Source organism: Primulina eburnea, chromosome 17, assembly GCF_022965805.1.
Source record: "Primulina eburnea isolate SZY01 chromosome 17, ASM2296580v1, whole genome shotgun sequence".
Taxonomy (NCBI): domain Eukaryota; kingdom Viridiplantae; phylum Streptophyta; class Magnoliopsida; order Lamiales; family Gesneriaceae; genus Primulina; species Primulina eburnea.
Window position 1 is genome coordinate 10011884 of NC_133117.1, and position 72089 is coordinate 10083972.

General features: G+C 36.8%; 2 protein-coding genes across 3 annotated transcripts; both read left to right on the plus strand.

Moving 5' to 3' along the window:
• The first annotated feature begins 13301 nt into the window (after positions 1-13301).
• On the plus strand, positions 13302-34991 carry LOC140818467 (pentatricopeptide repeat-containing protein At5g66520-like). 2 transcript variants are annotated; one of them, XM_073178426.1, is made up of 2 exons: positions 13302-15676; positions 34884-34991. In XM_073178426.1, exon 1 carries the CDS (start codon positions 13557-13559, stop codon positions 15429-15431), a length of 1875 nt encoding a protein of 624 aa, XP_073034527.1. In that variant the 5' UTR covers positions 13302-13556; the 3' UTR covers positions 15432-15676; positions 34884-34991. The 2 variants fall into 2 exon arrangements, with proteins under 2 accessions (XP_073034527.1, XP_073034526.1); XM_073178425.1 differs by having other exon boundaries at positions 13302-15665; positions 34844-34985.
• Positions 34992-38688: 3697 nt separating this feature from the next.
• Positions 38689-39240, plus strand: LOC140817846 (secreted RxLR effector protein 161-like). The gene has a single exon (XM_073177638.1). The coding sequence runs from the start codon at positions 38689-38691 to the stop codon at positions 39238-39240; it is 552 nt and encodes a 183-aa protein (XP_073033739.1).
• The last annotated feature ends 32849 nt before the right edge of the window (positions 39241-72089 follow it).

Genomic DNA, 72089 nt, shown 5'->3' on the forward strand with positions numbered 1-72089 from the left:
GAGGATCAGATTTTATACTCAGGGGCTGTGTCGATTCATATTATGCAGGTGTTCCTGAAAAGAGAAAATCTACTATTGGTTATGTGTTTACACTTGCAGGAGAAACAGTAAGTTGAATTTCAAAACTGCAAACAGTTGTGGTGTTATCTACAACATATGTAGAATATATAGCAGTTACTCAAACTTGCAATGAGGCAATATAGATTAAAAAATTATTGAAGGAAACCGAGAACAAAAAAGATAAGGTTCATTTGTTTTGTTACAGTCAGAGCGCCTTGCATATGCAAGGAATTCATCATTTCATTCCAGGACTAAACACATTGGAGTTTAATTTCACTTTGTTCAAGAAGTAGTAGAAAAAGGAAGTGTAGATATGGAAAAGATCTATACAAAAGATAACAGAGCTGATGCTGAAAGGGGATCGGTTACGGTGACCGGATGCGCAACGAAAGTCAAAAATTTTGGATTTATCGCAAGAATTTTCGGCCACCATGACTTTGTGTGTAGCAAATACAATAAAACACAAAAATGACATTCATAGTGTGTTTAGAAATTTACCTATCAACCTCTTGAGGTTGATGATGGCTCCAACCAAGTTGTAAACAACTTGGCTCTTCAAGGATGACAAATCTACAAGCTTCCTTTGAGCACTCCTTGCCCAACTATTAAGCCCACCACCAACTAGGTAGATCCCCTCATATTTTGCACTAGAAAAATATGAGGATTTTTCAAAGAGAAGTGAAGTGTTTCCTCAACAAATTGAAGAACAAAATTTTAGAGAGAAAATGGGAGAGGAGAGAATGAATTTTTTCGTGCATCTCATGGTCAAGGAGAGAAGGTGGAGCATTTTCTTGGTTGTAGAAAAAGTTGTGTCCAACTTTTGCATGCCATGCCTTGGAGACACAAAAAGCTGTCTCACAACCCTTCACCTCCCAAGCATGATATATTATATGGTTTTTTAAAAAATTAAAAACCATTGACTAAATTTAATTATCTCAAACATATTTGAGACTAATTAAACATTACTTGAATTTACCCAAGTCCCACTAGTTAAATAATTAATTTAAATTGAGCTCTACAAGACTCAATATAATTTAATTAATTCAACACTTGAATTAATTTAATTATTTGGACTCTACTAGGTCCACTAGTGTTTAATTAATTCAAAACATGAATTAATTTAATTTAGTCCATAATAATGTTTATGAAAATCACAATTTTCAAATACATTATTCACTTGGCCAAATTTTAATTTAGGAACACATTATAAATTAAAATTTACATTGCTCTCATAGAAGTCATACTTCTATTTTTCTTTATGCTTATAAACTCATTTATAAGCCGTTCAACACATTGAACTATTTTTCTCCTTTATAGAAGTCATACTTCTAATTTTCCCTACGCTTATAAACTCCTTTATAAGCCGTTCAACACATTGAACTATTTTTACTTCTCAACGGGATCTAGAAAGCTAGTACTTGTGTGGCCCTCAATGGTTCATTGATACAACTAGCCGTGGGTTCACATCTCCATGTGATTCGGACTAAACATGTCCTTATATGAGCATACCCCAATTGCTCCATTCTTACTTATCAACACCTTGATAACAAGAACGTCAGAACTCAAGTCTGATATTACCCAACCAATCATGTTAAACGCCTAGCAGCATCGCTTACATGATTCCCTAGGTATCAAATGATAGTGTCTGCAAGAACCATTCAATTATGGTTAGCGTACAGTACGGTCCCTTCAACTCATATATCCCGACCGATTCGACAACCATTGGTTTATCGAGAGTTGTCAATGAATCGATACTATGTGTCATGTCGTAGTTGCATCGATGGTGTAATCTATGAAACCCCTTGCATAATTACCACCATACTCTGATCAGAGATTTCAACCTACATACACATGATAACACATAGGATATCCATACCCGAAGGTAAGCGGTGAATCCCCGACTACAATCCATCGACTCCTCTATGTTTCGACAGAACACCCAACCTTGCCACCTGATGACCCCATGAGAGTCGGTAAACAAGTCAAAGTGTAATTCTAGCACATAGAGTCTCAACGTTGTCCCGGGTCATAAGGACTAATGGTGTACAACCATAAAACAGGACGTTTCCACTCGATAAGTGAGAACCACTTGGAAATTCCTTTTATGGAAGGTTGTTCAGTGCACTCTACCAGGAGCACCTATCTGCATGCTCGGACATCACAACGTCCCCTACCAATGAAACATGGTACTCACATCACAGATACTAGTCTCGAACTCTAGCGGCCTATATCCTTCTTAGTGGCGGCTGAATCGACTAGGAACGGTTTAGAATATACAGTATTCCAAATATGAGTTTCATGATACTCATCATATGAGCATCTCATATTCTTTCTACTATTTGTATATTCAAGGGCTTTATCTATACAACTAGCATGGGTATACAGATAAAGATGTGCCAAAATAATAATTTTAAATATTATTAAAATAAAGATTGCTTATACATAGAGTTTTATTGTGAACACTCGACCAACAGTTGGCTCAACGGGCACCTACTCTAACAATCTCCCACTTGTACTAGAGCCAACTACCCATATGCTTCAAACCTATTGATTCGCGATGCATCTTGAATAATAGTCCAGGTAAAGGCTTAGCTAGTGGATCAGCAATATTATCTGCGGAGCCGACTATGTCAATCGACACTTCTTCCTCTTTCCACAATCTCTCCGAGGATGTGGTACTTTCTCAATACATGTTTGGACTTCTGATGAGACCTTTCTTCTTTGCTTGAGCTAAAGCTCCCGTGTTGTCACACAACACCGGGACAGGAGCAACTCCATTAGGAATGACGTCCAACTCTTAGACGAAATTCCATATCCAAACAGCCTCTCTTGCTGCATCTGATGCAGCAATGTATTCGGCCTCTGTGCTGGAATCAGCAGTATTGTTTTGCTTGGAACACTTCCAAGAGACAGCAGCACCATTGAGCATGAATACAAACCAGAGGTTGACTTCGAGTCATCGATATCGCTTTGGAAGCTATAGTCGGTATAGCCTTCCAATTTCAGTTCTCCACCCCATAGACCAAGAAAAATTTATTGGTCCTTCTCAACTACTTGAGCATGTCTTTCACAGCTTTCAGTGTGGAAGACCAGGGTTCGATTGATATCTACTCACTAAACTTAGTGCGAAAGCCACGTCAGGACGTGTAGATATCATCCCATACATGATACTACCAATTGCCGAAGCATACGGAATGCGTGTCATCGCCGCTATCTCTGCATCATTCTTGGGAGACATTGACTTGGATAGGGACACGCCATGACACATTGGTAGATGTCCTCTCTTGGACTCATCCATCGAGAACCGCTTCACGATGGTATCAATGTATGTGGACTGGGTAAGACAAAGCAATCTTCTTGATCTATCTCTATAGATCTGTATTCCCAATACAAAAGATGCTTCACCCAAGTCCTGTATCGAGAACTCACTTGCTAACCATATTTTAGTTGATTGCAACATTCCTACATCATTCCCAATGAGTAGAATGTCATCAACATAAAACACCAGGAATGTCACAACACTCCCACTGACCTTCTTATACACACAGGGTTCCTCAGGATTCTTATCAAAACCAAACTCCTTGATTGTACTATCGAATCTGAGGTTCCAACTCCTAGATGCCTGTTTTAGACCATAAACAAATCTCTGAAGTTTGCATACCATATGCTCACTTCCGACAGATGTAAACCCTTCAGGTTTGAGACATGTAAATCTCTTCCTTAATATCCCCATTACGAAAGGCTGTCTTAACATCCATCTGCCATATCTCATAGTCATACCATGCAGCTATGGCTAGCAAAATCCTTATGGACTTGAACATTGCGACTGGGGAAAAGGATTCCTCAAAGTCAACTCCTTGTCTTTGAGTATATCATTTTGCCACCAATCGCACCTTGAAGGTCAATACCTTCCCATCTGCCCCAAGTTTCCTCTTGTAAATTCATTAACACCCTATGGGAACAATTCCCTCAGGTGGATCCATGAGATTCCACACTTGGTTCGAATGCATGGAATTCATCTCAGATTCCATCGCTTCAAGCCACTTGGATGAATCGGCATCAGATAACGCTTCCTTGAAGGTCCTTGGATCACATCCATGGTTAGGCTCATCATGGCCCTCTTCAAGAAGCAGACCATACCTCATAGGTGGTCTCGAGACTCTCTCGGATCTTCTAGGAGCTTGTATCTCCTCTCTTGGCTCTTCGGGTGTGGGTTCTATAATTGTGTGTGTCTCTCAAACCTCTTCGAGTTCTATCATCTCCCTTTTTCTATCCAATAGAAATTCTTTTTCCAAAAAGATTGCATTCCTAGAAACAAACACATTTGTTTCTCGGGGATGATAGAAATGATATCCAACTGAATTCCTTGGATATCCCACAAAGTAACATAAAATGGATCGACTATCCAATTTATCTACCACTACCTGCTTCACATAAGCAGGGCTCCCCATATTCTAAGACAAGAATATTTGGGAGGCTTACCTATCCATATCTCATATGGTGTCTGCCTTTGAATGGACATTTAGTGGAATATCTTTCAATTTTAAATTTTAGAGATCGTTTTCAAGTTCTCCAGTACCAATTAAACATTTATTCTTGTAAATGTTGCAAACACCTTTGCTAAATAGACAAGAATATCCATCTTTATCACAATAGAAATGGAAACAATGTTTTTCACCAAAAAGGTACAAACAAAACATCTCTTAAAAATTAACTTAAAATCATTGTTCAACAATAAGTAAACATTTCTTAAGGTCTTGGCAGCAACTCTTGCTCCATTGCCTATCCTCAATAAGGTCTCACCTTCCCTTAGTCTCCTACTTCTTCCCATCACCTGCAGCACATTACAGAGATGTGATCCACATCCGGTATCCAATACCCAAGAAGTAGAGCTAATTGAAATGTTTACTTCAATTTAGAACATACCGTTTCCAGAGCTCTTCTGGGCAAGATACTCCCTGCAGTTACGCCTCCAATGTCCAGGCTTCTTGCAGTGATGACAAACATCACTAGTCTTGTCAGCCTTCACTGGTGTGGCTGCCACAACGGGATTCCGAGATTGCCTCATCAAGGGCACGTTCTTCTTGGGACGTTGGAAAGAACGCTTCTTTCCCTTCCCATGTGGATCAATCTCCGTACTAGATGAAGAACCCACATAAAGAACCAACTTCTCTTTCTTGATGGTTGATTCAAACGTAACAAGCATATTCACCAACTCCTCAAGGGTCGGCTCCATCTTGTTCATGTTGAAGTTCACCACAAAAGGATCAAATGAGCTAGGCAATGATAACAGCAACACGTCGGTGGTCAACTCCGAAGGCAAGATCAGATCCATGCCAACGAGCTTTTCCACGAGCCCAATCAACTTCAGGCCATGCTCATGGACCGAGGCCTCATCTCGCATGCGCAAAGTGATCAGCTCCTTGACGGTAGCATGCCTAAGAGGCCGTGTTTGCTCACCAAAGAGTTCCTTGAGATGCAAATGAATGTCAGCAGCACTCTTTGCATCCTCAAAACGCCTCTGCAGCTTATCATTCATAGAAGTCAGCATATAACACCTGGCTATCAAGTCATGGTCACACCATTCCTTGTAAGCCTGCAATTCCTCAGGAGTGCAGTCAGTCGGAGCTTCAACAGGGGGCGACTCAGTCAGTGTATATGCTACCTTTTCCGAATTCAAGACGATTTTCAGGTTTCTTAGCCAAGTGAGGTAATTAGGTCTAGTTAATATGTGTTTGTCGAGTATTGCAGATATCGGATTGCGAATCGAAGACATTGTCAATTTGTACTGAAAAGTAAAAACAGATAAATGTTGATGACTATTTTAAAATGTTTACTAAGATATGAAGTTTGGACTTTTACTTCATAAATATTTGCTCCCACTGTTTTGACATCTTTCACTACCCTCTAGTGAAAACGGGAAACTCCTTTCCTCAGTAGGTACGTAAGGTCCAATTAGCGAATTATGATCCCGAATAATATCAGCCAATCACAATTCCTAAGAGGTAGTTTCCAATTGCATCACAATGCAACCCTCTACGTAAAATTTTGTCTCACGTTTGATTAGGACCCAATAATATGACGTCGTTCATCTTCACGTGTCAAGCCTTACCCATCGATATTGAACCTTAATGGACGGTCGCCATGAGTTCCCCCAATAATATGAGTCGAAATCATGGGAGTTCCACGTAGTTCATATCCCCATGTCAATGGATGTCACAGCTTTCCGGCACCCAAGGCCCCCCCAATAATATGAGCCGAGCCTCGAGTACGGGTAGCGTTCATCATGCACCCATTGTCGATGGAAGACATGGAAATTATAAACAAATTTATAATTTCCCTTTTCGGGCTTGATATTAATTTTGAATCTTATTCAAAATGAGGGTTTTTTAATTTTGAAAGGTCTCATCATTAATTTTATTTTAAAAGCTCGCCATGTTTGATCGTATGTTTGTCGGATTCATGCAACTTTGTTATTATCATAATAATAACGCACATACTCATTATTTATAACATATCATGCATGTATTATAAACAGTAGACAAACAAGGATGATCAATCGCCCCAAAACTAACGGACCGTGTGAGCTAAACACGGGCCTAGGTCCAATCCTAGAGAAATGCACGGGATGCAAATGCAACTATTACATAAGCTTTTAATATTTATATGTCTTCGATATTCATAATCATCATGGCCACCATCTTTCAATCTTGATCATCCACTATACTAATATTTACAAATAAATATCCATGGCAAATAGGGATACATCTCATGGGGTGGGAACGGGCCATAAACCAAGCCCACTTTATAAATTGATAATTATTACAATCATTCAACACAAAATATCCTAGCATACACCTAGCAAATTGGGCTTGGGCTTTTGATCATCCTTCATGCACAATATCACATATCATACACCATCAATTAATTATCATAATAATTAATTGATCCAATATTATATATCTTGATCCAATCACTAACCGCCACGATTATAAACTAAATTAACAAAGTATACAAACACCTTTGTCTACTTTCAAATTAATTTATTTATAACCGAATTTCTTGTAAATCACCATTTACTATAAATATTTAAAGTCCAACTTAAAATATTTATTTCATGAGAAAATGTTTGCAACTTTTGTAATTTTAAACTTAAGGGCCCAAAGACTCATTTTTCACCAAAAACATTTTGGCCCATTTAAAATTCACAAATATGTTAGCCATTCAATGGCCCAACAACTCAAGGCCCATGACACTTTGATATTCCAAAACACTTTTGGAAACCCTAGTCGTCATCGTCGTCGCCGGAGCTCCGTCGCCGGATTTCGGCAACATAATTTTTTTTTTATTAAAAAGAGGGGGGCTGTTTGGGCTGCCCTTGCTGTCCGTTTCGGGCAGCCCCTCGGGCAGCCCAAGCTGCCCGAGATGGGCAGCAATTTCTGCCCAAAAGCCGGCCCAAATCCGGCCTTGAATCGTTGCAAAACTTCACCTCATGCGGTTAGAAATCGATCTCAACATAATATCTTGTAATTGCTACACAAAATCGTAACCATAGCTCGGATACCACTTGAAAGGAGATCGGTTACGGTGACCGGAAGCGCAACGAAAGTCAAAAATTTTGGATTTATCGCAAGAATTTTCGGCCACCATGACTTTGTGTGTAGCAAATACAATAAAACACAAAAATGACATTCATAATGTGTTTAGAAATTTACCTATCAACCTCTTGAGGTTGATGATGGCTCCAACCAAGTTGTAAACAACTTGGCTCTTCAAGGATGACAAATCTACAAGCTTCCTTTGAGCACTCCTTGCCCAACTATTAAGCCCACCACCAACTAGGTAGATCCCCTCATATTTTGCACTAGAAAAATATGAGGATTTTTCAAAGAGAAGTGAAGTGTTTCCTCAACAAATTGAAGAACAAAATTTTAGAGAAAAAATGGGAGAGGAGAGAATGAATTTTTTCGTGCATCTCATGGTCAAGGAGAGAAGGTGGAGCATTTTCTTGGTTGTAGAAAAAGTTGTGTCCAACTTTTGCATGCCATGCCTTGGAGACACAAAAAGTTGTCTCCCAACCCTTCACCTCCCATGCATGATATATTATATGGTTTTTTAACAAATTAAAAACCATGGACTAAAATTAATTATCTCAAACATATTTGAGACTAATTAAACATTACTTGAATTTACCCAAGTCCCACTAGTTAAATAATTAATTTAAATTGAGCTCTACAAGACTCAATATAATTTAATTAATTTAACAATTGAATTAATTTAATTATTTGGACTCTACTAGGTCCACTAGTGTTTAATTAATTCAACACTTGAATTAATTTAATTTAGTCCATAATAATGTTTATGAAAATCACAATTTTCAAATACATTATTCACTTGGCCAAATTTTAATTTAGGAACACATTCATAAATTAAAATTTACATTTCTCTCATAGAAGTCATACTTCTATTTTTCTTTACGCTTATAAACTCATTTATAAGCCGTTCAACACATTGAACTATTTTTCTCCTTTATAGAAGTCATACTTCTAATTTTTCCTACGCTTATAAACTCCTTTATAAGCCGTTCAACACATTGAACTATTTTTACTTCTCAAGGGGATCTAGAAAGCTAGTACTTGTGTGGCCCTCAATGGTTCATTGATACAACTAGCCGTGGGTTCACATCTCCATGTGATTCGGACTAAACATGTCCTTATATGAGCATACCCCAATTGCTCCATTCTTACTTATCAACACCTTGATAACAAGAGCGTCAGAACTCAAGTCTGATAGTACCCAACCAATCATGTTAAACGCCTAGCAGCATCGCTTACATGATTCCCTAGGTATCAAATGATAGTGCCTGCAAGAACCATTCAATTATGGTTAGCGTACAGTACGGTCCCTTCAACTCATATATCCCGACCGATTCGACAACCATTGGTTTATCGAGAGTTGTCAATGAATCGATACTATGTGTCATGTCGTAGTTGCATCGATGGTGTAATCTATGAAACCCCTTTCATAATTACCACCATACTCTGATCAGAGATTTCAACCTACATACACATGATAACACATAGGATATCCATACCCGAAGGTAAGCGGTAAATCCCCGACTACAATGCATCGACTCCTATATGTTTCGACAGAACACCCAACCTTGCCACCTGATGACCCCATGAGAGTCGATAAACAAGTCAAAGTGTAATTCTAGCACATAGAGTCTCAATGTTGTCCCGGGTCATAAAGACTAATGGTGTACAACCATAAAACAGGACGTTTCCACTCGATAAGTGAGAACCACTTGGAAAGTCCTTTTATGGAGGGTTGTTCAGTTCACTCTACCAGGAGCACCTATCTGCATGCTCGGACATCACAATATCCCTACCAATGAAACATGGTACTCACATCGCAGATACTAGTTTCGAACTCTAGCGGCCTATATCCTTCTTAGTGGCGGCTGAATCGACTAGGAACGGTTTAGAATATACAGTATTCCAAATATGAGTTTCATGATACTCATCATATGAGCATCTCATATTCTTTCTACTATTTGTATATTCAAGGGCTTTATCTATGCAACTAGCATATGTATACAGATAAAGATGTGCCAAAATAATAATTTCAAATATTATTAAAATAAAGATTGCTTATACATAGGTTTCATTGTGAACACTCGACCAACACTTGGCTCGACGGACACCTACTCTAACAGATGCTATAACCAAGCCAATGAATATTGATAAGTTTGAGTAGTATTGATCCTCAAATGGCCCAGAGGAAATGTAAGCAACATGAATGTCCAGATTGAAAGGATGTGTGGAGATGAAGGATATGTGAAGATATGTTTGATTCTAAAAAAAATCTCCAAGTGATGAAATGTAGGCAATTTGTGAAAATCTGAAATTCATTAAATACATTTCATATACATCATTTAAAATGGTTGGTGGTGTGAACATGTAAATGTTGTAGAAATTTCATATGCAATTCAATGTTCACACCTTGAAGTTCGATTATAAATAGAGGCACATTCGATCATTTCATTTTTCGTTTTTTCTCTCATCTCATAGCATTTGAGTTCTTAATTCTATAATATTTGTGATATGATTGTTTTTGTATTAACAGAGTGTGTGTTCTCTTTGAAAATACAGTGAGTAATTGTACACCATAAAATATTATAGTTGAATTCTTTTCATCTTTCTCATGATATTTACCCTAATGATTTTTAGGGCTTTTTCACGTAAATCTCTGTGTCAAGTTTTATACTTTATTTTCATATTTTTATTTCAAGATGAAGTACCTGAGACCAACACAAGAATTTATTTTATAAACGAAACTATCCAATTTGACAACAAAGTAATCCATTCATATATTTTTTAAAAAAAAAACTACAAGAGACTTTGTATTTTCTAAGTAGCTATTGAATGTCTTATAAAATATTAAAAAAATGTAGAAAGAAATTTTTAAAAATTATCATTTATTGGACATAATTCAAAACAAACATAATGAAAGTTTTCGGACAAAAAATTCATTGAGGAATTCTCAATATCAAATTTTAATAATTAAAAAAATTATGATGTTTAATCACTGTTTATTGTGAATCATGCTTACACTAGAAATCACAAGCGATTTTTGCGTTGAGACTTTAGCCTCCGAATTTCCAAAATTCGGAGTCAGTGCAGCATCAGAGGGACGCAACGGCAGAAGGAAGTTAATGGCCGAAATTTCTTCCCAAAAAATTGTGATGGCCGAAAGTTGGAATGAAGGAAGGAAGATTGTTATGTGAAGTTTTTACAAAATTATGTTATATCATGCCCATTCATGGTGTATTTATAGAGTGTGACTCCTGATCTCATCAGGAGTTCCTCTCCCACAAGGATTCCTAATCCTTGTCCCACCCAACTCTATTATTTCATTATATTTAATTCTCATATTATTATCATATCATGTAATTGTCAACTTCGGATAATGCATGATATATTAATAATACATATATACACACACATTTTATATCTCCATATAAAGTATGTGTATGTATAAACATTAGTACATTATACATAAACATATTAATTAAATTAAATAATCATTATTTAATTTATTTAATTAACTCACTAGTCAATTAATTTTAGATCCCTCTAAAACGTTTTATGAGAATTTGTATATTTTTGGAGTCACCACTACTAGTACTAGCATTTAATTAGTAAATTTCATATTCACTAAATATATGATTTCGAACTCATTATAACCTCGATCGACGATCCAAGAGCGCCGATGTATCGAGGATACATGTATTATTCATCTAATGAAAATTGAAATTTTCGAAGATCAAAATTTTCACTTACCCTATTGAGCAGTTGCAATTTTAGTGACATCCTTCACTAAAGCTGGCAATTTCACTCTCCTTCCTTAATAGCAACTAATTTAACTTAAATTTTTTTACATTATATGGAATCAGCTTCTAAACTCTTTTATAAGTATCATGTTTGATTTCCATCAAACAATATTGGCAAAATTCAACTCCTTGAACTTTGACTTTTTCAACGGGAACACAGAATCTGATACTTGTGTGACCCTAAATGGTTCAGAGATATAGCTAGTCGTGGGTTCACATCTCCATGTGATTCAGAATAACATTTATTCTTATTCGGGCTTACCTTAGTTAGCCCCATTCATTTCATCAACTTCTTGATCAAGAATGTCAGAACTAATTTCTAATTGCACCCATCGGATCATGATAAGAGCGTCTAGTAGCATCACCCCATGATCCCATACGTATCATTGATACTTCCTGTAAGAACCTTAAGTCATGGTTAGTTGTACCTTCAACTCAAATATCCCGATCGAATCTACAATCATTTGTATATCGAGAGTTGCATATGAATTCGACAACAATGTGATTTATCTTTGAATAATAGTGTCATGGTATATGCGACTGAGGAAACACCTTTCCAAACTGGACATATCTTACTGACTAGAGATTTCTTGCACTATTAACTCATCAGATCTCATAGGACATATTTAACCCAAGGCAAACGATGAATCCCCGACTGCAATGCATTTGCTCCTATGTATTTCAAAACTACATCCAACCTCGCCACCTGATGACCCTCAATAGAGTTGGTAAACATATCAAAGTGCATGCTAGTACGTATAGCCCCTACATTGTCCCGCGTCAAAGGACTAATGGTCTACAACCCATCTGTATGAATGTACGTCTCCATATCCTTGTCAATGAAACATGGCGTTTACATCACAGATGCTAGTCTCAAACTCAAGCGATCTTTATCCTTATTTTAGGCTGTTGATTCGAATAGGAACACATTTAGAATATACTGTACGATTTCTAATGAGTTCATTATCTTACGTTAAGAGACAGATCTCATGTTACCAAATGTATATTCGATGACTTTATTTATACAGCTTACGTAGGTATACAGATAAAATATAATGTCATAATTGAATAAAATCGTAAAATATTATTAAAATAAAAATTATTTTACATTAGAGTCAATAAAATCAGAAGTCATGAGTTGATTTGATGGACACTTATTCTAGAGTTCTGAGTATGTATTAAAAGCACCAATATGCATAGTAAAATTTTTGGGTCTTCTTTTAGGTATGGGCCCTAAGTAAACCGATTCATGAGACTTACATCAGGTACGAGCCGACTCAAGGGAAAAAATGCATATTTTTCAAAACTTAGTTCATAGAAACATATCAATAAAAAAACAAGAAAAATAGTTACTAAATGTAGTATTAAATGTAAAAATTGAAATATAATTTTTGGAGAAACCAAAAAGAAGACTATATATTATAAAATATGCTTTATTACCCATAAGTTTCGACTTTATTTTTTTTTATTATATATAATTTTTTTCTTTTTAAAATAATTATTATTATATATGTGTGTGTATTATTTAATTCTGATATTGTGAAGATTTTTTTTTTATCTCACTCCAGCAACGAAAAGAGGACAACATGCAAATTTTTAATACAAAAATTTGTGTGAAACGGTCTCACGGGTCGTATTTTTTAGACGAATCTCTTATTTGTGTAATTCATGAAAAATTATTACTTTTTATGCTAAGAGCATTACTTTTTATTGTGAATATCGGTAGGATTGATCTGTCTCATAGATTAAAATCCGTGAAACAATCTCACGTAATACCCACTTAATTTTTAAATATCTGACATATAGATAAGAGTGAGTTATTCTAAAACTTCAAAAATAATTATGAATAAAATCTGACGTTAGATATATGGATATGTATCTCTCTCTCTGTCGTCTCCATTAATGGAAGATGGACGCATCCATTCTTCACCGGCGATGTCCTCAGTCCCCGGGTTATTTACTCACACGATCCTTCCAAACTTTTCTTCTGTATTTGTTTACGAGTTTGCATTTTTTCTTACTGTGATGAAACTCATTGCCAAACAATTGAAGTGTTTTTTTGTGGGAAAAAGATATTTAATCAACTTTCAAGTATCTGCATATGGCTTTAGCATGTGTTCTTCCACCACCCACATCTATATCTTCCACATACTCAGCCGTGTCTGTGCCGTTGAAGAGTCTACATTCGTGTTCAACCATGGAGGAGCTCAAACAATGTCAAGCCCAGTTAATCAAACTGGGTCGTTCTTCCGACAATGATGCCATGGGCCGTGTCATCAAATTCTGTGCTTTATCAAAATCAGGGGACTTGAAACATGCACTCAAGGTGTTCGCTATGTTGCCATTCCCAGATGTTTATGTTTATAACATTACTCTGAGGGGTTTTTTGGGAGCAAATTTGTGCAGAAATTGTATTCTTTTCTACTCCTGTATGTTGGAAGGCTTCGTCATGCCGAATGAATTTTCTTTCCCTCCCGTTATACGTGCGTGTAGCATAGACAATGCGATTGAAGAAGGGAAGCAGGTGCATGCCCAGGTGATCAAACTTGGGTTTGGCCAGGATTCGTTTTGTCAGAACAATTTGATTCACATGTATGTGAACTTTGATTCTTTGGATGAAGCTAGAAGAGTGTTTGACAAGTTGAATGAGAAAGATGATGTTTCTTGGACTACCTTGATAAGTGGTTATTCCCAGCTGGGCTGCGTTGATGAAGTGCTTCATGTTCTTGAGTTGATGTCTGTCAAAAGATCCGCTGTGTGGAATGCCTTGATCGCAGCTTATGTGCAGAATAATCGGTTCCATAAAGCGTTTTCCGCGTTCGATTGGATGCTAAAAGAAAATGTGGTGATGGACAATTTTGTGGCTGCTAGTTTGCTGTCTGCTTGTACAGGAGTGGGTGCACTGGAACGAGGTGATCGGATATACGAATACATTAGAAGTAGTGGGATTCAAGTGGATCCCAAGTTGGCGACAACAATTATTGATATGTACTGCAAATGTGGACACCTGGAGAAGGCACTGGAGGTGTTTAAGGGATTACCAAGTAAAGGGATCTCATCTTGGAATTGTATGATTGGGGGATTAGGTATGCATGGTCAAGGAAAGGCTGCCGTTGAGCTTTTGAAAGAAATGGAGCAGAGTGCAGTGCAACCTGATTATGTTACATTTGTGAATCTGCTCAGTGCTTGTGCACATTCAGGACTAGTAAAAGAAGGGAAGCATTATTTTCGTTACATGACTGAAATGTATGGCATTTCTCCAAGAATGGAGCATTATGGATGTTTTGTGGATTTGTTGGGTAGAGCTGGATTACTCGAGGAAGCGAGGAAAGTTATTCATGATATGCCTATGAAAGCTGATGCGAGTGTTTTAGGTGCTCTTCTTGGAGCTTGTAACATCTATGGGAATGTGGATATGGGAGATGAGATCGGGAGGGAAGTGATCGACCTAGAGCCAGACAACAGTGGGCGCTATGTTTTGTTGGCTAATATATATACCAAAATTGGTAGATATGAAAATGTTGCTAATATCAGGAAGTTGATGAATGACAGAGGAGTTAAAAAGGAAGCTGGAATTTCGACGATTGAATTTCAAGGTATAGTTAGCGAGTTCATTGCTGGAGGAATTACTCATCCGCAAGCTGAAGAAATATATTGTAAAATGGAAGAAATTTTTGCACGTATTAGAGATGGAGGCTATGTGCCAGACACTGATGAAATTTTGTTTGATATCTCTGATGAGGAAAGAGACAATCTATCTCACTGCCATAGTGAGAAACTGGCTATTGCTTTTGGATTGTTGAAAACTAAACCTGGGGAACTTATCCGTGTTACCAAGAACTTGCGTGTCTGTAAAGATTGTCATGAGGTGAGTAAGTTGATATCGAAGGTTTATGATCGTGAAATAATTGTGAGGGATCGGAATCGGTTTCACCATTTCAAAGGAGGATTATGTTCGTGTAAAGAATACTGGTAAAGAAAAAATGGGCGGCGACATGATCACTCAGCTTGAGAACATTTGGTAGTGGATAATTGTCTATTTAGACAATCTATGTTATATTCTTGGATGCAAGAAATTAATGCCGAATAAGATCTTTTAGACCTTTGTTTGGGAGTAAGGAATATGTCTCGAGAGTTATCAAGTTCGAGCCAGATGGAAAGTCTGTCAGACACAAGCAGCTTGTTCAACTGTTCAAGCACATTTCCCTGGGTAAATTCCAGGTATCCTACTTGGTTTATTAATTACATATTGTTCCTTTTTTGCTTTTGTAATGTTTCATGTATGAAAGAGTGTATATCAAATTAAGAAACCATTGATCTTCCATCTTCAAGAAGTAACGAAGAAATCAATCAATACCCATATAAAATTGTGAATAAAAGGGTAAGCATTCTTGGCTTTGGTCAGAATCATTAGGATTTTTGCTTTGTGGTTCCTACATAATGTACATACCTTCTGGAAACAAGAACTGAACAGATGGATTATTTAAGGTATTGGATGCTTAATTTTTCTTAAAAATGCAAGTTTCTATTCCAAATACATTTAGTCATCCATCTGCTCAGTTATTGATTCACCATGGATTATGAGTTTTATTCAACTGTGTGTCTCATAGTATAATCTTTTCATTTATTTACTATGGTAAATGTAAGGAATTGTTGTACAGGAAATAAAGTAAAAACATTATAATGTGTGTACCAGAAGTTAGTGTTGTGCTCATGTGTTATCAACACGAGTACACAACATGCAGCGGAAATTATTTATAAACACACAAATATAATTCTAATAAATAAACATCAGTTTTAATTATGCACAAGTACAAAGACTTGTGCGATGCCTCATGGCAAGAAATTCACTAGAAAATTATGTAAATCGTTTATACCAAAACAATACTAGTGAGAAAACAAAACTAAATTCCTTGATACTCCAAGGAATTAAAAATGCATCAAAACAAACAATATAAAAACTAGATGCATAAAATAAAAAAACGTGTTGTTTAAAACCAAACGACAACACTCTTCGATCAACACTCTGCGTCAGTGTTGTTCTTGAGTGTTATCAACATCAATCGGCAACACGGCAAAGTCTGTGACTCAATCACACAAAGTCTTCAACATTCAAAATATTCTTCAGTAATCTCTGTAAAAGGACTATGCACTAAGTCCGCGAAAAACCACGCAGAGATCACACACGAGAAAGCTCACGAAAACACAAAGAACACTCTTCAAAACTCTTCTCTCTCTAAGCCTCTGCCACTCAAAAGCCTTTCTTCTCTCTCTCTAAAAGCACACACAGCAGCCGTCCACCACACTTGTATATATATATGCTTCCACACAATTCTTGACCTAATTATCATCCCACAAAAGAGTCCTAAAAAAATTATGGAAACAAGATTTCATTAAATATAAAACTCTTTTAAACAAAGATAAAATATCTTGGAGATAAAAATCATATTAAAACAAATAATATAATATCTATAGATAAATCAATCAAGATCATATCATCTAGAAATAAATCAAGCAAATTATTATAATCTAGAAATAAATCAAATAAAATCTTTTAATCTAGAAAGGCAAAATCTTAAATTGATATTATCAATTTATCAAAATAATAAAGGAATAAAATATTCCTTTCAATATCCCCCTTTTTGCCTTTCTGGACAAAACATCCAAAAATGATAATCTTGGTAAGCATCACAGTCAGTTAAACTCTCCCTGCATTAGAGTGTGTCTCCCCCTGAGTCAAAGTTCATCTCCCCCTGAATTAAACATGTTAGAGCACTGGTGTTGTTGACAGTGTTGTCAACACCATCATTGGAACACCTGAAAACATAAAAAGACATACGAAGGAGAAATTCATTAATCACGCAAATAGACATAAGAGCAACCCAAAAACAACATTAAAAACAGAGTATAAGTATTCATTCAATCTCAGCAACTCCAGATGCTTCAGCATCATTCTTTTGCATTTTTGGTCCTCATACTCCTCTTTTTTGGCCAGAATGTAAGCCAATTTCTAAAAGCGGACTATACACAGTCACTTAGTAAGCAATGAGTTCTTTGGCCTTTTGAATCTGCTGTAGATCAAAGTCAATTTGGGAGCATAAGAAAAGAGTCAGTGTTGTCAGGGTGTTGACAACATCGGACTCAACATCAACAGTATCTTTAGCCACCTGTAAAATGTGAGAGAAAAAAATACGCACACAAACGCACAAATAAAACCATGAGAGCAAGGAGAGATTGTGAGGGTAAATGTGAACAAGCAAGAGTAATTATTAGGAATTCAACTGTAACAAAACATATATATTCGTGCTCCAATGGGAAAAAATGACATTGATCCACTCCTTCAGTTCTGAACAATCCACACGGTAAATGTATTATTTTTGAAATTTACCCAAAAAACTAATTATGGTTCTATCAAACTATCAAACAGTAAAATTGATTCAACCTCGTGTTATGACGATTTCGAAAGAACATCCAGTGAAACCCACATTGATTATAACCCACTGACACAAGTAGTCAAAAAAATTCAAACTTTAGGTAATCAAGGTTTTTATCAACTGTCATATGTCAGATACTGATATGTCACTGTACATGATGAATTCACGAAACAAAAATCAATATGCATGTCCTAAATATGCCTCCAATATGATGAATTATCAAAATGTCAGGCAATGTATAAACTGTGCTGTGTCAGAACTTGGTGTTGGCAACACCTCCTGGCAACACCACTGAGTTTTATTCAAACTTCCATAAAATTTTATTTTGATTCAGAAATGGTAGCTCCCACACTACAAAAACGGTCTTCAATGGAATCCCCTAGGTAGCTTTTTCCATTACTATTTTTACTTAGAAGTGGTAGCTCCCACACTAGAAGAACGGTCTTCAATGGACTCCTCTAGGTAGCTTTTTCCATTTTCTTCTACACAATATTTTTTATATATCTCTTTTCTGTTTTTCTCCTTATGCTCGCATTTTCCAAGTCACTTTTTCACATTAGACAAGATCATGATTTCCATGATATCCTCAATTACTCGATGCCTTGGATTGAGCATAATTTATTCCTCAACATTTGATTGGAAGTATGAACACTCAGAGAATACCTTTCAGAAACTGCCTTCACTGTTCAGACATTACACAAATAAATAGGATGATTATGATTATGCAGTATGCCTAGCATCCTAAAAATAGACATGCAAAAACGATGTTGTCACCGGTGTTGGCAACACAAATGACAACATTTGTGTGTGATTATTGTACGCACATGCTGAGAGACTTCCGAAGATTGGAAAATCTCTCAAAATACAAAGGTTTCGTGAATATATCAGCCAGTTGATTCTCAGTCCTAACAAATTCCAATCGAATTATGCCTTTTTCAACCAAATCTCGAATAAAGTGATGTCTTATGTCTATATGTTTTGTTCGAGAGTGTTGAACATGATTCTTAGAAATGTCTATAGCACTTGAGTTGACACAATATACCATCATTATTATTCATGGGTTCAATTTGAGACACAAAACACGAGTGACTTATCTGGAAAAACGTGGAGCTCATGCAGATTAAACCAATCATTTTGCGGTAGTCCATCTTTTCTTTGTTTCTTGTTTGCACACCATCATGTAATTCACCAGTGATTTGTGATGATGGATGATTCTTCTGAATCTTGCTAGGAATTTCTCTTTCATAATTGATCATCACATCATCATTATCATTGTTGTTGTTTTCTTAATTGCTTGCAAGTGCACAACGTCAAGTTATAGTAAAATGTAATTTTGAGTACAAGTGTCGATCCCACAAGGAATGTATTTCCAAACTTATATTAGTGCTTGTAATTGAATAGTCTCAATTTTATTTAGAAAAATCAATTAAAAGATTTGTTTGCAAGAATAACTAAATTGACAATGGATTTAAATAAAATACCACACAAAACTATTGCAAATAACAATGAAATAAAAGATCTAGAGGTCCGATTTCACTCAACTATCCACCATGTGTAACTTCTTGTAGCTATGTTATAAAAATCCTTCTTATTCATTAGCCAAGAATTCTATAATTATCTACTCCCTCTCCCGAGTGCTAAATAGATATTGGTTATCTAAAATTTGATTGCAATGTTCCCATCAACAATCTACAAATAAATAACAAAATTTGATTGCAATGTTCCCATTTTTTATCTTTTGCACTTTCTAATTCAATACTTTACTACTCCAAATTCTCATTCTAAGCTTCCAAACTACAATAACAAAAACAACAACAAATCACATAAAACCTGCTCAAAAATCACAAAATTCCAAGTTAAAAACAAGTAATAAAAGTACAATAAATTGCACTTATCAAACTCCCCCAAACTTAAGATTTTGCTAGTCCCGAGCAAAACAAAACAACACAAACAAACAAGTCATGAAATATTTTAAAGAACTTGGCCTCAAGATAAATTAACAACTCTTCATGCATTCACAAGTCAAATCAATCCAACCACTTTTTCATCCAGATAAAAGCATGCAATCGGTTAATTTTCTTAACTTCTAATCTCTTCAACTCATGTTTCAAAACATTCTCAATCGATTTCAATTTTTTACAAACACAAATCAAGAGGTCTTTTTCGGTAAAAATTGGGTTCAAAGCAATATTCATTCAAGAAAGGGATACCCAATAAATATTTGATGCAATGAGGTGTGTGTAAAATTGATCAAGATTCTTACTCAATGAAAGTGTTTATCGATTGTCCATAAGCTAGATCCTCCCAAACACTCTCCACTAGTATATTGGACAACTATGACTTGGTCAATAGGATTTGCAATGCTTGTAATGTTAGGCCTTAGCTCATGGCTACAAATGAAGATTAGGAATTCAAATAAGGGAGTAATTTGAATTTTTTTTCTTTCATCTCCATTTTTTTATTCATTTCATCTCTTTTTTTCTCCAACTTCATCAATGTAACATCATTCATTTTTCTTTTCTTTTGTAGGAGAATTTTCATTTCTTTGATCCTTTGAATTCTTACTCCCTTGAGAAGGTAGGAAATTAATGTTTAAGATATTCAACGGGGTAGTAAATGTGGGATATTTGAAAGGATATCGAATGGGGGCCTTTTACACATATTAACGTGTGCCATTCGAATTCATATAAGCTCAAAGAGGTGACAAATGATAAATTATTTTTATTTGGTAGCTTGAAAGGCTCAATTGATAAAAAAAAAAATCACCTAAATCATTCCTAAATCATAGTTTGTCCGTATTTCGCCTCGAGTGATGTTTGGATAGTTCTAGACAAAATCTCAATTAACCAATACAAAGTAGAATCTAATCGTGAAAAATGGTGTCTCAATGCATCAACCAAATACATATATATTCAAAAGAAAAATGCTTGGCTTCCAAGAAATTTCAAGAACACTATTCTTTTCTCATATAGGCTCAAGAGGGCTTCATATGAATATTCATGAACAATATAAATAGGCCCAAATAAAATCAAAAATTGTCTCAATCATATATGTGTTTGAAAAAAATTTATTTCAATGTTAAATGAAAATCACAGAGTTGTATAGAAATTATAAGTCTCAAACTTACCAAATCTAATAATTGTTCTCTAAATTTTTCACATTGAATTATTAACATGAATGAAATGCATGACCTTTCTTTTCAATACAATTTTTTTAATCATTGGCCATTTCAAATAAAAAATTTCATGACTATGACACTACAAACAACAAACTCACAGGAAAAAAATAAAACACTCAAATAAAATAAATAAACACACAAAACAAAACAAAATAAAATAAATAAACAACATCTCCCCCAAATTAAAACATGTGCATCGTCCTCGATGTAAATAAGCATGAAAGTTAGAGGAATACACATACCTCGGGCAACGACCGTCAGTGGTCATCGTCATCCTCATCATCTGCGTCATCTTGGGGTGGTTGGAACTCCGGCGGGTGGTATATGCGTGGCCACTGTGGAGGAGGTGGAAATGGATTACCAGAGGTTGAAGCTGATGGAAGTTGCTGAGCCAAGACAGAAGTAAAATCCATCATATATCCCATAAATGTATCGGTCCTAAACCGAAACTCATCCATTTCTTGGCATTGATTTCGCATTTCTTCTTCCAACTAGGTCAACCTATCTCTCCTATTTCTTTGTTGCGGTTGTGGATTTGGTTCTTGAGCTTGAGCCTGGGCACGTCTTTCTGCAGCTCTTCTGTTAAATTCCCTTTAAGCTCGACGTGCCTCAGCTTGTTCACCTCTAACTACCCTATGTGGTTGAACTACCACAATGGCATTTTTCGGCTTTAACAATTCTTCATTCACTGCCTAAGTCACTCCCGTATTCTGGCATAATGCAGTGATAAGAGAAGGGTGAAGGAGTCCACTAGAAGAGTTACCTCTTGCATAATCAAGCATCGAACTCTGAAGCAATTGACCTAAATCAATTGTCTTCCACGTCATAATGCAAGAAGTAAGAATAGCCCTCTCCTTCGTGACTGTGGTGGTATGCTCGGTAGGCTTAATCCTAGCAGAAATAAAGGAATACCAATCTTTGGCAACTCTGTTCAGATCAGATTTGGCTAGGCTGACATGCACATCTTCTCTCATTCTCCACTCCGCCCCCTCTATGCATATTGTTGAAGAATATTATTGTAATCAACTTGCTCAGTCCGGTATTCTTCATATTCATCATGCATACATAGAGGTATACCATACAGCGTATTGATAGTATGTGCATCAAAAGCTACCATTTTACCTCGCACCAAAACTTTCAATTGTTCATGCCTAACCTTAAGGTTAGCATAAAATTCTCTTACCAACGAAATGACAGCATCTTGTGGCTGCTTTCCAAACTCCTCCCAATGCCGAGCAGTAAGCATTAATCCAATTTCAGAAATCCCCTTTCTTTTATAATGCTTTTGTTCAAAATTTTCCATAGTTCTCCTCCGTTTTTTCGTCCCAAAACCTGTTTGCATCGTAATTCGCAGATGATGATGCACCCTTGGATGGTTTCTTTCTTGGAGGCATTTTATCAAACACCTTCAAATCAACTTCTTCCCCTACAATCCAATTCACAAAACTAGATGATTCTTCACACCCCCAAACTTTTAACCACAATAACAACACCTCAACAATTATACACACCAATCCAAATAACAATGTCACAAATATACTCCACAAAAATTTAATTATCTTCCATATCCAAGAGCACCAATATTTTCGAATTTCAACAAATGCACAATGGATTTGCTCACCTTGAGTGTGGGAATGCTTCTTGAAGAACAAAATCAAAGCTCCAATCAATCCTTGGTTGAAAATTTTCGAGCCCCCTTTTCAACCCTAGGTTTGGTGTTGATTTTTGTGGAAAGAAAAGTGATATTTGATGGAATGAGTGAATCTATTTAGGTTTGGAGTGGTAAATTTGTTGAAGGAATAACAAAATTTGAGTGTGTAGTGTTTTCTTGAGAAAGGATTTCGAAGGGAAGGAGGAAAATTTGAGAGAGGTTCTTCGTTTATGTCTAAGGTTTGCCCGTTCTAGATTTTAAAATCGTCGACCGCGGGTGCGGTAACATGAGGACCGCGGGTGCGGTGTTCCTTCGGCAAATCTTTTATAAATGTTTATTCAGCGACCGCGGGTGCGCTCCAATATCGACCGCGGGTGCGGTGTGCTCTCGGGACATGTAGCGCGGGTGCGGTATAAAACACACCGCGGGTGCGGTATAAAACACACCGCGGGTGCGCTGTACTCTCGGAAATTTCTTGTATTTTGAATACACCATAAGCGCGGGTGCGGTGTCAAATGTACCGCGGGTGCGGTGTTCCTTCGGTAAATTCTTGACATTTTCTGTCTTAAACACTGCAGGTGCGTTCCAAAGTATACCGCAGGTGCAGTATTCCTTCGGGAAAATTATTTTCTTCTCCAATTTTTAGTCCTGAAAAGAAAACAATTGGGATTCATTAGATTTGGGAAGATATACGAACACAATATACCAAAAGTACAAAACCCAAAATAATAATACTAAAATAAAAGCAAAACCAAAAACAAAATGCAATAAAGAAACAAAAAAATTTGGGTTGCCTCCCAATAAGCGCTTGGTTTAACGACTTCAGCCTGACTGTCAATTGTCTGATCAGTTTGGTTTGCTCAGCTTGACACTGTCGATATTCCTTACTTCAGTCCCATAGTATGGTTTAACCCGCTGTCCATTGACTTTGAAGGTTCTCCCATCACTGCACTTTAACTCGATAGCCCCATAAGGAGACACCGTTTCCACAACAAACGCGACTTTAGCTTACCAGGGAACAACTTCAGACGAGAGTTGAACAGTAGTACTTGTTGTCCTGGTTTGAGCTCCCTTCTTACAATGATTTTGTCATGCCACTTCTTAGTTTGCTCTTTGTAGATCTTGGCATTCTCATATGCGTCGTTTCGGAATTCATCCATCTCGCTCAACTGCAGTTTTCTAACGTCACCAGAAGCTTTCAAATCAAAATTTAATTTCTTCAAAGCCCAAAATGCTCTATGCTCCAACTCCAACGGCAGATGACATGCTTTCCCAAACACTAGCCTATAGGGAGACATCCCAATAGGCGTCTTGAATGCAGTCTGATAAGCCCATAACGCATCATCCAACTTCATAGCCCAATCTCTTCGGTTGGTGTTGACAGTCTTTTCCAGTATTTGCTTAATTTCCCGGTTTGATACTTCAGCTTGTCCATTCGACTGAGGATGATATGCTAATGTCACTTTGTGCTTCACATTGTTTTTAACCAAAAGTGAGTTGAAAATTCTATTGCAAAAATGCGTACCTTCGTCACTTATGATGGCTCTCGGTGTTCCAAACCTAGTGAAGATGTTCTTGTGGACAAACTTAACAACAACTCGAGCATCATTAGTACTTGTGGCAATTGCTTCCACCCATTTGGACACATAATCAACAGCAAGCAAAATGTAAGATTGACCAAAAGAGGATGGGAATGGACCCATAAAGTCAATACCCCAGACATCAAAGAGTTCAACCTCCAAAATATTTGTTAGTGGTAACTCGTGGCGTCTAGAAATATTGCCAACTCTTTGGCATTTATCACATGACTTAACTAAAGTATAACTGTCCTTAAACAAATTAGGCCAATAAAAACTTGACTGTAATACCTTAGCTGCTGTTCTAGATGCTCCAAAGTGTCCACCATAAGGTGAGGAATGACACTGCTCTAGAATCGTACCTGCTTCTTCCTCTGTTACACACCGTCTAATTATTTGATCAGCGCATCTCTTGAACAAGAAAGGATCGTCCCACAGATAAAACTTAACATCATGAAGAAATTTCTTCTTTTGGTGATAAGTTAACTCTGATGGTAATTCTCCCGCAGCAAGAAAATTAGCTATATCTGCAAACCAAGGATGTGTAACACTTACCTTGAAAAGTTGTTCGTCTGGGAACGACTCATTGATAACTCCACCTTCAGTTCTTTCTTCTAGCTCTAGGCGTGACAAGTGGTCTGCCACCTGGTTTTCACAACCTTTCTTGTCTTTGACTTCAAAGTCAAATTCTTGAAGTAGAAGTATCCATCGTATCAACCTGGGCTTGGCATCCTTTTTTGCAAATAAGTAACGAAGAGCTGCATGGTCAGTGAAAACAGTTATCTTGGTGCCAATGAGATATGTTCTGAACTTGTCAAATGCAAACACCACTGCTAGCATCTCTTTCTCAGTAGTTGTATAGTTCTGTTGGGCTGCATTAAGTGTACGACTTGCATAATAGATAGCCTTGAACATCTTGTCTCGCCTCTGTTCCAATGCTGCTCCTACAGCATAGTCGCTAGCATCGCACATGAGCTCAAAGGGCTCCTTCCAATCAGGCACTATCATAATGGATGCAGAAATCAGTGCTTTCTTGATCATGTTAAACGCCTGCAAACAATCATCGTCAAAAATAAATGTCGAATCTTTCTCTAACAAATTACATAAAGGTCTAGTAATTTTAGAGAAGTCTTTGATATAACGACGATAGAACCCGGCATGTCCCAAGAAACTTCTGATCCCTTTCACATTCTTCAGTGGTGGGAGATTTTCAATTGCCACAACTTTGGCTCTGTCAACTTCTATTCGTCTAGCCGTAATTTTATGCCCAAGCACAATACCTTCTGGAACCATGAAGTGGCATTTTTCCCAATTCAAAACTAAATTCTTCGCCTGACATCTCTGCAAAACAAGCATTAGATTTTGCAAACAGTGATCAAATGATGAACCAAAAACAGATATGTCATCCATAAAAACTTCCATTATTTCCTCGACCATGTCGGAAAATATGACCATCATACATCTCTGAAAAGTAGCAGGTGCATTGGAAAGACCAAATATCATTCTCCTGAAAGCAAATGTACCGTATGGACAAGTGAAAGTGGTCTTCTCTTGATCCTCAGGTGCTATGACAATTTGATTGTATCCTGAATAACCATCTAGAAAACAATAATAATGATAACAACCTACTCTATCAAGCATCTGGTCAATAAATGGAAGAGGGAAGTGATATTTCCTAGTCGCATCATTCAATTTTCTGTAGTCTATGCATACTCGCCAACCTGTCACTGGACGAGTTGAAATCAATTCATTATTCTCATTTCTCACCACAGTTATTCCCCCTTCTTAGACACTACTTGTACTGGTGAAACCCACGAGCTGTCAGATATAGCATAAATAACACCATCATTTAACAATTTTAATACCTCAGCCCTCACAACCTCTTTCATTGCTGGATTAAGCCTTCTCTGATGATCAACATAGGGTGAATATGACTCCTGCATCAAGATTTTATGCATACAAACAATAGGGCTAATCCCCTTTATATCAGCAATTGTCCATCCCAAAGCAGATTTAAATTTCCTCAACACTCTCAACAATTTCTCTTTTTAGTACAAGTAAGAAAGGAAGAGATGATTACCGGATATGTCGAATTTTCACCTAAAAATGCATAACAAAAGTGGCTTGGCAGTTCCTTCAATTCAGGGGATGTTTTTGGTACCTCTTTACTTGCATCTTCAAGTAGCTCTACATGATGCACATCACTCTTTTCTTTAGGCAGTGTATTGAGAGCAAGTAACTCCTCTTGCACATCCCAATCCTCTTCATCCAGTGTAGAAGCTGATTCCAACAATCATCTCTCTAAGGAATCCTTCGTCATCCTACCTGCACCAACATGAGATACACATGAATCAATTACATCAATAATATTACAAGTACTTACCTCATTTGGTTCTTTGATTGTGTTGTAGATGTTGAACATGACTTCTTCTCCACCTACTCTCAATGTGAGCTCGCCCTTGTGCACATCAATCAAAGCTTTTCCGGTGGCCAAGAACGACCTTCCAAAGATAAGCGGAGTCTCCTGATCTTCTTCCATATCTAGAATGACAAAATCAGCAGGAAATATAAATTTGTCTACCTTTATCAGAACATCCTCCACTATTCCCCGTGGATATGTAAGTGATCTGTCCGCTAGCTGCCGGGTAATAGTGCTAGGCTTCACCTCGCCAAGCTCCAAAGTCCTGTAAATAGAAAAAGGCATTAAATTAATACTGGCACCTAAATCACATAAAGCTTTATTGATTCTAGAACCACCAATAACACAAGGAATAGTAAAACTCCCTGGATCTTTGAGTTTCTGTGATAGTTTCCTTTGGAGTATGGCGCTACACTCTTCGGTCAACTTTACTGTCTCGAACTCATGCAACTTCCTCTTCTTTGACATCACATCTTTAATGAACTTTGCATAGTTTGGCATTTGCTCTAAAGCATCAGCAAATGGAATGTTGATGTGAATTTTCTTGAAAATCTCCAAAAATTTTGCAAATTGATCATCCAATTTCTTCTTTTTGAACCTCTGCGGATATGAAAGAATTGGCTTAAATACCGGAGGTTGTTCAACTTCAACGTCAGCTTTGGATCCCTCAGTTTCCTCTTTTTCAACTGTCTTCTCCTTGTCCATTCTCTCCTTGGAACTTTGCACCTCTAGTTCTCTTCCACTTCTCAAAGTTACAGCTTTGCATTGCTCCTTTGGATTCACTTCAGTATTACTTGGGAATTGACATTTATTTTGATCTCTCAATGCATTAGCCAATTGTCCAATCTGTGTCTCCAATGATTTCATTGTGGCACCCATATTTCTCATGTGAGTTTCCATGCCATCAAGACGAGATTCAGTCCTAGCCATCCTCTTACTAGATTTCAACAACAAATGTCCCAACTAGATCCTCAAGTGAAGGTTTTCCTTCCCCCTTTGATGTATTGAACCCCGGTGGAGGATTCAACATATTCTTATTATTAGCATATGAAAAATTCTCATGATTTCTCAAACCAGGATGATAAGTGTTAGGGGGAAGGTTACCTCGATATCCTCCGTAGCCACCAAAATTCCTATTGTTGATATAATGAGCCTCATCAGGAATATGTGGTTCTTCAGTAACAACCGATGCATTTTCAACCTCTGATGTACTAGCCTTATTCATTGCTGCAATTTGAGTTGTTAAAGCTGAAACTTGAGCGGTGAGTGATGTAATAGGATCTATGGCATAAATTCCAGCTTGCTTCTTTACTCCTGACCTCTCAGACTGCCACTGATAACTGTTAATGGTCATCTGTTCAAACAAATCATATGCTTGATCAGGTGATTTTGCAAATATCGTGCCACCAGCTGCTGCATCCACAGTGCCTCTTGTTTGTCCATTCAAACCATTGTAAAACAATTCAATTTGTACCCAATCTTCAAAACCATGGTTTGGACACCTCCTCAACAACTCCTTATACCGTTCCCATGCCTCATATAATTGCTCAAAGTCAGTCTGCCTAAAAGTACTTATCTCAATTTTCAATTGTGCAGACTTCGCAGGTGGAAAATATTTAGCAAGAAACTTGGTTGCTAATTCCTGTCACATAGTGATACTCCCCAAAGGAAGCGATTGGAGCCAAGAGAAAAAGGAAACAAGCGCAATCGAAATATATTATCAGAAACACCATTTATTTTTATCGTGTCAGTGATTTCAAGGAATGTTCTGAGATGTAGATGAGGATCTGCAGTAGCGGCTCCCCCAAACTGATTCTGTTGAACCATGTTTATCAATGAGATTTTGAGCTCAAAGTTGTTTGCATTAATAGTCCGTCGTGCTATGTCCGAATAATGAGCATTCAGTACCGGCCTAAAATGATCTCTGATGGGTATTGCAGGGGGTTGATTTTCATTATCTCTGTTATCAGCCATTGCTCGAATCTCTTCTCTTCTTGCCTTTCTTAATCTTCTTGTGGTTCTTTCGATCTTAGGATCAAAGATAAGCAAGTCAAGATTTTGTGATCTTCGCATGCACTATCAAACAAAGATAAGAAACAAATCAATATTGAATGTTATACAATAAAAACAGCTCTAAATTAAAATCAAGACTAATTGATAACAATAATAATATAAATTTAAAATAGACACTCCCCGACAACGGCGCCAAAAACTTGTTGCTGTTTTCTTAATTGCTTGCAAGTGCACAACGTCAAGTTATAGTAAAATGTAATTTTGAGTACAAGTGTCGATCCCACGAGGAATGTATTTCTAAACTTATATTAGTGCTTGTAATTGAAATAGTCTCAATTTTATTTAGAAAAATCAATTAAAAGATATGTTTGCAAGAATAACTAAATTGACAATAGATTTAAATAAAATACCACACCAAACTATTGCAAATAACAATGGAATAAAATATCTAGAGGTCCAATTTCACTCAACTATCCACCATGTGTAACTTCTTGTAGCTATGTTATAAAAATTCTTCTTACTCATTAGCCAAGAATTCTATAATTATCTACTCCCTCTCCCGAGTGCTAAATAGATATTGGTTATCTAAAATTTGATTGCAATGTTCCCATCAACAATCTACAAATAAATAACACATCAAGCACTAAATTCTCTATAAGCTTCGATAGCATTATAGGCTCTCCCAAACTCTATAAATACCATTGATGTATTTTTCCATTTCTTGTTTATAAATTCTCTTTTCCAAGTGATAAATTATAAACATAAGAATCATTCAAAATATGGCCAGTAAAATGAAAGTATTAAGATTGGAAAAATACAAATTAACAATATGAAGAACTTAAATAACTTATTTCACATATTTCAACACATGGTTTCTAGTTTTGTTCCATCATTCCTCTAGAAATAAAAATTAGTTCATAATAACACAAACGAAACAATAAAACATAGTTCTAAAACAAGACATATCAAATGAAAAATAAAAGAAAGAAGAACTTAGAACAAGAGATTTGAAGTGCTGATTCCGTTCCCGGATTTGTGCAAAACAATTCCCAAGAACTTGATGAACTTGGATCTTCAATCTTCTAGCCTCGGCTACTCCTCTCTTGGCTCCCCAATACCCTAGATAGTAAATAATAGAAGCCTTTTATAGTCCTAGACAAGTCTTTGCGCGCAAAACACAAAAGTCATCAACTCCCATGCGTATCACACCAAATTTCAGAATTTTCGGACTTTGTCTATCAAAGACCGAGGGTGCGGTAAAGATGGCACCGCGGGTGCGCTGCTGTTTCGGGGAAAACTTTCATCTTCGAAATTCAGTGACCGCGGGTGCGGTAGAACAATGACCGCGGGTGCGGTCTAGCTTTGGCAGAAATTCTGAAATTTGATTTCCATTGACCGCGGGTGCGGTCTTTTTGTTTGCGCGGGTGCGCTGGAGCTTCGGCCATTTTTTATCTTTTGCACTTTCTAATTCAACACTTTACTACTCCAAATTCTCATTCTAAGCTTCCAAACTACAACAACAAAAACAACAACAAATCACATAAAACCTGCTCAAAAATCACAAAATTCCAAGTTAAAAACAAGTAATAAAAGTACAACAAATTGCACTTATCAATCATCGTTATCATTATCCACAATTTCTGTTTGGTTCAGAGGCGGTGTTGTGCTTGGTGTTGCTTCACTGGTCTCAACACCAGACTCCACTGTTTCTGGTCAGTGCCTCACTTATATCCAGCAATTCTTCTACATCAGCCTCTGGTGTTTTAACTGTCAGATCTGCAAGATCATCAAACACAACGTTAATTGATTCCATTGTAGTCCTAGTTCTCAGATTAAATACACGATAAGCACGACCATTAGTAAAGTATCCAAGAAAAAGACATTTATCACTTTTGGAATCAAATTTAGCTAGATGATCTTTATCATTCAACACATAACCTACACATCCAAAAATATGAAAATATTTAAGGTTTGGTTTTCTTCCCATGATAATCTCATATGAGGTCATTGTAGAACCACTCCTTAAATAAACACGGTTGGAAATGTGACATGCTGTATTTAAAGGTTCGGCCCAAAAACATTTTGACACATTCTTAGAACTAAGCACGATCCGAGCCATTTCTAGAAGGGTTGTATTTTTCCTCTCAACAATGCCGTTTTGTTGGGGGGTCTTTGGAGTTGAAAATTCATGAGTGATACATTTCTTATGGCACAAAGACATAAAATGAGAATTTTCGAACTCCTCACCATGATCGGTTCTTATTTTAGCCACCCTCATATCATACAGATTTTTTATCCTAGCATGCAACTTCTTAAAAGCATCAAATGTATCAGATGTTTCTCTAAGAAAACTTACCCAAGTAAAATGCGAAAAATCATCAACACAAACAAACGAATATTTCTTACCACCCAAGCTCTCAACATCCATTGGATCCAGTATATCCATATGCAAAAGTTCAAGGCACTGTGTTGTCCCAAAGTGTTGCAACACCGGGCGCGCAACACAGGTTTGTTTACTTTTCTGACATGGACCACAGACATACACAACACCTAAATTTAAATTGGGCATACCTCTCAAGGCCTCAAAATTACGCAGATTCTTCAAGGTATTGACACTCACGTGTCCCAGTTTTTTTATGCCATAGGTCCAAATCATTTACCTTAGCACTTCGACAATCATCATCTTCTCCCAAAAGATAACAATTGTCAGCAGATCGAGTACCTGACATAACACAAACATTGGCATCATTAAAAACTTCACAATTATTTTTATTGAACTTAACATGTAAATCATCATCACAAAGTTGACTTATGCTTATTAAGTTTGAGTTAAGTCCTTCAACGTGTAGAACATTATGAAGTTCAGGAAGTCCATCAACGTTCAGGGTTCCTTTGCCTACAATTCTTCCATTGGCACCACCACCATATGTTACGCGCCCACTTTTTACTTCAACATAATCCGTGAGGTGTTCTTTAGATCCGGTCATGTGGCGTGAGCACCCACTGTCAAAGTACCATGCACCTGCAATGTTAGTTTTTAAAGAAGTAAAAATGACATTGCATCGAATGACAGCTTTTGGTACCCATATTTTTCTTGTGGAAGATTTCTTGACTGCGGTGTTGTGCTTGGTGTTGTGCAACACCTTGTGCAACACCCGATTTGATTGCCAATTCAGGTAGTCATCTCTCAGTTTGTAGCAGAAAGGTTTGATGTGCCCAGGCTTATGACAATAGTGGCAAATAAAATGTCGCTTTCTTTGCTTTGGTTTAGAAGTTGACACGGGCTTCTTGGTTTGTGACATCTTCATTGGCGGGTCAACTTTCAAAGGAGGGGAAGCTACTTTGTTTTAGCCTTTGTTCCGAGTCTAGCTTTGATATTGGCAAAGTCTTCATAGGAGGGTTCACCATTAAAGAGACAGAATTGTCTTCACTTCTCTTTATAAACACAGTTGATTTTGATCCGGAGTTGGAAGATTCACCATGTTCATATACGCTTTCAACATATCCAAGACCAGTTTTGCTATCCTTTCCCATTGTTAGCATTGAGTCAAGTTTTGACAAACTCGAGTTGAATTTTGCAAGAGTCTTTGAAGCCTTCTCAAGCTCATCCTTGGCTTTGCACAGTTCAAGATCCTTTCTACTCAATACGACTTCGAGTCGAGACAAATTTCCTTTTAACTCAACATTTTCTTTTAAAAGAATTGAATTTGTCTCGTTTCTTTTAAGCCAATCATCATACAACTCTTCATACATAGCCTGCACACTTTCAAAGGTGAGTTCATCAGAATCAGTATCCTAGATTTCATGAGTACCTGAGTCATTGGGAGATTTGGTATTGAGACATAAGGATTTTGAAGTGGTGTTGAGGCCTGGTGTTGCAACACCAGCGGCAACACCATGCGGGTTGACTTGCAGCCAGCATTTTTCCTTCAAAATAACAGTGTTCTTGGATATTATGTCCATCGGGATTCTGTTAAATTTCCTGAAAAAAAAACAACAATAAACCAGAATCAATCACTTAGTGTATCAAGCGTTGGCTCTGATACCACTTGTAATGAATTGTTGTACAGGAAATAAAGTAAAAACATTATAATGTGTGTATTAGAAGTTAGTGTTGTGCTCATGTGTTATCGACACGAGTACACAACATGCAGCGGAAATTAATTATAAACACACAAATATAATCCTAATAAATAAACATCAGTTTTAAATTATGCACAAGTACAAAGACTTGTGCGATGTCTCATGGCAAGAAATTCACTAGAAAAATTATGTAAATCGTTTACACCAAAACAATACTAGTGAGAAAACAAAACCAAATTCATTGACACTCCAAGGAATTAAAAATGCATCAAAACAAACCACATAAAAAGTAGATGCATAAAATAAAAAAGTATGTTGCTTAAAACCAAAAGACGACACTCTTCGATCAACACTCTGCGTCAGTGTTGTTCTTGAGTGTTGGCAACATCAATCGGCAACACGGTAAAGTCTGTGACTCAATCACACAAAGTCTTCAACATTCAAAATATTCTTCAGTAATCTCTGTAAAAAGACTATGCACTAAGTCCACGAAAAACCACGCAGAGACCACACACGGAAAGCTCACGAAGACACAAAAGAACACTCTTCAAAACTCTTCTCTCTCTAAGCCTCTGCCACTCAAAAGCCTTTCTTCTCTCTCTCTAAAAGCACACACAGCAGCCGTCCACCACACTTGTATATATATATGCTTCCACACAATTCTTGACCTAATTATCATCCCACAAAAGAGTCCTAAAAAAATATGGAAACAAGATTTCATTAGATATAAAACTCTTTTAAACGAAGATAAAATATCTTGGAGATAAAAATCATATTAAAACAAATCATATAATATCTATAGATAAATCAATCAAGATCATATCATCTAGAAATAAATCAAGCAAATTATTATAATCTAGAAATAAATCAAATAAAATCTTTTAATCTAGAAAGGCAAAATCTTAAATTGATATTATCAATTTATCAAAATAATAAATGAATAAAATATTCCTTTCAGTAAAGATCAAATTGCTGCTGTCAAGTTTAGCAATGAGAGAGATCCGATTCATGAATATTTCATGCATGAGCTTGTGATTTTTCTTCTTCTTTCTTGGCTTTGATCATAATAATTTTTTATTTTTTCTTAGGGTTGTTGGATAACGGTTACTTGATATTTATTTTTCTTGAATCCCTTCCAGTCAAAAAGCTGACAAAAAATTTAAATATATTAATGAAATTGCAAACTAATATTGTTGATAGATTTGCTCGAGTAAGCCTTTCGAGGTTCCATGCCGCCCTTTATTGGTACCAATGCCCTACATATAGCACAATATTGTTTGTTATGTTGCACTCAAACCAGTTGTGATTTTGGTTAGATCGACACATGCATATGTCGTCTCCTCTGTTCATATATCAACAATGTGTGACTTGTCTGCTGTGTACATGGTTGAACTGGGCTCGAGGTACAAATTTTCACATCCTGGATTATTAAACTTTTTTGAGATCCGGTAAAGATTGCCATTCCCCTTTGTGCTCTGTTTCATTCTTATTTTTGGTCTAGCAGCTGATGGGGGGGAAAAAAGGACCCCTTAGACAGCACCTTATGCTAAGATCTGCCCCAATTTTGATTGGCTTTGAGTTTAATAGTGTAACAAACTTTCAACATTAGAAGTGCCAATGCAACACTCAATTTCGAGGAGCTGAGCTAGAGAAGTTTAGTGAACTTTTGTTCCATTGCAACAAAAATATAGGACATGGCCCTGGTGCTCTTTCTTGATGCTGCATCAAACAACCTATACAGTCAATTTATCCTATGATTATGTATAAACCAAATATTAATCAGGAATATATAAGTAAAGTTACTAATAGAGGCAGGGGTATAATCTATTATCTATTATCTTGTCTTCGATGTTCGTTCATAGGAGTGCGAACACAGGCGTAGACGTTTTTGGAAAACAAGATAACTTGGGGCAGAAATGGGAATTGCAGATGGTTTGAGCAAATGACTGAATGTTACGATACATAAGTCTTTGCAATTTCTTGTTCTTGGTAAATTTTTGCTTTTATATTTCATGTGGGTGTCGACTTTGCAGGATCATCTGTTAATAACTTGGTTCTGTTTTTCTGCAATAGATAATTACAATGCTTTCCGTATTGGAGGCAATCTGGAAAACATGATGCTCCAATTCCATCATGAATCTGTGAGATCGCTTCTCGCACTCAGCTCAAAGTTAGTCAAGTGATGTCATACATCATGCACTTGGCTGTAGAGGATCTCACCTGTTGATGCTTCTGGAACATAGAAGAACGGCCTTCTGTTTTCTTGTTAACATATTGGAACTTGTCTCTTTATTATTCATTTATTTTATTCTTCTCACTTGTATATAAATACCTCTGTATTGTTTCATTCGGTATTAATGATATACAAGATTTCCCACGTCATATTTCTCTAAATTATCATCTTCTTCAATTTCTAACTTGGTATCAGAGCTTGATGGCGGAAGCCTCTTTGAATCTTGGGTCAAGCTCTACCATGTTCGCTAATTCCTCCACCAGCCCAATAACAGTAAACCAGCAAATCAGATTTATTCTGTCAAGCTCAGTGATGAGAATTTTTTTCTCTGGAACCTTCAAATTTTGGCTGGCATTCGTGGTCTGGGCCTCGAGTCTTTCATTGATGAATCGTCCTCCGCTCCACCCAAAATCGTTCTCAGTGACGATCATATGGAAGGGATGAATCTAGTATATGTCTCATGGCATAGACAAGATCAACTTCTCTTTTCCTTCATGTTAGCCTCCATGAATGAAGGAGTACAAGGCCAGATGGTTGGCTGCCACGCATCAGCCCAAATCTGGAAAAGGATCTCAACCTTTTTGCTACTCGATCCAAAGCTCGTATAATGCAATACAAGCTTCAATTGCAGACTTTAAAGAAGGGTAATCTCAGCATGAAAGATTATCTTAGCAAGATGAATGGTATTGTGGATACTTTGGCGTCATGTGGCAATTTAATTTCTGAAGACGATCAAATACTTTATATCCTTGGTGGAGTAGGGATGGAATACGACTCTCTTGTGGTGCATGTGACATCTCGTATTGAAGCATTGTCATCTTCCGAAGTGGGAGCTCTAGTACTCTCACATGAAGGCCTCATTGAGTCATATACAATCAATGCTGAAGGAACCCTTCCCACAGTCAATTATACCACTGCATCACAACCAAATAATCACAATTACTCACAGGGGCAGTCCAATCGAAGAGGTCGTGGTTATGGTCGACCTCATTGCGGAGGCAGAAAGGGTTGTTTGGGAACACCAACAATCGTCCTACATGCCAAATATGTGGCTACACTGGTCATGTAGCTGAGAAATGTTACTACAAGTTTGACAAAGAATTTGCCCCTTCATACAAGCAACATCGAACTGCCCCTACCAATGCCCAACATGTTAGTCCTGTGCGTGATCACAATCCTACAGCTGCTACGGCCATGATACATTCTGTGGTAGTCCCCGATGAATGGTGGTTTCCAGATTCTGGTGCCTCGCATCATGTCACAAATGATCTCTCCAATTTATCACTTGGATCTGAGTATAGCGGTGGAGGTAAAATTCATATGGGCGATGGAACAGGTTTGCCAATCACTCACATTGGAAATTATCAATTCTTTTCTCCTTTATCATCTCGTGTCCTTCATTTAAATTGACTTCTTCGAGTCCCACTTATCACCAAAAATTTACATAGTGTTAGTAAATTTGCTACAGACAATGATGTTTTCTTTGAATTTCACCCCACTTTTTGTGTTGTGAAGGATCGCACAACAGGAAAACTCCTCCTCAAAGGCACATTGCATGAGGGACCCTATCGATTCTCCCTAGGAAAATCTGATTCTCTCTCATCCTTTGCACCAGCTTGCCTCGTAGCTCAACCTCTTCCAGTTCATTCCGCTACCAATCAAATGCTCCAGGATCTTCCCACATTGGCATAATCCACACTTAACCACTGGCATAATAGATTAGGACACCCAAACTTAGCTACTGTAAAGACAATCTTACACTATTGTAATGTTCACCTTTCAAGAAATGACAATTTCAATTTTCGCTCCTCATGTGAACTTGGCAAAAGTCATCGTTTATTGTTTCATTCCTCTAATACAAGCTATATCAAACCATTACAATTGATTTACTCCGATGTATGGGAGCCGAATCACACTATGTCCACCAATGGTTATTGCTACTATCTTAGATTTGTCGATGCTTATAGTAGATTTACGTGGATCTTTTTACTCAAAGCAAAGTCTGAAGTATTTCGAATTTTTTTTTCAATTCAAAACTCAAGTGGAACTTCAATTTGATACCAAAATCAAGGCCATACAAACTGATTCGGGAGGGGAATTTCAACCTCTTGTCTCTTTCTTTCAAAACTTTGGCATTGTGCATCGTCGTACTTGCCCTCACACTTCCGAACAAAATTGGGTTGTTGAGAGAAAACACGACATATTGTTGATATGAGTCTGTCCCTTCTTGCTCATGCTCACATGCCTCTCAAATTCTGGGATGCTTTTGCCACTGCTGTTTATCTCATAATTCGTCTTCCCACCACGGCCACACATGGGGCAGTTTCACTTACTAGTCTCACCACCACTGCTCCAAATTACTCACTTCTCCGAGTATTCGGGTGTCGTTTTTTTCCATATCTTCGACCATACAACCCTCATAAACTTGAGTTCAGATCTCACTCTTGCACATTTTAGGGATATAGCCCTCATCATAAGGGTTATAAGTGTTTAAGTGATGATGGTCGCATTTACGTCTCCCGGCATGTCAAATTCGATGAACTCTCATCCCCTTTTGCACACTCTTCATCGGTCCCCACTATTCCTATTGCTCCCTCTCCTTATTCTTTACTTATCTCTTCTATTCCACAAGCTCAATTACTATATATTTCTACACCTTCTGCAGCATCTACACCACAAATCTCGTACCCACAACGTTCACTGATACTACTTTTCCTGCACCTCTTAACTCTTCTTCCTCTACTTCTGTTGTTCCTCGGCCACCTGAACCATCTCCTGTGAATGCCCATCCAATGCTTACTCGGTCTAAAGATGGTATCTATAAACCCAAGGTGTATGCTACTCAGCTTCTCAAAGTTCATGAACCTCTGTCTCTAAACGAAGCTTTTTCTCATTCTGAATGGCGCAAAGCTTTGCGATCTGAGTATGATGCCTTGATTCAAAATCAGACATGGTCTTTGGTTCCTGCCCCTCCAGATGCTTCCATTATTGGCTGCAAATGGGTCTTTAAAGTTAAAACTCTTGCTGACGGTTCTGTGGCTCGATATAAAGCCCGCCTTGTAGCTAAAGGCTACTCTCAAACAACTGGACTTGACTACACCGAAACTTTTAGCCATGTCATTAAGCCAACAACAATTCGGGTTGTTCTTACTATTGCTCTATCCAAGATATGGTCCTTACAACAATTAGACGTCAACAATGCCTTTCTTAATGGACATTTTCAAGAAACAACCTTTATGCAGCAACCTCCTGGTGTTTGAGCGCTTTCAATCTGGATTGCTGCTTGTGTGTCGTCTCAATAAAGCCATATATGGCCTCAAACAAGCACCTCGTGCTTTGTTTGACAAACTTAAATATGTTCTTCAGTCCATGAGTTTTGTTCAATCCAAGGCGGATGCATCTTTGTTTATTCGATATACATCATCTTACATAATTTATGTGCTTGTCTATGTTGATGACATTATTATAACAGGAAGCAATCCATCGTGAATCCTGGATCTTATTTTCCAGCTGCATGCAAAATTCTCGTTAAATCACTTAGGTGATCTTTCTTATTTCTTGGGCTTCGATGTCTCTAGACCAACAAAGGACATCTTGTTTATGTCTCAAACTAAGTACATTCATGATCTTCTTGCTCGAATCAAGATGGATAATGCCAAGTCTCTTCCTACTCCAATGGTGTCTGGTCTCGAACTATCTTCCCAAGAAGGGGATCCCTTTGATAATGTCACACTCTATCGGAGTATTGTAAGTGCTCTACAATATTTGACTATTACACATCCAGACATCGTTTATAGTGTGAATAAGGTGTGCCAATTCATGCAAGCGCCCCTTCATCTACATTGGAAGGCAGTCAAGCGAATTCTCCGGTACTTAAATGGCACGATGAACTTCGGCCTTCAATTTACTGCTTCTCCACATCTGTCTCTTTCTGGTTATTGTGATGCATATTGGGCCAATGATCCAGATGATCGTCGCTCTACCTCGGACTTCTGTTGGTTTCTCGAAAGCTCACCTATTACTTGGTGCTCTAAGAAAAAGACTGTTGTCTCTGGCTCTAGTACAGAGGCTGAATACCACAGCTTAGCAAATGCCACTTCAGAATTAATGTGGCTCAAGTCCTTGCTCACTGAGTTGTACATCCCACTGTCCAAATCTCCAATCTTATGGTGTGATAATCTTAGCACTATATCCTGAAAGGATCGGTTAGAAGGTAATAAGTGTTTAGAAAGGAGGTTGATAAAAACTCACATATTAAAAATTCTTTTCGAAGATTGGGTTCAGCTTAATGACAAACTGACACTTCGTATCTCGTCAATCGATAACAATCAGTTTAACTGAAAAATAGTTGCGGAAGTAAAATGAGTGAAAAATAGAATAATTGATAGTAACTGAAATAAAATGCACACAATTTGTTTCTGGATGTTCGAAGAATAGAATAACTCCTACGTCACCCCTTCTATCACGAAGATAGGATTTTCACTAAAAGACTTTGATCGAATACAAACGTTGTACTGACCCACTTCTGTTTGGACTTAACACTGCCAAAACTGAAACTCTTAGTTCACAAAAACTTTTACAGTGCGTGACTGAATATAACACAACTGAATGAATCTAACAAAGATTTCAAAGTTCTAACAAGCTCGTAAATATTGCCTTGATTGCTACTGATATATCTGATAAGAGTGAGCTCTTGATATTTGAATACGAGTGGTGATTTTAGCAGAGTAACAACAAGCTTGAATAGAATAGTAGTTCGTGTTTTTTTCTCAGCTGCCCTCTTCACTTATTTATAGGCTTCCCTCTCAACGGTAATATTAAATAACATTTGAATCCATATATCCGTTGATTTCCACGTCAATATTCTCTGACATTTGTACACTGCAATCTCTAAAATACGGCGTTCCACTACTAGTTGCAGTATGTTGTACTATTTGTCGGTTGTCATTCTCAACTGATGACGTGTACAACTGAGAGATTAGCTGAAAGATACTTTGCTGGAAAACTCATAACTGATTGTTTCAACTAATCAGTTTCCAACTGATCAGTCAGTTAGATTATGCTACAAACTGATCAGTTTGACGTAGATAAGATTTAGCTGGTACGCATTAATCTTCAGCTAATGACAGTTTGAATAGATTTCAGTTTCCCTGAGTTGAATTCACTGGAGGAGTTCAGCTTCAGAGAGTGAGCAAGCTGAGTGCTTTGAATCTCTTTTATTTCTTGCATTATATTTGACATATTGAGCTGAATGTCCTGAATCTCTTCAAGGACTAAATCCATGTCTGAGGATGGATGAGAAGATACAGGTCCAGATGGTCCTGGTTCTTGTTCTTTGGTAGATAGATCAAAAACCACCATAGTCCTGTCATGTATTACAGTCTCAGCATGTGTCAGCTCTGAAACGTCTTGTAGACTGACTTCTTGTTGAATAGGAGAAGAAGAAGATTGATTTGGAGCAACAGATAGACTGTCCTGCTGATTAATTTGAGGATCTGTGAGAGTTTCAGTTGAAGGATCAGTGACTTGTGGTTCTGCTTGATTGTCAACTGAAGCTTGTTGTGGTTCGTCAACAAGCAACTGAGCCTCCTCAGTGTCCACATTTTCAACATTAGGCTCAACAGTTGAGTGAAAGGGCACATCAGTTTGAACATCTTGTTCAGCAGAGACAGAGATACGAGCATCTGTAGCTGTTTCATCTTGTGGGAGATCAACTGATTCAGTTGAAGGCAGATTTTTTTGAAGTTCTCGGGCGACTGACTGAATGATTTCATCGATATCAGCAAGTGTCAAGTCAGCGTCCGAATAAAGTTGAGGATCAGCAGCAGAAGAAGATGGTGGCACATCCTGAATTGGCTCTACTGTTGTAGCAGCGGATTGTTTTGGGGATGGCTCTTTGGGTTGTGATGACGATTCGTCGTCTTCTTCTTCTGAAGTGCCTTCATAATTGACTAATTCCTGATCTATTTCCCAAAACTTTATCTGCGATTGCAGAGCAATAAGATCTGTGTCCAACTGAGTGAGCACAGCTCAATCATTATATGCAGTGGGACTTGTAGGAATGTAGTTGCTTTTGAGCTTCTGAATCAGTTGGTCCAACTTTTTGACTTTTATTTGATCAAAGAAATAATTCTCTCTCCCCAATGCCTGAACAATTGTAGCAGCTTTGACCATTTTGAGAACAGTTGCTTCCAATTTGATGAATGTATTCAGTTTAGACTTGTTTTTCAACTGTTTGGCAAAAGTGTAAGTTCTGAATTCGTCCAAGCATTATAAACTTTCAGTTTTGATTCAGCAAAAGTGTTGACATGTTCCCATATAAGGTCAATGTGAGTCTGAATTGCATATGATGGCCTGGGCTTTTCGATCAACTTGCCCTTCCCTTTCTCATCAGATAGAATGTGTGAGATGTTTAGTCCATAATAAGTAGCGTCCACTTGTTCCTGAATTATGATTCCTTTGGGTCAAGCAGGAGCAAGGATTGTAGGTCGATTGATATTGATCAGAGGAGCTGAAAATCTTGTTGATTCCTTCTTCTTACCAGTTGTACTGATGGCCTTTTTGGATGGATCAGTTGTTTCGGGTAACTGGTCTTTAGCTGAAACATCAGCTGGAATGGCTTTTAAAGGAATAGCATGAATAGACTGTTGAGCGTCTGATTGTTTCAATCTATCAGTTGAGAAAGATGCCAACATTATTACTGGCTTGGTTTTCTGAGTCCTTTGTTTCTTTGTAATCATCTGAAAAGGTGTTTCCTCAGAATCTGATTTACTGACAATCGGTTTTCTTTTGATTGATTTCAGTTGAGCCAAAGTTCTTCCCTTCTTGACTGACTTGGGAACATCATGCTGCGTCCCAATCTCTTTTTTGATCTTAAAAATTGAGCAGGAGAGATGTTCAGTTTAGTTTTGGGTGGCTGAACATTCTTGGCGTAGAAGACTTTGAATTTTGATGATCTCTCTGAATCATCAGCCATCAGTCCTTTGACTTTCATCAAATAACTTAGTTGTACTGCGAATCCTTTAGACTTCTTGGTGGATTGAAACATATTCTTCAAGATATTGAAGATAAGGTGCTTCCAATTCAGTCTTTGACCAGCCATAATAACAGTTATGGTTTGAAATTTCTCCAATGTTAGTGCAGCAAATGATCATGGCTTTGCTAATAGCCCCTTGGCTACAATATCATCCAGCAATTGAACTTCGTGCTTCAATTCCTTCTTTAGATTGGAAACTTTGATTTTCCGTCAATCAGCAGAGAGTAGAGTTTGCATCTCTTCAATATCAGATGCATTAACTTCAGCAAAGGTTTGTTAGCCCATCAGAAGGCAAAAAGAACATTTCTCCAAATGATTCTTCAGAAATGGTCAACGACTGACCATTGACAGTAATGTTGACATTTCCATCAGAATTGATATTCCCATTAGAGTAGAAATCTTGAAGTTCTTTCGGGTAGATTTCCTGTGAAGATAGCCCCAAAAATGTCCTCAGCCCGGCTGATTCTAGCTTCAGAAAGACGTTCTTGACATCAGCTTCTCCGACTGATAGAACTGATTCAAAATTGATAACCATAGCATTCAACAAGTGAGCGGGAATTTGATTTTCCATTAGAACTGAATGATTTTCTGCGAAAAAGAAAGCTTGAATTTGCTTTTGCTTTGAGAATTCTAGGTAAGCCTAAGAAAGAAAAAAACTGAAATTAAGCGGGCAAAGTACTTATGTACGTGACTGTTCATATTATTGGACACGTGTTAGTCCAGGAAATTTTGAATAAAAGACGTGTGTACGTGTGGTAAAAGCGTGTGTTGAAAATACATGGATTATAAGGGTCCATGTTTCAACCTATCAATTGTTGAAAAATAGCATTTAATGCTTTGATAATCAGTCACGTCACTAAATTTGGAATAAAAAAATGGTTAATGTGTTAACTTATGTGAGAAGATTAGTGAAATAATCAGCTGAACAATCAGTTGTCAAACTATGTCTTTTCAGTTGAAGATTTACTAACTGCTGTCTTCTCGGTTAACCTTTTAAACCAATATTCCTCCTCAATAAATGCATATAAATATTACGAGAATTTAAGCAAGACGAATCAAATTAAATCTTATACTTAGAAGGTTAATCGTCTGCTGTAATGACTTTGTCCTTTCATCTCTTGACCCTGGGATATAAATGAGAATAGCTCGGTTAGTTTCAATCATATCAGCAAATAACAATCAAAAACTAAAATGGCAGGTGCAGGTAGCTCGAAGACTTCAGATATGGCTGAAACTTTTATGAACTCAGCTCTGAAGAAACGAAAAACTGCTATGGAAGATGAAGTCTTCCACAAAATCATTCGATACAGGGAGGAGCTTCAAGGGCTCCAGTTCCTCTATGAGTTTGGAGAGGCTACCACCCCCAAACTGTTGGCAAAAATAAAGAAGTATCGACAGCGCTTGCGTGTTGCTGAGACGGTGGACATCTTTGAAGATGAATATGTCTACCAGCTAATGCTCCAGAAGAAAAGGAAAATCCTAGAGCGTATAGCTGACTCAGATAGCTTCCTTAAGACTTCCACCGGAGATTTAACCCGTTTGTTGACCAAGTAGAGGTCTTCTGTGGAAGAAGAATATTTCGATGTACTCCGTGCTAATTTCTTTCAATGAATAAAATGTTTATTAGTTTAGCTATGTCTTTTATTTTCTTGCAAGAGTTAATCTCATCAGTTGATAAGTAAATCACGAACTGAACATAATAATTGACAAATAACAAACTGACATCATTTAAAGATTAAGAACTGATATATAACAAAATTTAATCGACAACTGACATATAAGCAGTAAAACTGATTATGATAAATCAATTAATCCAAGTATATTGCGAAAGTGAGAAAATTTAGTCTCGGGCAACGGTTTGGTGAAGATGTCAGCTGCTTGTTGTTTAGTTGAGACATATTTCAGTCTTATGTCCTTCTTCAAGGCATGATCTCTGATGAAGTGATGCCTGACATCTATGTGCTTGGTCCTGGAGTGAAAAACTGGATTGTAGGTAATAGCAATCGTGCTTGTATTGTCACAAAATATGGGCGATTCTTTGGCAATGACTCCATAGTCTCTCAGTTGTTGCTGAATCCAGAGCAGTTGAGCACATCAACTTCCAGCAGTAAGATATTCTGCTTCAGTTGTGGAAGTAGCAATGGATGTCTGCTTCTTACTGAACCAAGAGATCATTCTGTCTCCTAGAAACTGGCATGATCCACTTGTACTTTTTCGATGAAGCTTACATCCTGCATAATCTGCATCTGAATAGCCAATTAGATTGACAGATGAGTCTTTAGAATACCATAACTTAACATTTTGAGTGCCTTTCAAATAATTTAAAATACGTTTGGGAGCTGAAAAATGTGATTGCTTAGGGTTTTCTTGAAATCTGGCACACATACAGACAGCAAATACAATATCAGGACGACTAGCAGTTAGGTACAATAATGAACCTATTAAACCTCTGTAAAGTGTCGCCTCAACTGATATTCCCCCTTGATCAATGTCTAGTTTAACCGATGAGCTCATGGGAGTACTTGCAGCCGAACACGATTCCATGCCAAATTTCTTCAGTAACTCCTTCGTGTATTTAGTCTAACTGATAAAAGTGTCTGTCTCCAGTTGCTTCACTTGCAGTCCAAGAAAAAATGTTAGTTCACCCATCATGCTCATTTCAAATTTATCCTGCATCAACTTAGCAAATTTCTCGCATAATTTGGGATTAGTTGATCGAAATATGATGTCATCAACATAAATTTGAAAGAGTAAAATGTGATCATTCTTTGAAATTTGAACAATTTCTTATCAACTGATCCAACAGAAAAATCGTGATCAGTTAGAAATTTTGAAAGAGTTTCATACCAAGCTCTTGAAGCTTGTTTAAGACCATATAAGTCTTTGTTCAAATTGTAGACATGATCAGGAAAAGGTGATTGATGAAACTTGGAGGTTGGTCGACGTAGACTTCTTTTTGTAACTGACCATTCAAGAATGCACTCTTTACATCCATCTGGTAGACAATGATGCATAGGCAAGGAATATTCTGATAGCTTCCAGTCTTGCAACTGGTGCATATGTTTCATCATAGTCAATTCCTTTTTCTTGCCTATATCTTTGTGCTACCAGTCTCGCTTTGTTGCGCACAACTGAACCATCTTTGTTCAGTTTATTCCTGTACACCCATTTTTTTTTACCTATAATAGTTTTAAAAATTGGTCTTGGAACTAGGTTCCAGACATTGTTATGGGTAAACTGATTCAGCTCCTCTTGCATTGCATTTGTCCAGTTTGGATCAGCAAGAGCTTCATCAGTTTTCTTCGGTTCCAATTGTGATACAAAAGCTGAATAAATAAATAAATTGAGCATTTGATTCCTTGTTCTTACCGGGTCAGATGGATTACCTATCACCAATTCTGGAGGATGTGATTTCTTCCATCTGAGTTCAGCGTTTGTTGTATCCAAGTCAGCAACTGCTTCAGTTTGCAACTGGGTGTTTTCTTCAGTTTCAGTTGCTGCATCAGTTGGTAATTGAATATTCTCAATAGACTCCTCCAACTGATTATCAGGAACAACTTCCTGTTCCAACTGGTTGATCTAACACTTCTGGTTCAGGTGTTTGAAGGATGTCTCGATTGATATGATTGTCTTCTTTATGATCATCCTCCAAACTGATATCTGTAAATCGATCAACTAGCTCAACTGGATCAGTTGGCTTATCAGTTAATATAGTTTCATAAAAAACAACATGTATAGACTCTTCAACATTTAGTGTGCTCTTGTTAAGGACTATATAGGCTTTGCTGACTGATGAATATCCCAGAAATATTCCCTCTGCAAATTTAGCATCAAAGGCTTTTAAATGATTTTCGCCATTGTCAAGAATAAAACATCTGCAGCCGAATATTTTGAAGTAAGAAACCACACTTTTTGTCCATGCCAGATCTCATAAGGTGTTTTCAAATGATTCTTATTAACCATCGATCTGTTCTGAGTATAACACGTAGTGTTTACTGCCTCTGCCCAAAACCTTTGAGAAATACCAGAATCAACAAGCATTGTTCTAGCAGCTTCTTTATGTTACGCCTTAAACGCATACAAATCTCGAGGATGAGATTAATGTTTTTAATGCTGTAACATATCCCAAAGTTTTTGTTTTGATGATACCAAAACTTGGATTAAAAATGTACTAATGTTTTATATTGAGGCATGCAAGAAATTAAGAACAAGGTTACGTTCGGAAGATCCGAAATTTGGTTCGGACGTTCCGAAATTATGCAAATCAGAAGCAAAATAGAAGCTGTTCGGAAGCTGCGAGGAGCAAGTTCGGACGTTCCGAAGACGTGATCGGACGTTCCGAACACAAGCAATCAAATCACTTCAATTCGGAGACAATTTGATCTGACTGATTTGATTGAGTAGATTTCGGACGCTACGATGGATATGATCGGAAGCTACGAAGTGTTGAAGATTTCAAATCTCCGGAAACGCGGGAATGTTCGGACGGTACGAACTGGAGTTCGGACCTTCCGAAGCTGTTCATACACTGTCTGAAAGAATTGTTCGGAAGAAACGGAGTTTGATCGGTCCCTGCGAAGCATATGTTCGGACCCTACGAAGTCAAGATCGGAAGATCCGAAGTCACTCCAGAATTACGCAAATTGATTTCAATCACATCGGACGTTCCGAAGTATAAACAGAAGATCCGAACCTTGGCGTCCAAGACTAGTATAAATAGGCCTTTGAGGATGCATTCTCAATCATCTCACTCCACTCTCTCTTGTCTCTTACAAAGTTTTCTACTATCTCTTGTGTGCGTTGATTAAAAGAATTGTAATATCAAAAGAGTTGTAGAAAAAGAGTGAAAGTAATACTCTCGAGTGGGTTGAAAAGTTCGTGGCTATCCTTGGAGCCCTCAAGGCCAAGTAGACGCATCGAGACGTGGTTGTAAAAGCTAGCTTGGAGCTCCTAAAGCCAAGTCGTCATAGTGATACTTCGATCCTCATCGAGAAGGGGAGACGTAGACGATTCTTCGTCGAACTTCCATAAACATCTCTATCCCTCTTTACTTTACGCATTTACTTTACTACGCATTTATTTTACGCACTTACTTTACGCATTCATTTTTATTTGTGATTGTCCCTCAAGTCTTCCGCTTGCAATTTTTTCAAACTCGTTTTAAAAACGCTAAAGGGCCTTAAAGAACCTATTCACCCCCCCCCCCCCCCCCCTTAGGTTCTTCACTTTAAGGGTCCGATTTCTCCTCTCAGCTACATCATTTTGCTGAGGAGTTCTAGCTGCTGAGAGCTCATGCCTAATTCCAGCATTTTCTAAAAAATTTTAAAGAATTTGATTGATGAATTCAGTTCCTCGATCGGATCTGATTCTATCAATTCCAACTGATTTCTCATTTAATAGTCTTTTGAAAAGCTTGATCAGTTGTGCAGCAGTTTGGTCTTTGGATTTTAGAAAAATAACCCAAGTAAATCTTGAAAAATCATCCACAACCACCAAGGTGTATTTCATTCCCCCTAAGCTCATGACTGGTATTGGACAAAATAGATCCATAACTTGTTTAACAAACTGACATGCTGAGCATATTTTATCTTTGGTAAAATTCATTTTGGGCAAACCAGTGACAAGATTGTGATTACTCAGATATGCAATAGATTTGAAGTTTAGGTGGTTTAATCTCTTATGTCATAACTAGTTTTAAGAAGATTTTGAAGCAATAAAACATAGTGGTGCATAAGGCTGATCATTCCAACTGACTTTGTAAGTGTTTCCACACCGTTTGCCAGTAAGTATGACCTCATCAGTTGCATCTCTGACTGAACAAGAATGTTTGTCAAACTGAACTGAGAATCCATTATCGCATAACTGACTAATGCTAATCGGATTATATTTGAGATTCTCAACTAATAAAACATCATTAATGATAAAGTTACCATGGATAAGCTTACCCTTACCCACAGTTTTACCTTTGAAATTATCTCTGAAACTAATGTTTGGTCCAATGTAATTGATTAATTGAGATAGCAAATTTGCATCTCCTGTCATGTGTCGTGAACATACACTATCCAAGTACTAGATTGATTCCTTGATTGTACCTGTTACCTGCAATCACACACTAGATATAATTTTGGTACAATTATATATTTGGGTCCTACACTGATTAGTCTCTTAGGAATCCACACTTGGATCAGTCTAACTGACTGTCCAGTTGATGTATTCCAAATGGTCTTTCTCGATTTATATGTGCTTGGTGTGTAGTGTGCAGATGAGAAAACATGTGATTTAGCTTTGTTCAACTGATTGTTCAGCCGATATCTTTTCTGAACTGGCTTGTTGTTATAGTAATTGGAGTAGTCATTTGAATAATTCCTGCTGAATCTTTCAGTCGACTTTGAATAATTCCTGCTGAATCTTTCAGTCGACTGACTGCGTGAGTCAGTTTAAACTTTTGGGCTATAACCAATACCATATCTTCTAGCCTTGTTCGTACTTTCAGTAGGCTGTTCAACCAGTTTACTTGGCTCAGGTTGTTCTTGTACCACAACTGATTTGACAAAGTGAATGTATTTCCCTTTATCCATATTCAGTTTTGGTTGAGTATCATTGGAAGTCATTTCATCTTGATTACTGAACCTTAAACCAGTTTTATCAGTAACTGATTTCTGTGAGTTCTGTATTTCAGTTAATGCAACATATGATTTGTTCCAAGCCTGAATAAGCTCAGTTTGCTTTGAATTTTCAAGCATCAACTTCTGAATCATTAATTGATTCCTGCTTCTTTCAGCATTGAGCTCAGCAATCTCCCTCTTTAGACTCAACTCATCAACTGATTCAACAGTTTTAGTTTTATTGTCTATGAGATCAGTTTGATTTGCTCTGGCCTTTTCAAAAGATAAGGCAAGCTTGTGGTACTCACTAACCATGTCATGAAGAGTTGAAATGAGTTCTTCTCTAGTGAAACAGTTGAGCTAAAGTCAAATACATGTTGACTGCTTGACTCCATTTCTGTATCACCAGCCATTAGACACTTCAATTCCTCTTCACCATCACTGGAACTGCATGAGGTTTCTGGCTCTGACTCTTCAATGTCAGTTTCTGCCCATTTTGATTTACTCTCTTCAGCTAAGAGCACCTCATGCTTCTTCCTGTAAGACTTCTTGTCATCCTTGGGTCTCCTCTTGTGCTCATATGACTTTTTTTTCTTTCAGTCGAGCCTTGACTGTCTTTCTTGGGTTTGGTACAGTCAGCAATGAAGTGACTGGGTTTGCCACAGTTGTAGCAAGCATTTGATTTCTCTTTAGAATTGTTTCTCTAATAATGCTTCTGGAAGTTCCCTTGATTTTTTTTATAAATCTTCCAAATTTTTTGATGAACAATGACATAACATCATTGCTCAGTTGATCAGCAACCTTCTCGACTGAACCAGTTGGTTCTGTTCTTACAGCAGCTAAGGCACTTGTGGCTGCTGGAGTAGAGGGTTCTCCTTCTCGAGTTTGCAGCTCAAACTCATAGGCCTTCAGATCAGCAAATAGGTCATGAAGCTCAACCTTGTTTAGATCCTTGGACTCCCTCATTGCCATGGTCTTAACGTCTCACTCCTTAGGAAGACCTCTGATCACTTTTAATGCAACTTCTTTGTTGGTATACACTTTTCCAAGTGCATTTAGCTCATTTATGATACAGCTGACTTTTTCATCATATTCATGCATCGATTCTCTAGTTCTCATCTTGATATTGTCAAACTTCTGAACAGCAACAGAAAGTTTATTCTCTTTGGTTTGTTCATTTTCTTCACAAAGCTGGATCAGCTTTTCCCAAATTTTTTTAGCTGTCTTACACATTTTGATCTTGCTAAAGTTATTTTATCCAGCGTTTTGTACAGTATATCCTTTGCCACATTGTCCAAATTTGCTTTTCTTTTGTCCTCAGCAGTCCATTCATCTCTGGGCTTTTCAATTCTATGAGGTGTCACATCGGTGATTGCAACTGCTGTGTTGGCTTTAAAAATCTTCATTGTTCCATCAGTGATGATGTACCACATATCATCGTCTTATGCAGCTAAGTGAGCCTGCATCCTTATTTTCCAATCATAGAAGTCTTCTCTAGAAAACATTTGGATCTTGTTGAAGGAAGACATAGTGAATAGTTTGAGTAGAAATATTCTGAGACAAGATACAACCGCTCTGATACCACTTGAAAGGATCGGTTAGAAGGTGATAACTGTTTAGAAGGGGGGTTGAATAAACACTCACGGATTAGAAATTCTTTTCAAAGATTGGGTTTAGTTTAATGACAAATTGACACTTGGTATCTCGTCAGTCGATAACAATCAGTTTAACTGAAAAATAGTTGCGGCATTAAACTAACTGAAAGATAGAATAACTATTAGTAACTGAAATAAAATGCACACGATTTGTTTCTGGATGTTCGGAGAATATAATAACTCCTACATCACCCCTTTCTATCACGAAGATAGGATTTTCACTAAAAGAGTTTGATCGAATACAAACGTTGTACTGACCCACTTCAGTTTGGACTTAACACTGTCAAAACTGAAACTCTTAGTTCACAAAAACTTTTACAGTGCGTGACTGAATATAACACAACTGAATGAATCTAACAAAGATTTCAAAGTGCTAACAAGCTCGTAAATATAGCCTTGATTGCTACTGTTATATCTTATAAGAGTGAGATCTTGATATTTGAATACGAGTTGTGATTTTAGCAGTGTAACAGCAAGCTTGAATAGAATAGTAGTTCGTGTTTTTCTTCTCAGCTGCCCTCTTCATCTATTTATAGGCTTCCCTCTCAACGGTAATATTAAATAACATTTGAATCCATATATCCGTTGATCGCCACGTCAATATTCTCTGACATTCGTACACTACAATCTCTGAAATGCGGCGTTCCACTACTAGTTGCAGTCTGTTGTACTATTTGTCGGTTGTCGTTCTCAACTGATGACGTGTACAACTGAGAGATTAGCTGAAAGATACTTTGCTGGAAAACTCATAACTGATTGTTTCAACTGATCAGTTCCTAACTGATCAGTCAGTTAGATTCTGCTACAACTGCTGGTACGCATTAATATTCAGCTAATGACAACTAACAGTTGTAAGAATTTAGTCAGTTAAGCTCGTTTGCCTTTGATCAGTTATTACAATAAGTTCGAAGCTTAGTTTGTCAAATCACTGAAATTTAGTTTCCAACATATCCCTAAGTGCAAACTCGATGCTTCACTCCAAATCTAAACACATTGAACTTGATATATATTATGTACGAGAAAAGGTTCTCTCCAAAACTCGAAGTGTTGAACATGTGCCCTCGATTGATCAAACAGCTGACATCCTAACTAAACCGTTATCCTCGGTGGCTTTTCATCGGTTAAGACTCAAGCTCTGCATTGATTTAAATCCCTGCTGAGCTTGCGGGGGGAAGTCAAGTGATGTCATACATCATGCACTTGGTTGTAGAGGATCTCACCTGTTGATGCTTCTGGAACATAGAAGAACGGCCTTCTGTTTTCTTGTTATAACATATTGGAACTTATCTCTTTATTATTCATTTATTTTATTCTTCTCAATTGTATATAAATTGAAACGTCTACTAGTTTTAAAATGCGGAAATATTTTTTTTTAAAAAAAAATCTCCTTTTGAAAATAACCATTTAATTAAATCGCATACATGCACTCCTATTTTAAAAACGTCATTTAAAAATCACCATGAGTAATTGGCAATAAACTATACCGAAGTGAAGACGAGGAAAATCCTAACATCAACTGTAAAATAACACAGCTTAAAATATTCGTATCCTCTCAAAATATGAAATCATAATAATGCGGAATAATCATAGGTCCTCGGGTAGTGTCGCCCACCAGGTCCACTGACTCAGAGTCTAGCACCTCCAGCCTCCTCAACATCGAACTCACTTGCATCACACACGCCTAGTGAGTCTAAAGACCCAACACACCTGTACCAGCAATAACAAGTACATATACGTAGCACACATCAGTGAAAAATATCATACTCAACATAACTTTCATGAACTTAAAAGCGTAACGTAAACGTGTCGTATAAAATCATGTCATGTCAAATCATATCATCTTATATCATCATATACGTGTCAAAACAGCTCATCGTGTCATCATAAACTTGAACATTTTCTTTTAATTGAATTCAGTTAATTAGTTGTGACTTTCGTATCAGCTCTATCGATGGGTCCATCTATAAAAACCGTGGTACCCGGCGGTGGGGGACATCAGCGACAGCATTACCCGCCCACTGAGCCCGGGCCTCAGCTCATCATATCTCATGTCATCGTATACATATACATCGTCAGTCACAACCAAATCACATCTTTCAAAAATATCATCATTTTCACCACTTAATAAAATCATGCATATGCGTAACTTTTCCTTTAAACCAAGCATACAACGTATTTATCATAATTGCGTAAAATTGTAAAAATGATGCATAATTATTTAAAATGTCATATATTTGTGCTCAGGGCGCTGTCAGGAAAAAAATCTCACCCCGGGTGCAAAATACCAATTTTGCTCCCGGAAACCCAAAAATTATCGTTTCACCCCTGGACCTCTAAAATTGACCCGAAGCTTACCAAACTCCTAAAAAAATCCCAAACATTATTTTTTTAAAGTATTCCAGGACGTAAACTCGAGCCAAAATTGGAACTTGGCCATAATTTTCCCAACTTGAACCATAATTAAACAACTCAATCTAAACCATTTACTGCTTAAATTAAGTCCTCTAAATCCTTAATATTTCGGCCAGCACCCACTACCCACCATTAATCTCTCGGCCAATCTGAAAGTTGCTAGAACAATCTGTCATTTTCCTCAATAAACTATCGGGGCCCCCTCTTGCTTACTCAAAACCCAACACGTCCCAACCCCTTAAATAATTCGATCCACTCCTATCATCCATCACTTGTCCAGCCTTTAAAGGCCACCGATCAGACCTTATAAACCTCCTAAACCAAGCCTAACCGAAGCATTTGCTGCTGCACAAAACCATTTACAGAAAGTTATCGAATCTCGCCTACACAACTCGATCGAGCTACTCTCCCAATGATCGAGCTCCTCCCTCAATCACACACCCATGGCTCACTCCTAGCATCTTACTAGACCCTACTGGACCTACATGAATCACGGTTACAGCCCCATGCAGCCTAGACTCTACCAACAGCCGCAAGTTTCCAAGGAAGCACTACCCGCGGTGGTTTTCTACGATACCCGATCGGTTGGCTTCGTGGGCAGTTCCAGCAACGTTTGAGTCGTCCTAAGCCATGTCTCAGACCCACCAGGGTCTGGTCTAGGCCTTGGATTGACCCTTGCATCGCCAGCCCCACCACTTGGTTCGAATCAACTCCAACCGTGACACAATTCTCCCCAAAACCATCGGCCTATGCACACATTGAGCCTTACTCGACCAGGGTTAGCCTCCAACCCTTAAGCCCTTTAATTCATGATGTTTCAGACTCCCTTGCAACCAAAACCCCGCAGCCCCTTGCACGGTACATGAAAAACGTGAGTGTCATGCAAAGAATACATCATTTCATGCCAAACCTTATGCGCAAATGAAGATACTAGGGAGATTAATAGATTCACATGCATAAACATACATTTGACATAAATATGGCGTGAATGATACATAAAAGAGAATACATGTGTGCCTTAGAAAGTTTGGATAGCAAGATTGATGAGAGGAGTCCTTGATGAATCTTCTTCTTTGCAAGGACAAGATGAGACCTTTGCTTTCAATTATTTAGGTGAGGAAACCGATGGGTGTGGTTGGAAATAAAATGGGTGAATATCGGTTACGGGATTAAGGGAGATTAAAGGGTGGCAATAAGTTTAATTGTTATGTTAATTAAAAAGATTAAAGGCTCTAATCTTGTTAATTAAGGTTTAAAGTAATATTTAAGTCTATTGAGTTTAAAAGTTGGCTCGTTAAATTCAAATACACTCCTGAAAAATATTTTGTGTTGAAAGGATTCTTAAAATATTAGCCGAAACCTCGCAACGTCTCCCGATTCGATAAAATTCGCGTACCTTTAAAAAATAAAATCACGTGGATAAAAATACCCAAAAATTCCCATTTTGAAAAACACCCTTAAAAGACACCTTATCTTAATTTATAAAAATAAATCGTGAAGTAAAAATAGTTTTTTCTAAAATTCACCGGTCTCCATCCTCGATCGAGCGTGAAATGCACCTAAAAATCCTAATGCGTGCTCTTTTAAAATTTTAGGGATTAATTCCTATCATGCATGAATTATGCATATATAATTTGCATAAAATACTTAAACATATAATTAAAAACAAAAATTCTAGATTGTATGCACTTAGATTACGCGAATTGTTTTGAACCGCAAATATAGTAGTGAAGTCACATGGGAGTACAAGGACGGGTTACTTCAAAATACAAATACCAAATTGTCATGTAGATGATGGTGAAAAAGGATAATTGATCTCACAAGGGCAAAAAAGGCACGTGAAGTTATTTGATGGTGATGTCATAGTTGGATAAAAAAAAAAAGTAGCTTATTTTGATTATAAATTGGCGAACGAACAAGACTCATGTTTCTGTCATGAGCTCGATGATTTTTTTGGGCAAATTCTTTTATAGGGTTTTAAATTTGTGTTTTTCCAATTTTTGATAAATTTTTTTTTTGTTTTGATTTGTTTAAATTCCGATTTTATTTCCTTAGACAAGATAATATATTTTAATTACGTAAATACGTACTTTTCATTTTTCAACATATTTTCTGATTTAGATTATTGTGAGTCATTTCTATATACTAGAAATTATATGTGTGTTGCACGTAAGAAACGTATGTTGGAGTAATTAGAGTTCGAAACAAAATTAGTTAATTCAACAAAAGATAATGACAATAATATTGTAAATTTTGATCATTCATGTTATTTATTCATATGTAACTAATTTAGATAAAAATATATTTGTTTAATTTTTTAAAAAAGATTTGGACTATTCAATTTTTTCTCATATATTTTTTTTAGTCGTATCGTTTCTTTTTTTATTATTATTATATTCTCTCAACAAATACATATATTTTATTGTAGCTTTCAATTATTACATTTTTTGGGCAATAGATGATCCGTAATTTTTTTGTTTACAATGCTATTGGTTATTATTCTCTTTTATGTAAAGTAACAATCGTTGTTACCAGATATTTTTATTTTTCTAGTCATCTTTAATTTATTAGATATTTATGCTTGATAACATATAAAATGCATATTATTATAACAATCTACCATTATATAAAAAATATTGACATAGTGATAAAAAAATATTGATCGAATATTGTCATTTATTTGCAATTTATGAAAATAATATTTTTTTTATTATAAATCATTTTTATTAACTCTTATTACACAAATTTTAATATTTCATATTAACTCAAAAGCATGAGCATAACTAAATTACCAATGTCCTATTGATATTATTTCCATATAATAGTATCTTTAATTTTTTTTAAATGTTTTTATATATTCACGGGATAATTGTGTATCCTTATTTTGAGAAAAACCAATTGGATTTAAAAAGTTTGAATAGTAAATACAAATTTATAATATAATATATTAATTTAAAAACTGAATTCATTGTATGAAAAACGACACGTCTTCTTCCATTTTTATTTTTTGTGTAACTCAAAAGAGTTAATATTTATTTCTTTTATCTTCTCCATCTCAGCATAAAAATTTATATAAAAAAATATTCATGTCTAGAAAATACTTTTATTTATTTTTTTCTTGTCTATATTGTTACATGTGAATATATATTCTATTTCATTTTGTGATATATATTCAATATATATTTTGTGTACTGTAGGACCGAGCGCTTGCCACTTTACCAAAAGCTATAGCTGATAGTAATGGTGCAACTCAAATCTTTTAAACCACACAGCAGCTCAAGCACTACGGTTCATTTGCTCTACCAAGTAGGGACAATTATTGCACCCAACAATCTCCTTCTCAATAATTGCACTCCTTGCAATCAATGGGAATCGAAACTGTGACATTGGCTCTGATACCAATTGTAGGACTGATCGTTTGCTGCTTTACCAAAATATATAGCTGGTGGTAATGGTGCAACTCAAATATTTTAAACCTCAGAGCAGCTCAAACACTACGGTTCGATCGCTCTACCTAGGACGGACAATTATTACACCTAACATATACATTAAAGATGAATAAATCGATTTTATAGTTTTCATTATCTGAAATTAGGCTAACACGTGAAGATGAAATATATATAGACATAAGAATTTTCAAATTCAATTTATTCATAATGGATTTTCTTAATAAAGACCAACTCAAAATAATGAAAATTTGGATTCATAATTATTTTTAATATGATATAAAAATAATGATAGAAAAATATCTTGATATTTAAATTGAAAAACTACAGAGATAAATGCATGTGAGTCCACTATTATATTGTGGCGATTATAACTTTATTTAATATTCATTTTTCACTCAAGGATCAAAATTTGTTTATTTCTTATTTTGAAGATCGACAAATCTAATATTTTATTAAATGTTTTAGTTAATAATACTTACATGATTATATTGCGTATTTCCTCAATTTGAAAAGAATTAATTGTTATTCAATCTACAACAATATCTGAAAATTGAAGAATGCTTCTAAATTTAAAAATCGACAACATATAGGGGACCAATTCAAAATTAAAAGTCGATGCAACTTGTTTCTTCTAGTTTTACAATAGAATAATGTAGAACCGAGCGCTTGCCATTTTATCAAAAGTTGTAGCTAATGGTAATGACGCAAGCCAAATATTTTAAATCATATAGCAGCTCAAGTGTCACGTTTCAATTATTTTACCTAAATGGACAATTATTGTACTCAACAATCTCTCTTCTAATAATTGCATTCATTGCAATTAATGAGAATCAAACTCATGATTTTGGTTCTGATACCTAGGACCGAACGTTTAAAATTTTACCAAAATGTATGAATAGTTGTAATAGTGCAACTCAAATATTTTAAACAGTACAACAGCTCAAATACAACATTTAAATTGTTCTACCTAGAAAAAAGAATTATTGTACCTAACAAATAAGTTTATGCAAATGACCCTTTACTTTATCATACAAATTTTTAAGACATTTGAGTATTGTATATACTTGATATTCTACATAATTAGTAGAGATAAAAAAATCGTTTTCATCTATTTGATAATTTATATTTTAGAGATAAAATAAAAATCAGGGCAAAAATAGATAGCATGTTGACAAAATCTAAAAACTCAAATTGAAAGTTGAATTAATATTTTCTTTATTAAAAAAAATAATTAATACATTTTTATTTTAAACGTTTGACATAAAATCAATACACTAAAACATAAAAGCCGACACACTTTAAATTTTCAATGTATTCCATATGTCAATTAATATTGAGACAATATTTTCTCTAAGACTCAATCATTTACCAAAATTTTACAAAAGACTAATTATTCATTTTACAATATATCCTTACAAATCATTAAATTTTACTATTTAATTTCAATAGATTTAACATGTTTTTCCGACAAAAAATATTGAGAGAATCGTTTATATCATTCAATGAAAAAGTCAAAGCACACCGGTTTCTGATTCTAAACAATGATCACATTATTATTACATTATAATGATAAATAAATTATTATTTTTCGTCTATCATCATTGTTAAGAAATGAAATTTCAGGAATTTTGGTGTATGACAAATTAGAAATCAACCGCGGCTAGAAATTCTCAACCGCTGATTTTCAACCGCTTATTCTTTAGATCTCAGCCGATTCATTTAAGAGACTTACTTATTGCTAAACAACATTCTCTGACCGGTTGTATGCATTCAAAACCTCGAAGTCAACAATCTCACATCAATTCCAAGGAAGATGTGCATTTATCTCTCCTTCCCAGAAAGGAAGTTCAGAAACAGTCTTCATGATCTGAAGATATATGCACAGTCGCCTAAAGAAGTAAACCTCAAGTAAAGAGCCTCAAATTTATGATAAGCAAAAGGAAGATTAAATGCGGACATTTATTGCTCATAAATATGAAAGCGACTTATCTGTTTCATGAGCTCAGGTTTACGTTAACAGTACTTTCTGACCGTTAGATCTTTTAGCTATATCATCTGGGAGGAATGCAAGTTATCAACAAGCAAGCTACACAACTCTAACATCGATGAAAAAGTTTCTCAGCTTGTCTTCATAGAGATCTTTGAGCGCTTTCACAGTCTACATTTTCCATTATCGCTCTTTTGCACGCAGCTCCACAGACACATATTTGATCATTTAAGGATCTTTTCGTGCTACCAACACAATCTACTGTTCTATCAATAACCTGCGGTTATTTGATTAAAGTTTGGAAGTCTGGTGAACTGAGGGTTCTTAAAAATCCAGAAGTGTAAAGTGATCACTAGGAGTTCCAAAACAGGCAATGGAATAAGTCCTGATTGGATTGGGCTGTTACAAACGATTTGTAAAGTCAAAGTCTTTTAGTGGAATCCTTCCTACCAAAGGAAGAAGGGGCGACGTAGGAGTATTCAATCTCCGAAAATCCATAAAAATACTGTGTCTCTTATCTTGTGCAAACTGCTATCTGTTATTCATATCCTTGTTATTTAGACTGTCAAATCTTTAAGAAATATTTGTCAAAAGGAAGTGAACCGTCTTCCGCACACTTTAGTGGTTCACCTCTTTCGACCTTTTGATAAAGGAGTTTTTCGAACCGCCTAAAAACGGTTCAAAATACATTTTAAAGAAGAAAATGTGAAAGAGTTCATTCACCCTCCCCCTCTCTTAACTCTTTCTCGATCCTAACAATTGGTATCAGAGCAGGATCTTCTCAAACATTGATATCTCTTGAATCATATGGCATCTTTCAATAAAATCCCTATGTTCTCAAAAGAAGACTATGATGATTGGAAAATTCGCATGCAGGCACATCTAGCAGCACAGGATGACGATATGTGGTTTGTAATTACTGATGGACCAATGAAGATAATGAAAGCAAACACAGCTGTTGGCGTAACTGAAGGTGCTCCTCAAATGATAGAGAAGCACAGATCTGAATGGACCGCTGAAGATAAAAAGAAAGCAAACTTAGACAACGTTGCAAAAGATATTCTCTATAAGACTTTGGATAAGAATATGTTCGCCAAAATCAAGACCTGCACCACTGCAAAAGAAATATGGGAAAAACTCACTCAATTGTGCGAAGGAAATGATCAGACCAAAGAAAACAAACTGACAGTGGCTATTCAAAAATTCGACAATGCAAAGATGAAGCCAGGAGAAACTCTTGCAGAATTTGATGAGCAATTCAGCAGCATTATCATCGAACTCACCTCACTTGGAAAAGAGTACTCCAACAGAGAAATTGCTTTAAAGGTCATGAGAGCTCTTCCCAGAGAATGGGATGTGAAAACTATAGCCATGCGAGAATCCAAAGATCTAAACAAACTGGAACTCCATGATCTATTTGCTGATCTTAAAGCATATGAATTTGAGCTCGGGATACGAACCGAAGAAGAGCCGTCCACAACCCAACAAACAAAGGCCTTGGCAGTAGCTACAGTGACTCTTCCGGTCGAAGAGTCCACAAGTAAGAAATCGGCTGAGCAACTAAGCAATGAAGCCATGTCTCTGTTTGTTAAAAAATTTGGTAAATTTATGAACAAAAATCAATCTCAAATGAATAAACCTTATTTTAAAAAGGACCATACTGAGGATGGTCAAGGTTGTTTTAACTGTGGAAAGAAGGGACATTTTATTGCAGAATGCAATAAGCCAAAGAAGGATGAAAAGAAACAGGAGAATAGAAGACGATTCAAAAACGACAAGAAATTCATCAAGAAAAAGAATCAGAAAGTGTTAGTTGCAGAAGAAGACAAAGGCAAATGGGCTGAAACAGAATCAGAAAAGTCTTCTTCTGAAGAATCTTCGAGTGAAAGTGAAGACGAAAGAGTCGAATGTCTTATGGCCAAGGAAGATCAAGAAGCCATTGATGAAATGGTATTTGATTTTAATTCTGAAGAATTTACACGAGAAGATCTTGTTACAGCACTTCACGACATGGTAAATGAGTTCAAAGGACTATATATGAAATTCAATGAAGCTGATGCAGAAAAGAAAGACTTGAAAAACAAATTAACTCTCTCCAGCTGTTCGCAGCACAAAGAGGTTGAAAGTTTGAAAGTCAAGCTAAGTCTGATAGCAGCTGAGAATGATGATTTACGAAGAGTGTTCCATGCTACATTAAAAGAAAACAAACGGTTATTAAGTACCATCAACATGTGGAACAAGTCCTCTGCTTCTCTTGATAAGATACATGAAATGCAGAAACCAGCCGGAGATAGAACTGGGCTAGGTTACAGCATAAATGATTGCAATACCTCAGAAGCTTCAACTCAACCGTTGCCAGAAAAAGACAGTTTAAGATCAATTAAATTTGTCAGATCTAGCTCGGTATATGAACATGATGAGCCTAAAGTTCAAGGCATTCAAAATATAAATCTTGAGAATAATGGGAGGCGATGTGGTTTGGGTTATGTTCAGAGTGATAAATCCAAACAATATTGGCGCAAACCCAGGCCAAATCCAACCGGATACGAAGGGTCAACCAAATATCACTCAAGAATCAGACCTAACAATTACTACAATTGCCGACCAGTTCAAAAGAGGTATAGATTGAATGATGATAATCAAAGGCCCAAACAACATATACTGCATTCACCAAAATATGCTTTCGATCATGATTACCCTGGAACACATCACAAAAAATCCGCAGGGATAATTCAAGCGTGGGTTCCTAAGGGTCTAATTAACCCTGGACCCAAATAAGAAGGGGTACCAATCTTTCATTTTCAGGAACTAAAGAAGAAAAACATAGAAAAGTCATCATGGTTCTTAGACAGTGGATGCTCAAGACATATGACAGGAAATAAAGATCTCCTGTCAGAAGTTGTAGATCTCAAAGGACCAACAATCACCTTCGGTGACAACTCTAAAGGTAAAGCTATGGGTAAGGGTAAGATTACTCATGGCAAAATCATTATCAAAGATGTTCTTCTAGTAGAAAACTTATGTTACAATCTGATCAGTATAAGTCAACTTTGTGACAATGGGTACACGGTTGAATTTCATAAAGAAAAATGTATGGTTAAAACTAATGCAGGTTCTATTGTGTTGACCGGTTATCGAAGTCAAAATACCTATAGAGTAGAATGGAATGATCAAAATTTAAATGCGTCTACCTGTTTCGTTGCTTTAAATGGAAATAAAAATTGGCTATGGCATAAAAGACTAAATCATCTAAATTTCAAATCCATTGCTACCATTAGTAAGCTTAAGCTAGTATCTGGACTGCCTAACGTTAATTTTGCCAAAGATAAAGTATGCAATGCTTGTCAGCTTGGAAAACAGGTTCGATCAACTTTCAAAAGCAAAGGAAGAAACTCTTCAACTAGATGTCTAGACCTTCTTCACATGGATCTTTTTGGACCAATCCCGGTGATGAGCTTAGGGGGAAAGAAATACACTCTGGTCGTTATTGATGACTATTCTAGATTTACATGGGTACTATTCCTTGGCTCCAAAGATCAAACTGCCGATCATCTAATCAAGCTGCTCAAGAGACTTCACAATGAGAAAAGGGAAAACATCAACAGAATCAGAAGTGATAGAGAAACTGAATTTCTGAACAAATATCTAGCATCCTACCTTGAAGATCATGGGATTAAACACGAGCTATCAGCTGCAATATCGCCTCAACAAAATGGAGTAGCAGAAAGAAGAAACCGCACACTGAAAGAAGCAGCTAGAACCATGCTGGCTGAATCCGGTATCTCGCAAAGATTTTGGGCTGAAGCTATTAACACAGCTTGTTTTACTCAGAATCGATCTATGATTAATAAAAATCATGAAAAGACTCCATATGAAATATGGACCGGCAAAGTGCCAGAAGTGGGGTATTTTCGCATCTTTGGCTGTAATTGTTTTATTCACATAAATGGCAAAATACATCTCACTGCATTTGATGTAAAGGCTGAAAACGGCATCTTTCTGGGATACTCAGCAGTAAGTAAAGCATACAGAGTATATAATAAAAAATCTCTCACTGTCGAAGAATCCATACATGTTGTATTCTATGAATCATCTATATGTCATGACATTAGCAATAGCAACATGCATGATCTGATAAATAATTTTGAAGCTGCTAACCTTGAAGCTAGCAATGATGATGATGAAATAGACATACGAAGAACAGGTGAAACAATTTCTAAAGAAAACCCAACCGGTCAAGAAAACTGTCAACAAACGAATGATCCAGAGAACAACTATCAACCGCAGAACACACCACTGGCAGAAGAGGCAACAGAACAAGAAAATGACATCATTCAACCAACCGAGGAAGATCAATATGGACCATGTCTCCGGGGGAAAAAGGATCACCCACTCGAGCTGGTCATTGGTAACCCTACTGCTCCTCTTAGAACTAGAAATCAAATGATAAGTGAATTTTTGCAGGCTGCTTTCGTTTCTCAAATTGAACCCAAGAAAATTGATGATGCTCTTCTAGATGCAAACTGGATAGAGGCCATGCAAGAAGAACTCAATCAGTTTGAAAGAAACAGAGTATGGCACTTAGTATCTCGACCTAATGATGCTAATATAATTGGAAATAGATGGGTTTATAGAAACAAAATGAATGAAAGTGGTTTAATCATAAGAAATAAGGCTCGTCTAGTGGCTCAAGGATATAGACAGGAGGAAGGAATAGACTTTGATGAATCATTTGCCCCGGTTGCTAGATTAGAAGCCATTAGAATATTTCTAGCGTTTGCAGCATTTAAAAATTTCAAAGTATATCAAATGGATGTTAAATCTGCCTTTCTGAATGGTATGTTAAATGAGGAAGTCTATGTAGAACAACCACCCGGTTTTGTTAACCACATATTTCCTGATTATGTTTACAAATTGGATAAAGCTTTATACGGACTAAAACAAGCCCCAAGAGCATGGTATGATACACTAACCAAATTTCTGCTCGATCATGGATTTTCTATTGGTACAATCGATAAAACCTTATTTACATTCTCCAAGAATGATCATTTACTTTTTGTTCAGATATATGTAGATGATATTATTTTTGGATCAACTAATACTAAGCTATGTGAAAGATTTTCAAAGATGATGCAGGAAAAATTTGAAATGAGTATGATGGGCGAATTAAACTATTTTTTAGGATTGCAAGTCAAGCAGTCTGAAAATGGTATCTTCATTAATCAAGCCAAATATACTCGAGATATGTTAAAGAAATTCGGCATGGAAAATTGCTCTCCGGCCAACACTCCAATGAGTTCATCAATCAAACTGGATAAAGACGAAGGGGGAATTTCGGTGGATACAAAAATGTACAGAGGACTAATTGGGTCTCTACTATATCTGATCGCAAGTCGACCGGACATTATGTTTGCTGTATGCCTATGTGCACGGTTTCAAGCTAATCCCATGCAATATCATTTTATTGCCTCTAAACGCATACTCAAATATTTGAAAGGAACCGCAAATGTGGGTCTTTGGTATCCCAAAGATTCAAGTTTTAACCTTGTAGGTTACTCAGATGCAGATTATGCAGGATGCAAAATTGATCGAAAAAGCACAAGCGGTTCATGCCAATTTTTAGGGGAAAAACTTGTTTCATGGGCCAGCAAGAAGCAAACGTCTATCGCTACATCAACTGCTGAAGCAGAATATTTAGCAGCTGGAAGCTGTTGTGCTCAAATGTTATGGATTCAGCAACAGTTAAAAGACTATGGAATCCAAGCGGCTGAATCTCCTATATTTTGCGACAACACAAGTGCAATAGCTATAACATACAATCCTGTCATGCACTCTCGGACAAAACATATCGATATCCGACACCACTTCATTCGAGAGCATGTGATGAAGAAAGAAATACGGCTTGAATATGTTCATACCGATCAACAAACAGCTGATATTTTTACAAAACCATTACCCGAGGCTAAGTTCTCCCATTTTCGCAATATGCTTGGTTTGATTGACTTATCATAATGTGTTTATTTATTGTGAATGTTCAGGTTAAGTTTGCAGAAAACAAAAGAACAAGACAAGCATCTGTAAGTAAAATAAAATAGTATATCATTAAGGAGAGATTTGTACATCAACAAAGGCGGAGGCGAACACTCCTAATCTCCTTATCTACGTACAAACTCCAAAGGGATAACCATCCAGTCATCCCTCCTACGGCAATACGTGAGAACTCCTCTGAGATGGCTACTTTTCTTAGAGCTCTCTTCTCCTTAAGCAGCATAAGAAGATAAACACCGTCATCAGAAAAGACTCCAGCGTTATCAGCGACGCCAAGTCGTCGCCTATATCTTTTTAATGCCGCTTTATCTCTGGAAGAAGGAGCCTCTCCACTCTCAAGGACGGACTGTAATCTTTGAACTTTTTCCCAAATGGCCAGCGGCTTCTCATGCACTTTATCCATGATGGTCTTCTTTCTTGAAGCCATGGCATCCTTCATGAACTCCTCAGCCAAGTCTGGTCTGCTATCTCTATCCATATTTTTAACTTAAAGTATAGTGTTAACATCTTGGCTGATATTTATAGATGAAAATCAAGCGTCAAGGGTTTAGGTCATCATGACTCTGGTGGGAAATGTGAAGAGTTTTATCATACGCAACCGACGGTTCACTCTCATTCATGCACGTGTTTAGGGGGAACATGGTTAAGAATGATTATCATTTTCTGTAACCGGTTCCACCTAATAATATCAATGATCCGGTTCATATTATGTGGATATAATTAATCCACGTCATTTTCGTAAACCACACCCAAAACTTTTTTCGACTGCCCCTATATGTTGTGACGGTTATCTCCTTGAAATTTGAAAAACACTCATTTTGCCGCCGTCCAAAAATTTCAAATATTCTTTTAAAATTCTCCACCAACAGTCCTCCACATGGACCTGTTAGTACGTCCTTGAACCGGACATACATACCCTAAATCACTTCATTGTTCTTCTTGCTCACTATACAGGAACCAGCTTACAGAATCCTTTCAAGAATTATCAAATGGCTGCCTTCATCTCACAGAATACAGTGGCTATCAACTTTTCATCTATTTTCTCTATGCCCAACAAACCAATGAAGACCATGTTCCGTACACTTGACGAATCTGGGCTTCGAACTTTTCTGGGCTGTCGGCACTCATACTCTGAAATATTACTGAAAGAGTTCTTTGAAACTGCTCACATGAAAAATGGAGAAATTCTCTGTTCTGTTCAGGACAAACACTTTACTTTCACCCAGAAGGTGTTTGCTGAATTGTTTAAGTTACCTACGGAAGGTGTCACTGACTTCTCTACACTACCAGATGGTAATATTGATATCTGGCGTCAAACCTTCTCACTCACTGCCTCTCCTATCTCTCATCCAACTTGACAAAAGCGAGATCTAAAGATTGAATATCGACTGTTGGCTGATATTGTGGCTAAAGGAATTCTTGCTAAAGCTGGTGCTTATGACAAAATTACTCTGGAAAAATTTCTTGTTATGGCAACCATCTCCTCTAAACTAGGAATCAACTGGTCTGATATCCTTTTCAACATTCTGCTGGCCATGGTAAAGAAAGACAACCAATCTCAAGGATTCGCAGTCCCAATTTGCCACATGCTAATTTCTGCCGGTGCTCAACCAGTTGAGATGATTGAAGTTGGTAAAACCAAGCTGTTCTCATGGGTATCGGTTGACAAATTCATTTCGAAAAACAAACCGACGGATGAAGAATTCGTCCAAGTTAAAACAGAAACTGGGGTCGAATTTGTGAAACAAAAGAAAGCGATTGCCTCCACTCCCAAGGAAACAAAAAGAAAGCTGGTTTTGAAATCCAGTTCTGATGAAGACACTAAAGATGACATTCCGGTTTCACAAGTGTTCAAAAAGAAACGAACCGCTCCTGCCAAACCAACGAAGATTAAGCTGATCAAGCATATCTCTGCACCACTTATTCCTGCCCCTATCCCATCAGTCTCGGTTTCAAAGTTAAAGGGTATTCAGATTACAGAAAAGGATATCCAATCATCTTATTCAGGAGTTCCGATTATTCTTTCATCAGACAAAGGCAAACAGGTTCTGAGTACCAATCCTCCACAAAACCATGCAGTTCATACGGCTATCGTTCTGACAAGTCAGCGTGTTTATGAAGCTGTTGAGTCCAAAATCAAGAAGTTTGATAAATGGGTAAAATATCGCACTGCTGTCTCTTTTGATTCACTCATCGAAACAGGGAAAATAAAGACTGCTGCGAAGCTTGAACGGTCCATTTTGGAATGGGCAGAAACAACAGACATTCCAACCGCTCTTCAAAGACGTGATTTCATAGAAATTCAAATGAAAGAAAGCACTCTTCGAATCATCATACAGTTAAAACGGAGAAATTTTGATCCATCTAGTCCTACAGCTCAAGATGACTCTGCAGTCATATCTCAACTTGAAATGGATGCTCTGTCTCTTGCTACATCAGTCGCTTTCATGCGAAATACGCTCAATCTTCCAGCTAGTGCAAATCAGAATAAGTTTGACTCTTTAATGGATATTCATGATGACTTCAGCACATAACCAGTTCCACCAATTGCCTCTCAGAAGGCCTCTTCGTCACAACCTTGCACTAGTTCCAAACTCACTTCACCGGGTATTTCGACAACAGCTCAGCTGGAGCTAAATCTTATTCAGGACACTCAACGGTCAGAACAACAGCTAGCCTCTCCCACTTGTCGAGATGTTTTATCTGATCCACATGATAAATCTGCAGCACCTAAGGCTATTGTTGAACCAAATCAACCAACTCATGAAGACACGGTTCCTACACCATCTGAAACAGTTCTGAAAGAAGACTCTTCCTTTCCCGAACAACAATGCGGTCCAGATATTTCAATTGTCCCAGTTGTTTCGTCACCACATTCTGATACTGGCATCATTGCCTCTCAGCCCTCTGTTGAGTCAGTCAAAGCTTCATCTCTTTCAGTCGATGAAGCAGAACAATTTCTATCTGACTTTGATGCTGCTCAACCATATCAGGACTCTATTATATCTTCACCAGATCCTCTTCAGGTTGTTGCTCCAATGGAACTTCAAAAGCAGCCCTCAGCTTCTTCGACAGAAATTCCGAAAGCAGAGATAAACATCTCCTCAAAACCTTCCTCTGCCAATGATCAAATTAACAAACCAGAGGAATCCAAGCTCATTAGGTCAGCATCTTTTGTATCAACCGACGAAATTGATAAATTTATTGAGAGTATCGCGGATGACCCCCCTGAACTTGACCCCTCGCCTTCATCTGCCAAAGCAACCTCATCTAAATTAATTGCTTTCAAGGGCAAACTTCTTGCTGATCCCAAAGCACCTGAAGACGAAGAACTTTTCGCCACTGAAGAAGAAGAAGTTGTCAAAGCAAACTTCCATCAGGATCTGCTAACCCGACTTCTCAATATGGATCAGTCTATCCTCGCTCTAAACCGCAAACATTTTGATCTAAAAGAGGATCTACAGACTATCAAGAGCGGTATATCTAAGGATTTTGCTGCCATCATTTCAAAGGTTTCCAACAATCAGTCGACTAATGTCAATATGTGCCTTGGTCTTTCATCTCAAATCACTCGTATTAAACAACGAATGGATGCCCAAGAAGCTCAACTTACAGAAATTATGGACTTTTAGGGTAAATAGTGATGTCAAAAAGGGGGCAAGAGAGCAACAAAAGCTTATTCAAAAGGAACTGGCCGCTCTAAAGAAAAAGGAAGCCAAAGGATCAGAATCTAAGAAATAGCAATATTGTCTCTGATTTGGCTAACAGAATTTCGGCTCAGTTTTATCATCACCAAAAAGCGGTCATTGTTAAGAAATGAAATTTCAGAAATTTTGGTGTATGACAAATTAGAAATCAACCGCGGCTAGAAATTCTCAACCGCTGATTTTCAACCGCTTATTCTTTAGATCTCAGCCGATTCATTTAAGAGACTTACTTATTGCTAAACAACATTCTCTGACCGGTTGTATGCATTCAAAACCTCGAAGTCAACAATCTCACATCAAATCCAAGGAAGATGTGCATTTATCTCTCCTTCCCAGAAAGGAAGTTCAGAAACAGTCTTCATGATCTGAAGATATATGCACAGTCGCCTAAAGAAGTAAACCTCAAGTAAAGAGCCTCAAATTTATGATAAGCAAAAGGAAGATTAAATGCGGACATTTATTGCTCATAAATATGAAAGCGACTTATCTGTTTCAGGAACTCAGGTTTACGTTAACAGTACTTTCTGACCGTTAGATCTTTTAGCTATATCATCTGGGAGGAATGCAAGTTATCAACAAGCAAGCTACACAACTCTAACATCGATTGAAAAAGTTTCTCAGCTTGTCTTCATAGAGATCTTTGAGCGCTTTCACAGTCTACATTTTCCATTATCGCTCTTTTGCACGCAGCTCCACAGACACATATTTGATCATTTAAGGATCTTTTTGTGCTACCAAAACAATCTACTGTTCTATCAATAACCTGCGGTTATTTGATTAAAGTTTGGAAGTCTGGTGAACTGAGGGTTCTTAAAAATCCAGAAGTGTAAAGTGATCACTAGGAGTTCCAAAACAGGCAATGGAATAAGTCCTGATTGGATTGGGCTGTTACAAACGATTTGTAAAGTCAAAGTCTTTTAGTGGAATCCTTCCTACCAAAGGAAGAAGGGGTGACGTAGGAGTATTCAATCTCCGAAAATCCATAAAAATACTGTGTCTCTTATCTTGTGCAAACTGCTATCTGTTATTCATATCCTTGTTATTTAGACTGTCAAATCTTTAAGAAATATATGTCAAAAGGAAGTGAACCGTCTTCCGCACACTTTAGTGGTTCACCTCTTTCGACCGTTTGAGAAAGGAGTTTTTCGAACCGCCTAAAAACGGTTCAAAATACATTTTAAAGAAGAAAATGTGAAAGAGTTCATTCACCCCCCCCCCCCCCCCCTCTTAACTCTTTCTCGATCCTAACAATCATAGTCTAAATATTTTATCCCAATAAATATATTTTCGAATGTATGATGTTAAATTTAATATTGATATTAAATAATTATAGTGTTAATTCTAAAATTCGTTTTTTATTGTTGTCAATATATTGCTTTTTCTATCTTCAAATACATTAATTTATTTATTGTTGTATACTAAACATAATAATTATTTGGTTAAATTTATTTCATTTAAAATTAGGTTCTTAAAAAAATTCTAAGATATTTTAAAGATTGATAGATGACGGAATTAAATTTGAAAGCAAGATAAAAATTAAAAAAATGTAAAACACTACAGTATATGAATTTTCACTTTGTGCAGTGATAAAACATAAGGTGAGCCTACTATTTATACCAAGTTAGATACTTATATGTATGAGTGTCATTCATCTTAGCTCATTATAATATTTTTATTAGCTCACTTTGTCTTTCATTTTTTACTCTCTAAATTTGTAATGGGACAGTCAACCAATGTGTTTCATTCAAACATTAGCTTTTGATGGGATAAGTTCTAGGCACCTGCGAGGGTACTTCAAACACGATATTCTCAATGAACTGCAATAGCTCGTGTACTAAGAATGTAAACACCGATGAATTAAATCGAGTTTGGTTTTAAACCAAGCGGAAAATACTCGAAGTAATCCTTCGTTAAGAAAGCTGATCAGTTTAAAATTTTTAGCTTGTGTCAACTGATTAAGTGAAATAAGGGAGATCAGTTCTTATTTGTATCAGTTCAGTTATGGTGAGAACTGAACTGATATCAGCTCGAACTGATCAAATCAGTTTAAGAAAATAGTTAAACATTTAAATATGCAAGATATGTTTATGGATGTTCGGAGATTTCAACTGCTCATACGTCACCTTTTCTACTACATCGGGTAGGTTCCACTATAAGGCTTTGATTTATACAACACCTTATACAAACTCACTCGGCTTAGAACTTACGCTACTGCCTAACTTAACTTCTAGTTTGGACTAAAGGCAGCACCTTTCCAGCCAACACTTGTTTAAGGTTTGTGTCAAAGATTACATACACAAGTTTTACGTATTTGTGCAAGACTCACTCAGCTTTTCAATACGCTCAATTCTCTGTGTTTATGTGAGTGATGGTGTGTGTGTGTGAGAAAACTGATCTATGAATACAACACGAAAGTTTTCTCACACACTAGAGAATTGTGCTTCTAATCTAAGCTGATAACACGTTAAAGTGTTCCCTCAAATCTGGGATGGTTGCTTCTTGTAAGCTGATATGCACTCTTGTTTTTCCACACCCTTTCTTCACACTTTCTTTCTGTTGTTGACATGCTTATTTGTTGACGCTCTTGATCTTGTATTTATAGGGGCAATGTAACCGTACATCAAAAATCATCAAATATGTTTGTTGCAGTTTGAATCTGTTCCTCGAAATTTGTGTCTTATACTATCTAACAGTCATTTTGGAACGTATTTACTTTAAGCTCTGATGCGACGTTCACTATTGTCCTTTGATCGGACACTTGCTTTTATACCGTTGGTCACAGCTGGATTCCACTTAGATAATCTTGTCGTGTTCTGCAAACTAGTCGGCTCCTAACTGATGCTCTGAACTGGTTTGGTGAATCAGTTGGCTCGTCAGCTGAACTGATTTCATTGATTCAGTTGAACAGGTCAGTTGGGCTCTTCATCAGTTGAACTCTTCATCAACTTGCCGGGATTTTAAAGGTCTTCTGGTTTTTGATATTTCAGTTGGACTGGTTTAATTTAGACAATCAGTTGATACTTTTCAGTTTACGTCTCTTTAGCTTCAGTTTTGGCTCGGTAATCACTTTCAGATTTCTGCGCACTTAGGTAAATTCATTATAAACAAAATAACAAGTTTTATTAATATCAAAATCAAGATTGCAAACATTAAATGTTCCAACAGCTTTTGTTTTTTTTTACTAAATAATAGCTTCTACTCTCATCAACTTCAATCTTTGGAATTCAGTATTATTAATTTATAGGTAATAGAAAATTATTTGGTTTTTATTTTTCGTCTTTCGTTTAATTGAGTAATTTTTTTATGTCTTACCTAACTTATATTTTAAAATTTTTATTGAGATTATAATCATGATTGGAAGTGTTGCACACATATAATATACATATAAATTTTTATATTTTAAATTATTAATATTGAAGTGTCTAATAAACTTATTGAATCATTGTTTAAGAACTTTTAGAAAAAAATACTAATATTAGCATACTAATAAATAATTATGTTGAGTATCTTAAGAAACAATGATGTGAGTCCAAAAAAACTAAATATGATTACTATAAATAAATTTTTCTTAATTAATTAGAAAATTTTCAACGTATGTTTTAAATTAATTAGAAAATTTTTAATATAGTATGATGATATATTATTTTCCGCATGAGTTAATGATTGAGTCTTTATGAGCATTTTTTTAAAAAAAAATATCATGCCTTAGTTCTTGTAACGATGTCTTATGAGTTAAAATACTAAATGACATAAATTATCAAGATAAAAAACTAACAAGGAAATTCAAGAATATATAGTTACTCAAATAGTTTGACTGACATGTTCTTTAGTTCTGCCTTCGTGTGCCTTTTTATGGAAACATTTGGCTTTTCGTATGGTTGGTATTGGGATGTGTAAATAGGGGATGTGCCAAGGCAGAAAAGACACATCAAAAATCTACTTTCTCCTGCATCTCTGCATTCTGCTACTCCCTGTTTGCTGCGCTTCTGCTACTACTCCGTCTACTGATAAAGTTCAGGTACTGTTTTGTTCGCTAGCATAGTGTTTTGTGCGACTTCGCTGCTGGTATGCCCGTTGTATCCTGGGAAACAGATGTCCGCTGAAACCTTGAAGCACATACCGGAGGGGGTGAAACTGTTTTAAGGAA

Coding starts and splice junctions, on each gene's coding strand:
- LOC140818467 (XM_073178426.1), top strand. CDS start 13,557: ATGGCTTTAGCATGTGTTCTTCCACCACCCACATCTATATCTTCCACA.
- LOC140817846 (XM_073177638.1), top strand. CDS start 38,689: ATGGATAATGCCAAGTCTCTTCCTACTCCAATGGTGTCTGGTCTCGAA.